General features: G+C 33.0%; 2 protein-coding genes across 5 annotated transcripts; one reads left to right on the top strand and one right to left on the bottom strand.

The window, feature by feature from the left end:
• Positions 1-8622: 8622 nt before the first annotated feature.
• On the bottom strand, positions 8623-30672 carry LOC148629853 (uncharacterized). 3 transcript variants are annotated; one of them, XM_088558643.1, is made up of 6 exons: positions 30555-30672; positions 13639-13705; positions 12976-13218; positions 11960-12161; positions 10816-10924; positions 8623-9091 (listed from the first exon to the last, which is right to left on the bottom strand). In XM_088558643.1, exons 2-6 carry the CDS (start codon positions 13670-13672, stop codon positions 8771-8773), a joined length of 909 nt encoding a protein of 302 aa, XP_088414769.1. In that variant the 5' UTR covers positions 13673-13705; positions 30555-30672; the 3' UTR covers positions 8623-8770. The 3 variants fall into 3 exon arrangements, with proteins under 3 accessions (XP_088414769.1, XP_088414780.1, XP_088414774.1); XM_088558654.1 differs by lacking the exon at positions 30555-30672 and adding an exon at positions 30346-30486; XM_088558648.1 differs by lacking the exon at positions 30555-30672 and adding an exon at positions 26974-27112.
• Positions 30673-30769: 97 nt separating this feature from the next.
• LOC148629854 (uncharacterized) lies at positions 30770-48841 on the top strand. Of its 2 annotated transcripts, none has more exons than XM_088558665.1 (4): positions 30770-30875; positions 31777-32110; positions 32688-32810; positions 34029-35699. In XM_088558665.1, the coding sequence occupies exons 2-4, from the start codon at positions 31807-31809 to the stop codon at positions 34268-34270; spliced, it is 669 nt and encodes a 222-aa protein (XP_088414791.1). In that variant the 5' UTR covers positions 30770-30875; positions 31777-31806; the 3' UTR covers positions 34271-35699. The 2 variants fall into 2 exon arrangements, with proteins under 2 accessions (XP_088414791.1, XP_088414803.1); XM_088558677.1 differs by adding an exon at positions 47745-48841 and having other exon boundaries at positions 30821-32110; positions 34029-34194.
• Positions 48842-72089: the final 23248 nt, after the last annotated feature.

Below are 72089 nucleotides of genomic sequence, written 5' to 3' on the forward strand. Positions count from 1 at the left end.
AGTTCTACACGTATATATTAACTCTAACCAGGCTTTTCAAGAAATGAAGCCCATGGAACTTATAATGTCGTCAGGTTGCTATTTTGTTATTTCTACGTCGTTTATAATCCACTCTCCATTTCGTCTGATGATTTATAGGCAAGTACCGAAAAAGGGATTTCGAGGTTTTTAATGCCTCTACCTAAGACACGGCTATATTATATGTCTATGGAAAGGTATTTAATCGTACTTTCAGAATTGCTTGGTCGTAAAAATGGGAAGTGGTCACAATTTTTTTTAAAACTGCAAAAACAGCAAAAAATGAGTATCTCAAAATCATATAACATTTAAAATAAAAACATCCTTTAAAAATAAACCATATTTTAAAATTATATCAAAATTGTTTTTAATCAATTTAATCTTAGGTTTATTCATTTTTAAATTTACCTTCCAGAAATTCTTTAGAATTTAGGAAAAAAACGCATTATTTTGTACAAAAACAAAATTTTTGGGGGTTTCCATATTAAACGACAGGCATATTTTTCTTGCATAAACATAAAAAAAATTATGTTTTCGTCACAAGAACATATTCATCTATTTTTGTAAACCTAAGATCGTTGTTGATTCGTCCGCCCCTTTATTGCTCGAAATGCTGTTTTTTAAAACGCAAAAAAAAAACGCGGGAAAAGGTTTTAAATCGTTAATTTATAATCGAAAACACTCATTTATTATACACAAAGAAAATTCGCGGATATCTGATGTTTTGGTCCGTTCAAGTATCTGTCAGTACGTCCGTACCTGTGTTCTTTTGTCGGTCTGTCTGTCCATGCATCCGTCATAACGTCTTGTGGCCTAGGTAACGCCTCCGTTTTTTTTTTACCGATTTACTTCAAACTTTAGTGAATGATTAGTAACAATATCTTAGTCGTTATTCACGTACATCGGTCAATGGACAAGATTTTATTTGGTTACATACATATAAAGGATTGAATGTACTTAAGTGTGTAAATGTTTGCGTGTTGGGTATTGTGAGCGTGCTTGCTAAATGTCTTTAAATTGTTCCCGTTTTAGTTGGACAAACATACAACTACGAATATCTTAATCGGAAGCTTAACCAACGCAACTTCAGTAGGCAGAATAAAGCAAATCGTGTAAGACGACAGGGGTCCATAAGGGGCCTGAGGGACGTATTTTATTAGAGACAGAAAAGTTAAACAACAATGAGAATAATGAATGCAAATTAAAGCCATACATATTTTTCACTCTTTACTATTAATTAGCAAAACTTATAAAGCTTTAAGAAGTTAGAGGTTAATTAAAAATATCCATTCTTAAAATTTCTTCATTTTTTACCCGCGGTTACTTTTATTGCTTTTTGATGATTTTAATTTTGATGATTGCCCAATGTGAGAGAACTGTCAAATGTTGATGCGGCATGCCAAAATACTTTAGGTATTTCGAGACATTCTTGTCACCTAATACAACCTAAAAAAGAGCAGCTCCAGTCGGCTATATTTCATACACAGAAATATAAAACTTTGTACGGCACAGTTCGGTTGTTTCCCGTCAGACTTTGGTAATTTGGTGTGACTGCGTATAAATCTGTATCTACCAACAAATATCAAAGACTCCCATTTCCCATTTTTTTTCCTAATGATGAATTAAAGCACGGCAGCGTATAAAAGCCACCAAACCACAGAACGTGTAACAGACGCTCAAGTATGTACAGAAAATGGTCGATGTGCCTGCTCACATATATCAGCACACCACTGATATTGTACTTCTGCTTGTTGAACACAGTACACAAAAGAATTTGCTGTCAATTTTAGGTAATTTACATGGTAGCTCAACAATAGTACGTGGTAAATTTCTGAAGAAGTACCAAGTAATGAGAGGTTTCGGCATTGAAAGGAAATGTTCAAATAGCTTAGAAAAAGCCAAGTTGTACTGAACAGTATCAGCTCTATGCTTTAGTTGCTCCAGTATGAAGCGATGAAACTTTTTCGCCTATTGGCTGGGCTTTTATTCGACAACTGGTGATTCTCTGATTTCGTTGCCAAGTATTTAATTTTTATCGCGCCTTACCTCCTCACAAACATGAAATGCGGCACTAACTATTGAGTAAAAATAATCCTTTCCATCTACTGTTTCAGCATTCATGTCAACTTTGACATCGTAATGGCAGAAAACAGTGGGTATATATAAGTACAAACATGCAAAGGTTGTCAGCTACAATGTACAATCAAACCTCGTAATATGACGCAAAGAATCTATGAAAGTATAAGTGCTCAATTAGAAATTATGACCTTCGATATAGTGCAATTGCAAAGAGATGGCAATACAAAGTGTGACTAGAGCCTTTGTAAGCAATGACACAATGCATTCGGACAAACCTTAACATTTTCCTATTTATACAAAAGGAATTCAAATAAATGTTCCTTTTTCTACATTGCTGTATGATTTATCACCAAAAAGTCATGTAATAAACCCTGTCGATTGACGAAGAAGGCAAAGTCTCTAAAGATTTCATCAGTGTCATTTTGTTCACTGTAGGATATTTATTGAAGAACAGTAATCCTAATTTGGCGTCTTAGAACTGAAGCTTCCAAATACAGTATTTTGGTTTCTTTTCCTTAAGTTTACGCAGACATTCGTAGTTTTACACATTCTTATTATAGATTTAGTAAGTAATGTGAATGGTACACGTGTTAATGGTACACGAACATGTTCTCATTTGATTTTTCTCGTTTCTGTATCACGCCAAAGTTATGCTGTACTTTGAAATACAAATGAATACGATGAAGTTTCCGATCATTTTGCATAAAATGCAAGACGACTTGTGTAAGGTATTAAATATAGTCAATTGGTTTGGACATGTACCAAAAAAAAGTAGTTTTTCTTCGAGTAAGTTTTTTTACACTTTAAATGATAATGAAAAACTCGATTGAGATTGATGAGTAATCAAGGGAACCAAAATTCTAGCGGAAATCAAAAGAATGTAATCCAGGGACACAGACCAGACATGGAAAACAGACATACACAACAAAGAATGTAAGGTGTTGTTTACTTGTATGAGTCTTGCAATAACTTTTGTGATACCTAATTTTGATTGAAGGAATGTCATAGAATGGATCAAATTCAATAAGTAACATTCTATATACATCACCTTTCCTGCCTTAAAGCATTTATAAAAGTTTGGAATATTTTATCAGTTGATAAGCGGTTAGTTTCTGCTTTGTGACAGTTTGGCATATAATACACGATGCCAATTTATTGGCTTGTATACGCCTCAGAGGCAGGGTATGCATTCAACGGGACTGAAACTCGATCATGATACGCAAATATGATGTCTATTTAAGGAATATTTCAATTTACACGATGAATAAAAAGAGGCCGGCATAACACGAAAGACAATCCGGAAGACAGCTCCACCTATTTATTTTAAAGGCTTGTAAAAATATTAAGTCGCATCATTGATCTTCATTAAATTGTAATCAAGGAAACCAAGGTTATAGCCTAATCAAAAGAATGCAATCCAGGGACAAAGACCAGACATGGAAAACAGACATACACAACAAAGAACATAAAGTAACTAAAATCATACATACAAAGTAACTAAAGTAAATGAGCAATTTGGACTCCACTACAAACTGGGAGCATGGACCAGGTGCACCGGTAGGGTAAGCGTCCTCTGCTTTTCTAGAAACACCCGCCGAGTTGCTCATGAAAAGTCAAGTCCGGGGTAGACAAACGAGGAAAGGAAAACTATGAACCGTTGAATAAATCAGTTTTCATGGTGCAGATCGATAGACCATTAAGTGAATAAATCGCTTAAATGTATTCGAAATAAGATTTAAAAAGACTTATGAAAGTTCAAATAGGTTATTTTGATAAGAAATCTAAAGTAACATAATGTTTTGTGCTGTTTTAAGGGGTGTCGACAATAATGTCGTTGCATTTGATTATTTATAGTTTAATATTGTTTTTATCAAGATTTTCTCCTTTTTATGACAAAGTTTTATCTTTCTATTAAGAAAAGAAATAATTCAGCATCAAAAGTTTAAAAATATATAGAACAAAATCTCACAGTATAATTACAAGCTTTTCGACATATCTTTGACCTCGCGAGATTCTTAAGAAACGTGACCACGGGAAACTTTTACGACCAATCAAATCTTAAGCTATGATGACTTTTCTTTCAATCCATACCAAAATTAGCCATGTGTTAGGTAGGTGCATTAAAATCCTTAACGGGATGCTTTTTTTTCCAAATCGGTCCTCGCCTATTTTTCGATTTTGCACGATGTTTCAGTATATTTCTATTATCCTGAGTGTAAGTTATACGTAGTAAATAGACAATGGCATGCAGTACAAGCAAGACCAATAGTCTCGAAAGTCATTAACTGTCACTGATATTTTGAAGACCGTATAGTTACGTAAATGAAATTTTCACATGAACTCCCATAACAACGCCGAGACACCCATTTTGACCAGGGAGCCTTCTCAAGGGTATGTATGGGTTTAGTGTGGACATAATTAAGGGGTTGTTTTCCAGGACATTTAATTGAATTTCTAGAGAGCTTGAGTTGGTTTTGATTAGTGAAATGTGACAATTTTTTAGTAATTAACGATGCCGGTTCATCACTTTTTTTTTGCTTTTTCAGGATTAATTAAAAAGTGTCTGAAAAATATACTTTTCAACGACGTAATTAACCGGGTGGAAAATTGTACTGACTATAAAAACTTTACATAATAGAATGGACAGTGACAAAATCATGCAAAGACTTATAGCAAAACTCTCACTTAGCTGAAGCCGTAACTTGCATTCCAGACTATAAAAGCTGCAGTAAATTTGGACGTGTATACGTACCATGACTACAATACATTTCACACTATTTTATCATATTTCAACTATGGAACGTGATTGGTTCTGGTATATTACTCTTTATGACGTTGACATACACGTTTCCCATTTCTGGATGAACTACGACAATGACCCAGAGCAACTCCTGCGTGGTTCTGATGGGGAGTATTTCTGATTTTAGTTAAGTACAAAAATATATATCTCGACTTAAACATCAACTGTTTTGTCAAAGTTTGTTCAACATTAATAGTAACATATTCTAGACTTTTCTTCAATTCATGATCACTTCTCTGGCTAATTTTATTTGAATTTTTGACATTTTGTGACATATCTCATTGTTGGATTTGTTTATATTTTATGTAATGATATTAAGTTAATATTTTAACCCAGATCTGTAAAATGAGAATTAAAAGTTTGATTGATTAATGTATTAGCTATCGGTTTATCAACATTACTGTAAAGACATTTTAACGAAACAGTCGTTATGTAAAACCTTTTGTATTGATGTACATGTACCCACCACTTTGAAGCTTTCTGTCTAGTTTAAATTATAAGGAAGTATTTACAAGGCGTATTTTTACCACATCACCGGAGTAACAATGCATTATTTCCTATTTCCGGAGGCATCAAGCTTTTATGACTACAACTAAAAAAACGAACTATTTCTAAACCATAAAAGTTTGTTAAGTAGTATTGGAATCCTAGGCCTTCCTTTTTCTTATAAATCATCAATACATGTACACCTGATACCACTGCAACATCAAAGTCACCACTTCCTTAAAGCAAACGGTTTGGTCGTTAGAAACCAAGACTTTGAAATAAAATCCAGGTAGTCACAGTGGAACCAGTGAAGCTATTAAAAAAATATGTTTGCCTTAAATTAATTAAAATGTACTTTTATGTTACAGATTAAACGCATGTATGTACATGTACAGATGATTATTGTCTTAAGAACAGTTGACTGAATGCTGAATTATATTTCGAAAGAGAAAGCAGTTGGAATATATACTATGCACATGTTTGAGAAGTGGTAGCTTATACGTGTATAATGCAGAGATGGATCCAGAATTTTTGAAAAGGGGATTCCAGAGGTGTTCCAGGCATTTATTTCTTCATTTTTGTCAACATTTTGCGAGAAATTAACAAATATTTCAATCTAAAGGGGTTTCAACCACCGGAACCCCCGGAATCCGCCACTGTGATGAAAATGCAGTATTATATAAAGAACAGATTACGGGTTTTGATTGTTCTGATGGTCAGTTATGATTGTAGGATATTTAATATTATTATATAGATAGCAGTGATTTACCGAATGTTCCTTGTGTAAAAAATTGATAATTCACAAATATATTCGGTAACTTCACTCTCGCACTTTCTCCCGCCAAAACTTCACAACACGAATATTAATCCTTCGTTCACAAAATATAAAATTCATACTGAAAATAGCAATGAATAAATGGAGGAAATTTGCATAATAAATAGGATAATCAATTGGTTATCGTGAATTACCAAAATATGATCACTCGTGGCAAGAAAACATAAAGATTTTACTCGTGCGCGGAACAAGTTCTGTACAGTCGTTAAATCTAGACGTTCTTCGGCACTCGTGATCATATTTTGGTTAATATTCACTTTCCAATTAATTATCCTATTATTATGCATCTATTTTATAACGTTTAATATCTTCATAACCATAATCGTCTTGCTTCTGATTGCAGTCTTGCTGGTGATACTTAATTGATGTGTGTCAAAGAAGCATGCACTATACATGTATTCCCATGTATTGCTTACCCTTGAATTTGAAGATATTGGTACTAATATATTGACGTAATAATATATAACGAATTTGAACCTATATGTGTGTGTGTTTTTCCATAAAAACGTACTTTTCCGAACCATATAATATACAAATGTAATTTATTTTCTCACTTGAATGTCATGGAAACTATTAAAAATTTGATTTTCGTGACGCGGGTAGGGATATAGATTTGTTCTGAAACAATCATACATGTATTTTCACCTGTTGAGGAAAACATTCTTTATTGACGAAAACATTTTTTCTTCAGATATATGGTAAAAGCTGTTAATAGCTGGTAGTGGAACACTTTTATTTTGACATTGCAATTTTTTTTCTAGATAATTGGAAACAAGCTTTGAAAGAAATGAACATCCTCCCCACAAAATCAAATGGTTGCTGCCTAAAACTGTGTTCGTAAAACTATATTGAGGAACGTATTTAGGCGGAGATAAATCCATTTATTTCTCGATCACGCCTTATAACTTCATACAATGGGGCATAAATCTGATTCATCAAATTGACAAAACGACCTCGGCAGTGAAGTTCTTATCAAAAAGAAAATACATGTACCTTGCCAGACAACCTCGAGCATTGTTGGGAGTACAGTATGGGGATTTTATTGGTGTCGTTATAGTACTTTTTAATTTAATTTTAATAAGTTTCATCGTTCTGTTCCCGTTGATTTAGTTACTTTTCTTGTCGGGGCCTTTCAGAGCTTATTTGGAGGTATGTTTACACTTGTTAAAGGTGGTTATGGTGTATATCCATCTACATCATGAGAACCGATTTGTTCAGCTTGTCATAGTGTTCTTTAGTTTCCTCCTTCGTCTGTCCTGCAGTAACGTTACATTTTATGAGCGACTAGGCGAGTGTTCATAGAAAAGCAGAGGAGGCTTACTCTACTGGTGCACCTGATCAATGTTCCTTTTTTCAGTGGAGTACTGGTTGCTCCTTGTTTGCTTCTTTGTACGTGTTATTTTGGTTAAGTTATGTTCTTTGTTTTGTGTCTGTTTTCTCTGTCTAGTCTCTACCATTGGAAAATATTCTTTTGGTTATCGCTGCTCGATTTTGGAAGTCTTGATTATTCTTTAAAGTTTTCAGTACTTTTATTTAAGTTACACGTTGGTGCATATGTTACGTTTAACCATATCCGTTCTTTTCTCATACTTTCCATTTGGAAGTTACTACTTATTAAGAGCTTTATTTCTGGGCATCCATACTAAAGTTATTTCTTAATCAAAACTGAAAAAAGCCCAGTTTGGTGTTTGATGTGTTTCTGACATAGAAAGCATTTAAGTAATACTACGTTTGAATTGATTATGTAGTTCACACGAAAAAAGAACAACATACAACTCAGAACCTTCATGCCCACTTTTTATTTTAAGTACCAATCTGCATAAGAATCAGGCAATGAATGGCACATCATTTTTCTAAATTTGGTCTTTTTTGCCTCAACATATTCAAATACATCTAGAAAACAACTGAAAAGATATTTAAATTTATCCTGAAGCATTGGTGACATAGATATTTTTTGACTGCTTATATAAGGAAAAAGTTCGGGAAAAATTTCCCACCCTTTTTCCATAGAGCATTTCAACTAAATTTGACCTATCAATATCTTAAAAAGGCAAACTTTACAAACACTTTGACAGTAATTTCTTGAGATTATAAGGTATAAAACTTGGATAATGCAATAAAATCTCTGTATATTTTTCATGTGCTACACCTCATACACATTTTGCCTGATTCTTAGACGGAGAGATACTTCATTCACTAATAAGTTTAAGCAGGTACAGAGCATGTATGAAAAGTTTTTTTTCCGCTTGTGAGATTACACAAAGAAAAATAAACAAAATTCATCTTTTTTTTTATTTAATGTTTATCAAATGTAATAATAGTAATATCAGACAGACAGAACTTTTACAGTAATGTACATATTTTATATTGCACAGTTGATAATGTCTTCACATGCAGCCATGTGTAATTTGCCTAACTCAAGCAAGAAACATTGATAACAATTATTCATTTCGATACCTGCCTACTATGCTCCTGACCATTAATTCTACTATATTTATGACATCCAAGAAGAAGTAAACTCATGAGTTAATATCAATATACTGCTCCTTCTTTTAATTCAAATCACTCGTATTATCATAAGTAACATCATCATCCTGATTATGCAGGATTATATGTCCATTTGATGGCATACTTGGTTCAGGTTGAATCTCTAAATATTGGTTGTCATTCTTGTCAGATTTCATTGTACCATTTTCTCCGGTAAGATTTACACCATGGTTATGGAATCCATATTTAATAGTAGGAGAAGGCTCCATGTATGATTGCAGGGTAATCACTGAACCTTTTCGCTCAGCTGTGCTCAAGGGTGATGATTGCAGTGATGGGGGTCTTTCTGGCAGTCGTGGTGCCCCATTCACATGTTCATAATCACGCTGCAAGGATAAAAGTGAACTTGTTTTGCACAAATGAAATTTAGCAACAATATGTACATTTGGCAATTTTATAGCCATTCAGCAATTTTATAGATAAACCAATATTCAACTGAAGGTAGTTTTCCATGCAAATAGATCATTCAATAGGTTTTTTTAGTTTTCTTTGCATTCCCCGCTTATCATAGTACTGTACAATTTGAATGAAAATTTACCTTTCAAATTACACTTCCGATAAACATGTGATTGCATAATCATACTTAACTGTAAAAACAAATATCATGAAAGACCATAATGAGCAAGCTCACACATCCCATGCGCAAGATTCTACATGAAATTTTCAAATTAATAGGTTTTAAAATCGCTAATATTGTCAGCGATTCTAGCACTCGTAATTTCAGTACTTAATATTCGCATATGATTTGCATAAATATGACTTTTATTGTAGTTATACGCCACGTAATGCAGCAGATCCTCCCTGTGTTCATCGCCATAGCGTCATAGTTCTAGCGTCATGTGCGATAAAAATGTACCTCTTAAGTATCATACACGTGTGTTCTACGTGTGTTTCTTGCTTGTATGAGAACGGGAAGTATACATGAAATGATTGGTTAGCTTTGAACATTACCCAGTTTTCGATTCGGGCACTGAGGCTCGTTACAAGACTATAGGTCATACACTCATGCCCCGATATTTATGAATATTCATTGCCAGCTGCTTAATCTGGTTCCTAAACTGGTTCCCTGGTCAATATCATAAGCGCCCCAAAGATTGCTACACCATACCTTTTATTAAACATATCATACACGTCTTTGCATATTTTCTGCTTGTATATTAGAAAGGAAAGTTAACATTAAAAGATAAAATGACCGAGTAGCATTAAATTTATGTAAATATTACCTAGTTTCCGATTCAAACACAGGCGTTTGTTACAATTGATTCTATATAAAGGTCATGTATATATTATCAGGACACTGATATCTATATAAAGCCATTACCATTTGTTTAATCTTGTTCCAAATGACTGAAAACATTTGGGCATAATGTTTAGGGAACCAAGATTTTAGCGGGTCACCCAATTATAGAGCATATCGCATTTGTACCATTTCAGATGTTGAAAGTAAACCAAAATCAGTGATAGTGAATATTTGACGATTAGCTACTTTGAAGACTTCAGTCTTTGTTTCTTTTTTATATTATTTCAGATGGTTTGGAATCTACAATGCAATTAAGTTATTAAAAATACTGACAGCATGTCACCATCACATATTTGTCAGCCAATATCAAACACTATACATTGTAAATCTTGAAAAAGCTACAGGGAATTAATACAAAAGTACATACATGCATAAATTAATGACAGAATGTACTGCTGAAAAAAAAATGATAAGTTCATGTGGTAAATTTAAATTTTATATTGAATATTTGTATGAGATGCACATATTTTACTGCACAAAGTTTGAATACAGTTGGTTCAATACTAAACTGAGTTACATTTAAAAAAAGTAGGTACCACCTACAATAAGGTAGCCAAAAATAGATAATGAGTTTAAAACGCTAATTGTCAAATTTGTCAAAATTATCTTCATTATACTTAATTAACACTACCAAGTTTGAATAATAATGGTTCAATACTTTTTAGTTACACAACTTATCCACCTAAAATCGTGCCAGGCTGACGTAGGTAAAAAGAGTTTTCATCTATGTACATGTACTAGAAAACATACCGCTGTTTCGTCTATGCTGGCATAGTGTTCATCTATAATGTGATGATCATGTTGCCCGAAGTACTGAGGGTTGTTGATAGAGTTCTGGTTATGTAGTGGACTTTTGCTACTGAAAAATGTAAAAAAAGATAGAAACAAATGACAGATTTGGGAAAAAATCATCACAACCATTACAGTGGTAGAGGGGTTTAGTTAAGTCAGTCTGTGTCCATATCGGAAATACAATAGCAGACTGTTCTCAAGAGTTGCAGGTACATTTTTAAAATTCTAATACATGTACATGTATTCAATATTAAATGACATTTTTGTTATTACATGTATATCATGCCATGCTTATTGACCATTATAGAAACCAAGGAGTGATGTATTAAGTCGCCAAGAATTTTGACCCATCAATAAACTGAAACAAAAGGAATAACATGCAATGGACAAAAGTTTGACAGAAATACATGGTACATGTATATGTACAAGTAACAAGAATTTAACAGATTATGTGGTGACTGGTGTATTAAGTGTAAGTGTTTGTAAGAATCAGGCAAAATTGGAAAGATCAGAAACATACACGTCAAAACCCCACTGATTTGACAATGAAATATCACTCAAGGATACCTATTCTATATTTGAAAAGACAATTATTTAATCTCTGCATCACTGTCTTTGCTCAGAAATTTTTTAATAGAATGTTAGAGAATTGAGGGTTCTGACAGAGTTATCTGCCCTTGGAATGTTTATATTCAGTGCATTTCAATGAAATTATAACTTAATTTACCAACATGAAATGGAGAATCTTGTCTTATTTCCTTAATTCTGAGGGATCAAATAGTCAAATTAAACTTTCAAAATGGTGGGTTGCCATACCAACTGACTAATTCTTTAGGGATTGACACTTAAAAATGCAAAGATTTTATTGAGAAGGTATATACATTAACCAAATATTATTTTGATAATCCAAGGTATGAACATATGCTAGCCCAGGAATGTTTCTTTATATAAACAGTCAAATATTTTCTGAAAAAATAAGACCTTCTCAACTGAATCTTGTTACATGTAAGCATGCTTTTTACAAATAAACTAATGGTTGTACAAACAAAAAACAATTTTGATATCCTATGTACAACTACATGTACTTAATCTAATAAATTACTTGATTGACTTTTTCTTTAATGAAACGGACGGTGTGTATCCCCTTCTGTATAGAATATATATCACTATCACAATAGCAATGAGTATAATTCCACCAAAAATACCACCAACAATTGCACCAGTGTCAGTTGAGTCATCGTTTCCATTTGGCGCTGGCGTCACTATACCCGAACATCGTGCCTCAATTGCTGTCAGTTCTGAATCTGGACTCAATAAAACATAAAATCATTAATTCTCAGACTGATTTCATCCTTCAACAGATGGCATTATTTCAATAAGTATATACTTACAAATTCAAGTATATATAAATTTGGTGGATTAATACAGTGATCTTGACCTTCTGTGAGTGCATTTAATACATACACAACCATCAAATCAAGTGACTGAACAAACAAAAAAAACCTGCTGGGTATAAATCGGGTGACCACGACCCTAGCTTTCTATTGTTTGGACAAACATATTTTATTATATGTTAATAAATATGTAATTTCATATTGGCCCTGTTAAAGGTTTGAGGTCTGTCATATTGGTCGATGCGGTTGTATTGGTCCCGAGAAATCAATGATGGCCAATACAGCTGTCGAGGCCAATATGATTGACCGAAATCTATAACAGGGCCCTTAACCAACTCAATTAGATGATTTGTAGAACAGTTGTTTTCATGTTTTACCAAAAACATGTAGGTTTATTTTGCATTAATCAGTCTTATAAATATCCTTTTTGCATAAAATGGAAGATCTTTTTGAGTTTCTGCAGCTTTTAGTCCTGATGATCAAAGTTCATGAAATCCAATTCTAACTCAAAATGGCGGTGCCAAATAAGAAGTTATGATGCGTATTGGCCCAGGTTTGATCCATATTGGCCCTCTTTTTTCATATTGGCCTTGCACAGATGCCCTGTTTGAATTCATATCAATTGGTCAGTTTTTGACACATTGTAACGTATTTTGGGTAGTTGGTTAATAATGTGTGTTACATGTCCGCACTACAACAGGACTAACACACATACAAAATATACCTGTGACACTGTCAACTGTTTTACATCTAGTCCATGGTCTATTCTGAACACATAATCCTTCGAGGTAAATATCTTCTGTTTTCCTGCAGATGGTTGATGACGTATGGTCATACGCCGTTCCTAGTGGACATTCCTGTTCCACAATTTGCTTGTTAACACAAAGAAAGTATTTGGTACAGGAACAAGGGTCTAAAAGTCTTTTGTTTGGTGCACAATTAGCTTTATTGAAAGTTTTACACGATTCTGAAAAAGAAGAAATTACAAATCTATAGTTAGGCAATAATATATTTGTTCAAGCATTATTTAAATATGTTTAGTTATTATAAAATATCAATTAAAACACAACTTCATTTCTAGATGATTGTGGACGTGAATCATACATTTTCCATATTTCAAGAACAATTACAAGCTATTTCCTTACAGGTTACATGTATTTTATATTAATCAGTGTTAAAACACCTTTCTAACATATTACATTTAGCCTAAGTTTTATAAATTTTAATATTTAACATTTTTCCTGTCTTTTTTTAAACTAAAACTTCTATTATATGTTGGTAACTTTTGGATCATAATGCCTAGTCTATCCTGTTAAACCCATCTATAAGATACTTAATTGTATCAACTTGTTTGTCTAAATACCGAATGTTTACATGTATCACTTACCAGTAAATAAGGGACTGTAAGTTGTTGAAATCATCTTTTCCAGAATTTATGCATGTACACATAACATCTACAAATGAAGATAAAACAAAAACTGAACAGTATTGTAAAACTATCCTTAGAAATCCACATTCTGATTTAGGTTAAAAACCAAATTCAACCCAACCACAGGGGCTTTAGCTCCCACTATCAAATATGCAGCCCACTATTATATGTTATATACTAGTGGGCTGCATATTTGATAGTAGGAGCAAGCTCCTATAACCCAACTAAAATGTCTTTTTGCATAAAGATGAGCATATTTCAACTTGTAAAGGAAAAAAAGCCTGACATTTGAGAAGATAAGAATATTAAATAGTAATATACTTACAGTTTTCAGTTAAAATGTATATAAAACATCCAGATTTCATAAGCGATAGTTTTAAGACGAAACTGTGAAAACATATTCCTTACATTCATTCTATTGTTTTTCTAATAATAATGCAGATGAAAATGACTATTTTAATCTGAAAACCCAGGAACCAGTTCACAAATGAAGCACACTCTTTGAAGTGTACTCGAAAAGTGTAATTTGTAAAATGCCATTGTTAATGGCATTGTTTTAAGAAGGACTATCGTTATAAGATAAATGTTGTTTGCATGGGTTAGAATTTTCCCCCGAGTTGCCTACTTTAACATATCCACCTTTCTAGTTTCAAACCTCTTGTTGCAACAAAACATGTTTTTGTTTTTTTTAATACAACAGTTATGCTATTCCAAGTTTTCAGGTAAAAAGATAATTACTTATTATTATATAGATAGCAGTATTTAATCAATGTTACCAGTGTAATAAATTTTGATCATTCAATTTCACTCTCAGACTTTCTCACGCCAAAATGTCACAACATAGACATCAATCAGCCAATCAAAGAATTTAAAATTCATGTTGAAAATATCGATAAATTATGAAAAAATCTACATAATAAATAATCAATTGGTTATCGTGAAAATCCAAAATATGATCATTCGTGCCAAGAACACTTGAGGATTTAACTCTTGCGCAGATCCCCACAATCATTAAATCTAAGCGTTCTTCGGCACTCCAGATAATATTTTGGTTATTCACTCTTTCCAATTAATTATCCTATTATTCATTAGCCGTTCAAGTTAACCAGAAAAATCTTTAAAATTATTGCTTTATTTGGGTTTGAAACTTAAACTCACACCTGAAAATATCAATTTATTATTGAAATGACAAAAAATACAAATGTTGAACCTGCCCGGCGTAGGATTTTTCAAGGATATTCACATTTACCTGCACACATATATATTAATTTCATGCTGAAAATATTGCCATTTTTCAGAAAACGTAACATAAACCGTAATCATAATGCACCAGTCTCATTCAAATGTGTTTATTGAGTATATCAACAATATGGAGTCGATATCCATACTTTTCCATATTATCTGAATACTTTTATATAGTCCTTGTCTATCTTAAAAAAGATGTTCATGCAATTTTGTTATAGAAAACAAATATTAGTTTCTATCCTCGACAGTCTATGTAAAACAATATTGGTTAGATTATGGATCAGTACAAAGGTTAGATTGTGAATCAGTACAAAGGTTAGATTGTGATCCAGTACGAAGGTTAGATTGTAAACCTATATAAAGATTAGATTCTGAATTTTAATGCAAAGATTAGATTGCAAACCTGTACAAAGATTAGATTGCGAATCAGTACAAAGGTTAGACTGTGAACCAGTACAAAGGTTAGATTGTGAATCAGTACAAAGGTTAGATTTTGAATCAGTACAAAGGTTAGATAGGTAACAGTACAAAGGTTAGACTGTGAATCAGTACAAAGGTTAGATTGTTAACAGTACCAAGGTTAGACTGTGAATTAATGCAAAGATTAGATTGTGAATCAGTACAAAGGTTAGAATATGAATCAGATCAAAGGTTAGACTTTGAATTAATACAAAGGTTAGGCTGTGAACCAGTTCAAAAGATATTCTTCCTTTAACTATATCTACATGCTGATTATCTTCAATTTTTCAATAATTGAATAATTTTATCGTAGTTTTGCATTATTGTCATCAATATCATTCGCAAAGGCAAAGGATTTAAAAGTTCTATTAATATTGACCAGGTTAATTGGGAAAAAGTCCTGGAATTAGGATTTATCCCTGTTTGGAGTACTACCCATCATTAGGCGTTTTTTACCCATTATGAAATTATACAGTTTGGATAATGGCATATTTTAAAAGTGGATACTTTATATTTATTGTATTTGAGGTATTTTTTCTGAAAAAAAAACACACTTTTAAATCTTATACCTAAAAAGTCCGTGAGATATTGCATCAGTTGGGTCTGTAAATTTTAAAATAATGCAAAAAAACTTCCCTTGCAAAAAAGTTACTCAAAATGATACAAATATTCCTATTTTAACAATATTTCAAAGCATTAGAAGGATGCTACATGAATTCGTTCTGATTTGCATAAATTTACTCTTAAACAAACAAAAGAAATATGATGTAATATATTTCAGTTTATACTTGACACTGTTAAATGCAACCGAGTCCTCCATTGCATACTTCTATGATCAGGTACACAGAGCGAATTTTCGGCAAGCTTAAATAGAATTTTTCCAACATAAGGTGTGCTCTGTTTAACAGTAATAAGTAAACTTATACTGAAAAGTGCTCTTGTTTTTAGTTTACTACGTTACTCGCTTGTCAAATATTGACAATGTTCATAAATTAAAGTATTCCTAAGTACATGCATAATTGAGGGTAATAAACATAATATAGACAGTGCTTTCTACTTCACTCTTACATGAATTACACGAAATGGAAACATTGAAATGTCTACATTGCATATAAGTAATAGGAATCAACCGAGCCACTTCTGATACGGTTGATACAAAATTTTTAAAGGCGAAACACATGCAAAAGGAATATTTCTTAGCAATATAATTGAAAAAGGAAATAAATATTGGTAGTTTCTTTGAAAAAGGAAATATTTACTGTAGCATTTTTATATTAAAGCGATTATGTTCAACCATTCTACTGTTTTGTAATAGTATATACATTGCTTGGCGTCACACCGAAATGAAATCTGTAAAACCATGTCACTAATGAAATATACAGAGAGTCTTCTCTTAAATTGAAGTTCTAAGTGTACCTGTATTAGTTAGGTCACCGACCACGAAGTGGCTGAGACTTATTGTTTTTACTGTGTTTCTTATTAAGTCGCCGACCACCAAGTGGCTGAGACTTATTGTTTTTACTGTGTTTCTTCTTCTTATTAAGTCGCCAAAACGAAGTTTTGCGACTTATTGTTTTTGCCCCGTTTCTTATTAAGTAGCCAAAATGAAGTTTCATGACTTACTGTTTTTGCTCCATTTCTTATTATTATTATTAAGTCACCAAGACGACGTTTTGCGACTTATTGTTTTTGCCCCGTTTCTTATTAAGTCACATTATTATTACTATTATTATCATTACTATTCACTATTCTGCACATAAAGATGCCCTAGCGATTTCTCAAAAACCGTTTATTCAATTCATCACAAACTTGGCTCAAAAATCGAGCATGCTCAGGGGATGTGCAAACCACTTCTGGAATTTCAAAAGGACTACTGATTTCAAATGGCCCCCAAAACAAAACCCGAAAAAATGAAAAAAAAAATCCATAAAATTAGTGGAACTCATTCAATGTATGAAAATAACTCAGAATGCTGTTCTAGACTTGCTGACATCATAGGTGTAAAAAAAAATTTCTAGAATGCGGCCATTTTTTTCAAAATGGCTGACAAAATCGGCAAAATTTCAACATTTTTTTATTTCAATGAAAATTGATATCTAGGGTAAACGTGACATTCTAAATTCAAGGGCGGCTTCAGCTATTATCTTAAAGCCGCCATTTTTTTTCAAAATGGCCGCCGAAATCGGTAAAATTTAAACTTGGTTGGATTTCAATGAAAATTGATATCTAAGGCAAAGATTGCATTCTAAATTCAAAGGTGGCTTCAGAATTTCACTAAATCCAACCTTTTGCCAGTTTTGGCGACTTTTGTGTTTTGCTTGCAAACACAGTATTACTTGTTTTCATTATGCTTCTTCTTCTGCACATAAAGATGTCCTGGAGATTTCTCAAAGACAGTTTATTCGATTCGTACCAAACTAGGCTAAAAAATCAAGCATGCTCAGGAAGTGTGCATGCCACTTCCAGAATTTCAAAATTGCTGCTGATTTCAAAATGGCCTCCAAAACAAAACCCGGAAAAATGGAAAAAAAATTCTATAAAATTAGTGGAACTCATTACATGTATGAAAATAACTCAGAACGCTGTTCTAGACTTGCTGACATCATAGACATAAAAAAAATTTTCTAGAATGCCACCATTATTTTCAAAATGACAACATTGTTCAATTTCAATGAAAATTGATATCTAGGGTAAACGTGACATTCTAAATTCAAAGGCGGCTTCAGCTATTATCTTAAAGCCGCCATTTTTTGTAAAAATGGCCGCCGAAATCCGCAAAATTTAAACTTTGTTGAATTTCAATGATAATTGATATCTTAGGCAAAGATTGCATTCTAAATTCAATGGTGGCTTCAGAATTTGACTAAATCCGACCATTTGCCGGTTTTAGCAACTTTTGTGTTTTGCTTGCAAACAGTTTTACTTATTATTATTATTTTTACCGATGAACTTGTCCGCCCGTTTTAGTGGAAACTAATAGAGGGATTGGAACAAAAGTTACGCAGAAGTTGGGCCTCACCCCACAGATGTGCATGCCGCAAAAAAAATTTTAAAAGGAGGGGCACTTTGGCAGAAAAGGGGGATAGGTCATAATTTTGGACATTGCTATATCTCGGAAACCTAGGTGGCCAGGAACTTAAAAATTGGTGTGGTGGTAGAATTTGACGAGCTCTACAATATTATGCAAAAAAAATGAATCGATATGTTTTGTGTTGCCGTGGTAACAAAAATACGAAAAAAAATCATTTTTTGTGGTTTTTCAAATGTTTTTTCTTGATGTAGGAAAAATGATTTGAGATATATTCACCAAACTTGGGATTTATATAAAACTATCTAAATGTGATTGAATGCACATTTCAGATTTTTTTAGATGGCCGCCATCCAAAGTAAGGTACCCTCTTGAAAAATTAGGTAAATGTCATTAGAATTTTATGAAACTTAATATTTAAGCTTAAATTTGTATGCTAAATTCAAAATTTTGGGAATGCTAACCCATAGATGTTCAATTAAAAAAAAAAAAATAAAATGAGGGGGTGCTTCGGTTGAAAAGGGGGAAAGGTCATAATTTAGGACATTGTGATATCTTGTGACTATATGTTGCTATCAACTTAAAAATTGTGTGGTGGTAGATTTTGATAATTTCTATAATATTATACCAAAAGAGTGAATTGATATTACATGTATTGCCATGGTAACGAAAAAATGAAAAGTTTGGTTGATTTTTGTGATTTTTCAGATGCTTTTCCTTTAAGTAGGAAAAATGATTTGAGATACCTTTACCAAACTTAAAGGATATAAAAAATATAATCTAAATGTGAATGAATGCATATTTTGGATATTGCAGATGAGCACCATTTATCATAAAATGGCCACCACCCAAAATAAGGTGCCTCCTTGGAAAATAGTTTTAATTTCATTAGAATTTTAAGAAACTAGGCATTTGGACTTAAAATTGTTTGCTAAATTTAAAATTTTGGGTTATGTAAACATTTTGGGAATGTTAACCCATAAATGTTCACTCCTCAAAAAAATTTTGAGAGGAGAGTTGCTTTCGATTGAAAAGGCTGTATCATGACTGTATGACCGATTCGCCTTTTCAATATTAATAGGAGCTTACTCTTTCCCTAAGTTTTACTAAACACATTTTTTTACCATAATGTGTTACGAAATGGTTCTTATTTAACATCACGATTGAAGTTTACCTTTTTGAACCCGAACAGTTGAAGCAGTAACAGTCTAATTAAAATTGCTCCGATATTTATTTGTTTCGCCGGAGGCAAAATTTAGGGCATATTTGCATACTTATTGCGGGAATTTTTTTTGATTGGTCAGTTGTAATGTTACAATGACGTAACACAGGTCACTCAGATGAGATGGAAATCGGGACAACGGTAGACCTTGCGTACATACAAAAAAAAAAAAACAAAAAAAAAAAAAAAACACGCAAGGTCTAATTTTAAGCAGTCAAACTATCTTACAATGTTCACAATAATGTTGTTTCAATATTAATGGGAGCTAACTCTTTTCCTGGGTTTCTCTAAAAACATGATTTTTTTATCCTGATGTGTTACCAATTATACTATGATATGATTTATATAGTTTTTTTAATTAAATGACATAGTTTATTTGTAATGAAAAACCTCGAAATGCATGCCATAAAGTATAAATGTTATCATTATGTGGTGTTACGTTAATGTAGGTCCATTGAGTTCATTATGAATGAGTAGGATTTTTGAATAAACATAAATTAATGTTAAGTTACACAACAAATTCATTTGCTTTTGTTACTTTGTATGTATGATTTTAATTACTTTATGTTCTTTGTTGTGTATGTCTGTTTTCCATGTCTGGTCTTTGTCCCTGGATTACATTCTTTTGAATACCGCTATAACCTTGGTTCCCTTGATTACTCTTACAAACTGTTTTGAAATTAGGAGTTAATGCACGTGTGATGCTGATCAAAAATCTAGACACTGATGACTGACTGGTTAATGGTGCATTTGGTACTGTAATTGGGATAGAACCAGATTTACTTAACCAGATAAAAGCATTATATTGGCAGCAACTATTCACAAGGTACAAGGCATGACAGCAAATAAAGTAGCAGTTTCCCTATAGAATGTGTTTAAACCTGGAATGTCATATATTGCCTTGAATCGTGCAACATCATTATCTGGACTCAGAATTTTGGTCTTGAATTTAGACGAGATATACTGTTCTAGTGATATAACAGAGTGTTTAGAAGAAATGCCATCATTTTTTTCCAGATGAAACAAAATGGGAAAAAAGTCCAGCACTTTAAAATATAATTCAGCACAACACTGAGGGCCTCATACCTCATCAGTCAGACATTCAGTCAGTCAAACAGTTCCAACTCGCTGATGTTGTATGCTTAACGGAAGGTTGGATTACACAGAGTAACACAGTGCCATCAAATTTGTTTCGGTCACATGCATATTCAGATGTTAATCAAATATAACATTCAAGTAGAGGTGGTATAGCTGTCTTTGTAAAGTGTGATTCAACCAGCAAGGATATGCCACATCAAACAACTGACATTGAAGCACTTGTAGTGATTGTAAATGACATTGTAGTTGTCACTGTTTACAGACCACCTTTGTAACCAATCGCAATGTTTACTAAGAAACTTATAGATCTTTTAAAAGAGGTTGAAACGCTTCGACTTCCTTCTGTAATAGTAATAGTTGATGATTTTAATGTTAATGTGCTTCTTGATTCTAGTATATCATTTCAAATAAAATATGTGAACTAGGGTACTCACAGATGATTGATAAACCTACAACTACAGCTGAAACATGTAGTGTTTGTTCATAGAATTATTGACAATATAAGAATTGAAATTTTACCAACTCACTATAGTTTTCATGGCGCACTGCAAATAGATGTGCTCAAATGATAATAAAGGAAATATAATGGTTTACAGTTTTATACATGACTTTTGTAGGACTAATTTTGGAAGTGTACATAAGGTAAATATTGTTTCTTTGATACTCACAATGATAGTACATTTATTGCAAAAATTATAAATAACGATTTTTAAGACTGATTTCAATGACCTTTTCAATAAAATACATTGTAGATCAAATTGTTATGGTTTTTTGGTTGTATATTTTAGTCTTTCACAATAGTTACCCTGACTTGACTTTTTATGAGCAACTCGGCAGGTGTTTCTAGAAAAGCAGAGGACGCTTTACCCTACCGGTGCACCCGGTTCATGCTCCCAGTTTTTAGTGGAACATGAGTTGCTCTTTGCTTTTGTTACTTTGTATGTATCATTTTAGTTACTTTATGTTCTTTGTTGTGTATGTCTGTTTTCCATGTCTGGTCTTTGTCCCTGGATTACATTCTTTTGAATACTGCTATAACCTTGGTTTCCTTGATTACTCTTACAAAATGTTTAAAGTTCTTTTACCGTTTTTCATCTACCGCATATGAGAAAGAAATGGCAAAATCTGAGATGGAAAAGAGTTAAAGTTATGGACATTAGTAAAGTAATTAACTAATCAGTTCAAAATTTCGAGTTCTAAGACCATTGGGAACGTGAGGGGACTTATGTGACTCGCTTGCAAGCACAACTTAAAACTTGTTATTATTTTAATTCTCCTGTCATAATAATTCATTGTTTTGTCTGCACGTTTTCTCGAAAACACCTCATCTGATTGAGATGAAACTTCACAGGAAGTTAGAACTACTCTTGGAAAGATGCAAAAATCCAATTTTTTTTATTCCAGCTGCCGTCATTTCTTCAAAATGGCCGCCGGACTGGACGTTCCCGATTTTTACATCGGATATTGGAACATCGTATATCTCGAAAACTGCTGATCAGAATTTGACGAAACTTGGTGTATATATTAAGCCCAACAGTCAAAACAAAATCACGAAAAAAAAATCGCGTGCGTCTCGGCCGCCAACGCGTCGAAAATTCAAATTTGTCCGATTTCGATGAAATTTGATATCTAGGTTCTTTGAGCTGTTCCGATTATTACTTTGAGTCTCAATTCGCTATTTGAGCTACGGGTCTGCCGCCATATTCAAAATGGCCGCCACTGAGCTCGAAAATTCAAAGTTGTCCGATTTTAATGAAAATTGATATCTAGGTTCTTTAAGACGCCCTGATTAAGAACATGCGGATCAATCGATAATTTGAACTGCGTATCGGCCGCTATATTCAAAATGGCCGCCACCGTGGTAAAAAATTTAAAGTTATTCGATTTGGACGAAATTTGATATTCAGATGCTTTACGCTGCCTCAATTAATAATAAGCAGGTACGAGAACACAATTAATTCCCCTTGGTTTTCGTTGTAAACGAATATAGTTCCAACTTTGGTAGTAGGTACCTTCCACATTTTTTCATACTTTTACTGGAAACTTATTTGCTGAAGTTTTGCCTCTAATTGGTAGAAAATAGGTTAAAATTACATGGGATTTTTTTTCATTAATCAATTCTGACTTAAAGTTGTGATTTGGTTCAGTGGAAGAAGGTTAAAATTTAGGACTTTTAACTCAGTTCATTTGTCATGTTTACCCCATCTCCGAATTATATGTATTAATTTCAGAAAATGATGGTAAAATTTTCTACAATTTATATATAAAATCCTGTTTGTACATATCTTTAGGCCAGAGAAGTTTTATTCAGTTTGCGCCGGTGGAATTTTTTTAATCTGCTCAAATGTGTATATTGAAATGCACTTGAAAATTAATTGCGGTCTCGTGCCAGCAGTTCATCTGGCGATATGTTTCTCAAAACACAAATAAGGAAACGGGAGGCGACTCCTACACGTTTCGTGGAAACGTAAATTTTAATTAGTTCTTGTTTCTTTATCGACAGGTATAATAATGCGCTGTATAGAGATGCACTAAGCTATGATATTTATAGTATCCCAAATATTGACATTATCACGTCAAATCATGGAATGTGCGACATTCAAATGATCTACCTTTAGAGCGGTAAAACTGTACGTGCAAGAATCGTGTAAAAATGTTTACATCTGAAATGTGTCCTCTTCCAGGCCCAAATATGATTTTTTTTTATAGTTTTCTTTGCCCGAAATGACCACAACGGCCTCCAAATACATGTACATGTATATTGCAGGAATTTGAGAAATTTTCGGAAGAATGTAAGGGAATTGCACATTGCCATATGCATTGTTCATTGGTAGTAGATTCTATTGAATTTCGGAATGTATTCTTTATTCATAAAAACAGTAATACATTACTTGTACATGAATACTGAATACACAAATACGGGATTTTTGATACTGCAAGTAAAACTTTTTTTTGCATCCTGAAACGCAAATATGCACATGTACACAAAGCCTATACAGCGTTTCAATTTCCTATACTTCACCTCAGAGAGGTAACTTTTACAGCCAAGGACGGTATGCAAACCTGACTGTAAGCTCCCTCTGATACAAACCATCCGGTCACTGCTGCGTCATGACAGTTGTTTACAACTAGAACTGTTTGATATTTTGGGGACTAGGCTTTGGTGTAACCATGTGATCTGGTCCTGACGTTATCAGTTTTAAATGAGTATCAACGCCATAGAGAGTCTAATATGTTCTGCTTTGTGTAATATGATAAATTATTTAACCACTCAAATGTTGGTCTAAATGCAAATATTGGAAATTCAAATTAATTTTTCTGTTTACATTTTTATGATGTTTATTTGTTTTTCAATTCATTAGAGATTTTAAATGGTTGTTTGTTAAACACTAAACTTATGTCGCGTGGTTATGGAATTTTAGCTAAATTTTCATTCTAATATACCTTTAGAGCGGTAAAACATAAAAACATAATTTCATTATATAAGTATTTTTTATTGGCCTTGTACATTATAACTTGGTATTGTCTAAGTTTGCATACACTTTAAAAGTGTAATCTTCGAGAATTTTTTCGACTAGTATCCGAGTCTATTTTTACAACATAGTGGCTTCCTCTGTGATATTTTCAATGAATGGCAAACATACAATTTTAATTAAATTAATTAATCAGGTGGAAAGAATGGTTCTTGAGAGAAAGGGAGATTTTGGAACCATCAATGCCCTGAGTGAATGTGATCCAACCCTAAATTACTTTAATTTGCAAGTGCTTGAATCGTTCGCCAACGAAGTTCCACGTGTGTTATTGTTGCAACGCTACTAACTGCCAGTCACCCCATATCAACTAAATCATCATCCTTCAATAGATTTTGACTAAATTGGTACAACCTTGCCTCCATGAAAATCGAAACCCCTTATTTTTTTCAGGCCATTATTCAAAAGTCAAGGTGAGGGGGTCTTAATGATATGATCAGGGAAAATAACACTTTATGGTGCCCTTGCTCCAGCAACTCCAACACACCGATTGATTGTGAAATTATTGAGATCCGGCACTCGATGATTAACCAACATATCTAGTCTTCACATTGTCGTCAGGATACTTTGGGAGGAAAGCAATGTGGTCCTAAATACAGACTTCAAAAAAATTTCAAAGCTAAGGTTGGCCCATGGAAACTAGATTCTTACTGGAACCAACAAGCGAAGAATACACTACTTCGCAATTTAAGTCCATTATCTAAGCACTCTGCCATCGCGATCTCTTCAATGAGTGAATTCGAATTAATGTACCAAATATTCATTTAAGTTTCATAGGAAGAGGTTAACGGTGAAATGAATGAGGCTGTCGTAAAGTCAATAATTAAAAAAAAATTCTCGATGGTCCATCTGGTTTGATTACCAAAATAGAGACTTTAAATTGGCCCATAACTAAGTTGGTATGCTATATTCCTTCCTTATACTATAAACATATATTACCAAGACACGACGCACGCATTTAACCAACCTATTTAATGCATATTAATGACAGATAAAACGTCATAAATTCAGTTAATATTTTCATTGAAAGTACCGATGCACATATCAAACAGAATGAACATGAAGACACTTGATACTAAATCATTCTAGACCAAAGTCACGGTGAGATACAGATCTACAACCAGAAGGAGATCTTCGAAGTACCGGTCAGGATGGTTATATGTATTTGCAAGCTACACAATGTAGTCAGTAAGATACATGTAGATAAGGTTAGTAAGATACATGTAGATAAGGTAGATGGTTTTTGTTGTTACCACATTTTAGTAAACTCATCTATTAGCAGAATGGTCCTTGTAAACTACATGTTCATGAGGTATGACGTTGCTCTAGTAATTTTGATACTTTGTATGGCATGATAATCCATTAAAATAGTTATTTCTAAATACAATCATTTAAACTTATTTCAGTACTTAAAATCGAACTGATATCGTGCGTGTCATCACGATTTAACTTTAAACAAATAAGTACATTTTATCATGCGTTTCATATTTTGGTGTAACGCAATATATTATACATTCATATTAGTAAAGTTTTCTTTTTCTTTTTATGTAAGATTAATTTGTTTACTCCCAAAGAATTAAAGAAATCATCATTCTATTTATGAATAACTAAATTGAAATGTAATTTTAGATTTTTAAGGATTTTAACGTTCAAAGCAATTTAACGTTTAACTGATTATAAAGAATATCCATCATTGCCTTCGATAGTCAAAGAATTTGTCAAGTAACTTTATATTTCACTTTTTACATTATGAAGTGCTACTATATATATTTGACAAGTCTTATGTAGTTCAGAAATAAAAGTAAAACTTCATTTAGACATTATTTCGATGTTTTACCTACTGTTAAAATATCTTTGATGTACAAAAACTCACAATTTCATTATGATGCAAAAATGAAATCATAGATTCGCTCTTCGTTCTTTAACGACACAACTGCTACAGATTTGAACGCGATATTTTCTTCTTAAACGGTTTCTACACGGGATTGAAGTTTATTTTTAAAAATGTATTTTACATGCGGTTGAATACGGCTGTTGCGATCAGTTTTCGTGGATAAAATGTAAAAAGTATGCTCAGATTGTGTTTGATTGTACATTGAACTACATGTACAAATTATAGACAGGATAAATTGTGGCTGTACGTTTAAGTATATATCAATCTATATAAAATTCAGACACTACAAATGGTTGGGGTGATACAAAGTGCAGAAAACAAACATAGAGAATACATGTATCATTAAAGTACACCCACCCTTAGAAATACATGTACACCTACAAATATCGAAATGTTTAAGCCGTTTGTAATCTTGTGGTCGATATTTTCCATAAACACCCGACTTTGTTTACTTGTTAGTAGTCATACATTAGAATAGAAAACTAGTTTATCTTCGTTGTCCAAATTAAAGTACCTCAATGAAGAATATGAACATACATGTAATATGAATTGCCAAACATGGTCATTGAAGATAGTCCGGGTCTTCTGAATTTTGTTACTTTAGCTAATGTAATAACAATTCTTTCAATTCTTGATAGTGTAATATTAAGATACATTAAAATTTTTAAAAGTAGTTAAACAAGTTAGTATTTAACTTCAAATATAAACAGATTTGCCAGTGACGAACGTATCAAAGTTTGATGGTGTAGAGTTTCAAAAATGAACAAAAGTACACGAATCACAGCTCTATTGGCACATGGAATAGCGAAAGCCCTACCTTGATAGAAATCACTTATATCGTCAACCATTATTGTTACTATGTCCACAGGTAGCCATTAAGCGTTGTTCCCTCGTCAACCTTAAATTTTATCTCTGAACAACTTTCGCACAAAAATTACATATCACTATCTTGCCTTTTATTTACATTGAGGTAAGTAAACACAATTTATGTTATGGGGACTTCCATAAAACACTCGAATTTCAATGAAACTTTATTTTAGGTACATTTAAATTGTTTGTGATGCCCTGGACAGTGACAAGGAGTTTAAGTATTATATGCACCACCAAAGTTTCTTTGATCGTAGCAAAATGGTGTAAATTTTAGTTTAGTGCACCAAAATTGTATCCGGGTGAAAAAACAAAGGCAAAGAATTGGAACGTGTTTACGTTTAATTACAACTATTTTTTCATCAGCATGACTAGTGTACAAATGTATTTAGAAGCTACTCATACGGGGCGCCGAATGGGACTTGATTTTTTTTGTACTCAAATTCAAATTCAAACTTCTGTAGCGATGACTTCAATCTTGTAGCAACATAACCCTGTTCCAGAAGCCTATTTGTTAGAGTTCTAGCGCGATACAAAAAGTCTGCGTAGTTTGGGCAAGCTCTGGCATAACGTATGAGTTGTGATATGAACACTCCATACGCAGGTGCAGATGGGATGTTGCCACAGATGAAAGGAAAGTTGACAATTCTGAATGAAATGTCATCACGTATGTCGTAAAGTTTGGTCAATAGTTTTCCTTTACCATCGATTTCTAAGTGTAGGTCAAGATATGAGGCTGACTTCACAGTGTCTGTAGTATCCTTTATCTCAAGTTCTTTTGTATCAAATCCCCGAAATTAGGATTGTTTAAAGATAATACGTCATTAATATAGCGGAAACTGAGATTGAAGGATCTAGCCAAACGATATACTTTCTTTCTGATCAGATCAGCTATAAAGTCAGCCTCATAAGAGTGAAGGAATAGGTCAGCAAGTAAAGGAGCACAAATTGTTCCCATTGGAATGCCGACTGTTTGTTGAAAAACACGTCCACCACACTGGACAAATATGTTGTCGATTAAAAATTTCAGCATTTTGTAAACATCTTCCTTCGTATATTTGGAAGATGATTTGGAATTATTTCTTACAAAGTATGAGGAATCTCTACCAAGAACTATATATTTGTATCTAGGTGTACCATCCTTTTTGGAAAAACAACGATGTATACTGTTTTTAAGTCGGGATTTTAACTGAGTATGGGGAATGGAAGTATACAGTGTTGAAAAATCATAGGTTTTAATGCTATTATATTCAGATAATAGTCTTGAACTGATTACCTCCAAAAGATCTTTCGAATTTTTCAGGAGCCACATTGAATTAATACCACTACGAGAGTAACAAGTGTTGTGGTAAGAGTGCAGACCCTCTTTGACAGTTGTGAGTATAGAAGTTAAAAGTTTTGAAAGAGGTTTGGTGGTACATTTTGCAGATCCAGCTATGATACGTTGTTTGTATGGATTCTTGTGGAGTTTAGGAATCCAGTACATAGTACACAATCATCGTCCTTGGTAGAGAGACCAAAAGAGAATAGCACAGATTAATGGTTTTCCACAATCTCTTCTTTGGAGAGTGTGATAGCAGTATAGGTCTTATCACTGCTAATATTTTCTACGTCTACCTCTGATAATAAACATTGGATGTAGAACGTTTTGCAGACAAAAACAATGTTGTTTTGGGCTTTGTTTGCTGGTACGACAACATATTTGTCATGTATAGTAGACAATGTTTTTGCTACATCGGGGTCTTTGAAAACTGATGTAGCATTGGCACTCATTGACCTACTTAAAACTTTCATCCGTTTCAAAATTAAAGACCTCACGGCCTTTAACCACTCTGACAGAGAATCAATGTCTTCTTGTTCTCGTTTTATCCATTTTCTTGCATAGTCCTCGACGGCATCCATAAGAACTTTAAAGTTATAATTCCAATTTATGGAGCGTGGTTCACGGTACTTGGGACCTTCAGAAAGGATATTACGCAGAGATTCGTTTTCGATAATGGTTAAATCTCCCGTAAAAAACGTATTTTGCTCATTTTGGACAAAACGTATCAATCCTCTACCTACATGTATATCACGCTTCGGACCCCAGACCCTCAATCTACATGTATAGCACACCTCGCACCGCAGACCCTTGGTTTAAATAAGTCTCGGGACAACATGCGACACAAGATTAACATGTAATATTCAGTAAGTTAAAAATAGATATTCATCGACATTTCGTTCAATATTGCTCACAAGTGTTGTATTATTAAAAAGAATCAGAGAGTCATCGGTGCCGGTTTTTTTTGACAGACAAGGGCACTAGATGTCAGAAACATTCCTTCATATAACGGAGAAGAACAATACGACTTTCTTGTTTCTTTAAAAGTAATGTACATGTATATCAATAGTCTGCTTCTGTAAGTTACATCACTTGATTCATTTCATTTATATGTAACATATATTATGCTATTCACGTATCAATATTCGTGTTATGTATGTCAATGCTCGTGCATATAATATAGATATAGTGTGATAAATTGAACGTAAATTAAATACAGCAATTAAATTATCAAATATATTTAAAGTGTTTTCAGTCAAAATCATACTTTTGATGGGTTTATTTTTAGAAGTATTTAAAAGAGTTAACAAAATCATGTAAACTCCTTAAACCAGATCAGACTTTCTACACACATACTAACATCAAAGAGGATGTTTAAAGTTTGAAGCATTTATACCAGACACTTCCTGTTCTATAGCAACGAACACAGTCACGTAACGTTTTATAAAGATGTTGTTCCTGTTATGAATTAGAATTATTATATTTACGCATGAACCGTAAAATATTCTTTTTAACAAAGATAATTAAAGAAAAAACGTGTATCATTGTCTATTATATCACTTGTACATATACACCAAAAGTATATCTTAATATGTATTATCCAAAATATATACAGGCGATGTGTATATAAATTACACATACATGTTTGTTTTTTTATTAGAAATAACAGGTACAATCAGTTATTTCAATCCTAAGTTAAAAGAGATATTTCAATGGACCAAAATCACAAGATAAAACGGCGTATAATTTTTTATTTCGTATATGTAATTAATTTTCCTGAGTGGGCTACTACACTGTTTCACAAATACATGTATCAATACCACAGAGAGTCGCTATTCACTACTTGCATCGATCACCAATTCTCTACCATTATAGTACATGTACATGCAAGTACATTTGGTTACATAATAACGAAGAAATCAAGTTAAAGGTTTGGTAATATTATAATTGGGGAAAGTAGAATTACTTTATAAAACAATATGTACTGAACAAAACATTTACCTGCTAAATACTGTTAAGATATCACGTTTGTTCAAAATCAATCACCTGTCTATTCACCGTAAAGTTGTATAACTTGTAAATACAATTTAAACATTCTAGTTAATTCAGACTTGGCGTTCTATAAAAGGAAACGTTTCAATTGTAACACTGAATAGCGTTATTGTCGATATTGAAAAAAAAATTCTTATGTTTTGCTAGAGAGTTCTTACCATTTTCGGATGTATTTCGTCAGTTCACTTGAGGAACAAACCCCACCTGGGTGACGTATAGACTATAAATATGCCATCGTACTTGATTTAAACAACTTTAATATGCGTAAAATTCTTAGTATCATATTTCTTACAGTCACCAAAATTGTTATTTTCTTTTGTGGAAGGAAATTTATATGAAGTACGCAAATATTTCGAAATTAAATTTAAAATCGAAAAGCAATGACAACCTAAGAGAGGATACGGTCCATCGATGCAATGAAGAAGATTGTTGCTATGAATAATCGCTACCAATGTGTTGTTACAGGATGTTTATATAAGGTTGTAATTTTGGGCAAAACTAGTAAGAAACTATTACTGAAACGTTTCTTTACGTTTTGTTTTGTTTTGTTTTGTAATTATTTTGTTTTTGTATGTTTTTTATACAATTGATAGTAATTTAATATAGCAAAGTGAGAAGTATGGAAAAAAAAAACTAAAATATTTTCATTGTGATAAAAGTAAATTTATTTCTAATTTGACAAAAAAAAAAAAACAAACAAAAAACAAATAAGGAAATGTTATTCCAATATGAAAAATGGTTTCCTGGTCGGAATGTTAATTTTCCGTTGGAAAATCAAAAACACTTATATGTGTTGTTAAGGATCGTAGAGGCCGGGGTCAAGTTTCATATAAAGTCTCAATTTGTGGATTTTTTTTCTTGAACTGAACTTTGAATTATGAGAATGCTCGGTATTTGAGAAAAAAAATCTAAATTTGAGATTGACATGTTTCTAACTTAGCCCAGATATTTTAATCGATCTTTTTATTTATTTTTTTCTTGGAAATGGTTCAGACAATCCGTAATACTCTTGTACTTCAAATTAAAATCCATGAAAAAGGTTCAACACATAACAGAACTCTAGTTTGAAATGATTGTGCTCTTTGAATATTAAAAGGGAAAATAACCAAGGTATTTGTTTTTGGTAAACTTGTAATATTGATATAATGCATGGAACAGTCATTCGAGGAACACTTCAGAAAGAAGATTTATTTATAATCGTAATCAGTTTCTTCTCAAGATGTTCTATATGCAAAGTGATTTGTTTGTACATTTTTACAAACAACGAAATTGGACTACACTCTTCAACATGGCATATATTCAATAAAAAAATCCATAAAAGCACTTAATGTTGTTAATATTACATGCGTATAAAATACATTTTCATTCTTTAATTACTAGCAAAACTACAGACTGTAGGATATATACAGGATGCCTCAACTGCTGTCACTTACATGCATAATATTTACATATAAATTTTACGCGGCCTCGTACGAATTCATGAATGGTTATCGCAAATCATCTCATGATAACAAATTCCAATTATTTAACGCACTGAGCAATTCTAAAGCTATATCTACGCTGCAGTGTCAACATCGATGTCTTGTTGATTCCAGTTGTATGTCTTTCTTTTATCATCTTAACAGCACTTCGTGTATTACCCATTACGACCCTTTCATTTATTCGTCCCCACCGCAATCTGGACCTGGATGGAGATTTTATCGGACAAAGGGAGGTAAGCATGTTATATTTACTAACTGTAATATCACTAATTACACCCCATGCTCAAAACTTAAATTAAATAAAATTATGAACTTTGATTAAAGTTTAAGTTCGGTTTCAACCAGAAATCCAGTTAAAATTAAAGTTAAAATATTGACTGATTCTTTTTTTTTTTTTAGAAAAAAAGTGCCTGTTATCCGATTTATTTTATTTCTCGGTTCATTATTATGACATTATTTGTCTACATGTATCTCCTGAATAAAGTGATACTGACATACGCTTTGCAATTCCTGTAGACTAGACAATCGCATATTTGTTTTTTGGTTTTTTTTTCAATTAACTGACACAGATTGCATGCATTTTACTATTTACATGTATATGTAACCCTAGTGAATCTATACATATACGGTGGGTGACAGAAAATCCTTTTTCTACTTAGATATATATTGTAGTGCATAGTATGATTTGTGAGAAGTGTGTCAGTAAATAAATACCAACATTATCAAAAAAGTACGATTAAAATACAAAGGGATCTTCAAATGTCATTATAAACTGGTAAGGGGAATTTTCTAAATTTATGATTATTATAGATGCTACTCGATGTCCTCCAGAAAATGGTTACTTGTACAACAGAACACTAGATCTTTGTTTTCGTTTTATAACCACATTAGCACACTTTCCATTAGCAAAGACAAAATGCCAGGACAAAGGAGGTAACCTTGTAATAATTGATTCAGAGGAGAAAAATACGTTCCTGACTTCAGTAACAGTTTAAATAGCATTATTTCTATAGAACAAAGTAAGGGACTAAGATAATAAAGGGTTTGTTGTTTAAGTGTGTTACCTTCGGGAGTTTATGTAGTACGCTCTTTTCCATTCTTATAGCAAGACCTATTTAATTAAGTAATCAGTGGTGTATGTGCAGGCAACACCACCTGCACAAAGTCCAGCGCCCTAGACCACGTACTCGGATAGCTAGGCTATATAAAATATACATGTAGCTTCCGCTGGCCGGGTCATTCCTCCTCGTAGGATAAATCTAGGGCTGCAACTTACTAGACGATGTATGGTAGTACGGGACAGCTGATGTAGGTTGTGTTATGTAGGATAGAGGATCAAATTAACGGTACATGTCATAACAAATCAATATTATACAAACGTCTCTGAATATAACGACTCTATTCGCTACACTGCTCTATCGGATCACATTGATACAGGGAAGACAAAGTAAGCATAGAAATATCAGAAAAATTCCTAACGATGTTACGCGGAGGGAACGACCAAAAATTTTCTTTGCAAATTTGACTTACTTTATGAAGAGAATATACATGTAGTCGTCGCATTCTGAGATGTAAGAACTTTCAGCAAATTTTTGGTCGTTCACTCTGGGGCTCGATCGAACTCATAGCTCTGTGACATCTATTGCAACACCGCCTGCACAAAGTCCAGCACCACAGACCACTCGGTCAGCTAGGCTTTAAAATATAGCTCTTACTGGCTTCCTCCTCGTAGGTTAGATCTATGGTTGTAACTTAGTACACGATGCGTGGTTGTAGAGGACAGCTCATCCAGATGTTATTATGTAGGATACGTAAAGGATGATATTAACGATGCATGTCATAAAAACACTATTCCCTACACTGCTCCATCGGATCATATTGATACAGAGATGAGAACGTTTGCATGTACGGCTCTGAAAAATTCCCAATTATGTTAAAACTGTCAAATTTGTATCTTCCCTGTTTCTTTTATGATCCGATGAAGCAGTGTAGTGAATAGAATCGTCACATTCTGAAACGTTATGCTATATATAATATATTATAATTTTGACTGAACGGTTATATCGTAATCGAAGATGTATCTCATTTCATTAAGATCAAAGCATGTTTATATCAATTCGAAGTAATATCAATGTTGCTCTTCATATATAGATGCCAGCTGGGTTCCTCATCTGTGCGTTCAAGGAACAGACACGACTGACCCTTCGCTGCGATGGACGTTTGATAATGGGACATTGATGTCTTATTTCAACTGGGCAATCGGTCAGCCATCTGGTGATCAAGGCAATATACTTGTATATACAAGTTCAAGAAAATGGTATGATTGCAATAATGAAATAATTGCATGTATTGCTGTTTGTGAAAAATGGAAATATTGTCCTGATATACGTTAATATTCTGTATTTCCAATGATATTTGAATTGGCTAAATATTTCTTCTTTTGGAATTTTAGTTTTTGGAAAACTGTTTGTGTTGATGAAATGTGACTATTAATAGCTATAATTATTTAGTAGGTCACATCAAACTTGTAACTTCGGATTTTTATCTTTGCTTTAATAATTGTTATATTGACAATATGCTTTGTTTACTAGTCTATGTAAGTCTTAACTAATTACGTCTTAATTCGCAATCCCAATTTCGTAAGTTTAATCATACTCATTAACTTTATGGTGATTTTTAGGTACCTTTATACCTACCATCACCGAGTTAAATCTGTTTTGAAAGAGATGGGTTATTATATATACATAAAATCCTGACAATATTTATAAAACAAATTAATTCAACTTGTGACAAGTGATTCAAAAACAAAAACTAATAAGAAAAAGAAATGACATCTTTATGATATGAGTAAGTTGCTACAAATCATATCTTTTCATGTTACTTTATTTTACCCTTTGCGCATCTTAATGTTTGATTAAACAAAGAGACGGTGAAAGATCTCAATAAAGCGAAAACTACCCATTACTTGTATATACCTGTTTAAAGTATGACAAAAATGTATGGCATTTATGTTATGTTGGTTTGCCCTTTGAGTGATCTGTTATCTGAGAGGTCGATAAATACAAATGCTCAAGGAACAACAGTGCCATCTTTATACGCTCCTTGAGACGATTAGGTTTCCCGTACGCTCGATACCCAAACGCACGCTAAAAGGTCACGAAACGCACGATAAACAAACGCTTCTATCGTGCATTTATACTCGACGTCACATACAGCACATTTTCGAATTGAAGCTCTATTTTTTAAACTTACCGCTAGAGTTGTCTCATCGACTGAATATAACTGAAATATTGCTGCTCGGGCGTTAAGCCCCAACAATCAATCAATCAATAGAGTTGTCTCTCTTTTATTCATTTTGACGATAGTTCGCATATATGCATGACGTATTAGTACCAACGAGTCGCTTATTGGCTTAAATCGTGCGTAACAAATCCTTACGGGAAAAATCCCATACTAATATCCGCCATATTGGTTTCTACGGGACGATTTGTTTACAAATGAAGTTCGTAAGTACCCGTCGAACTCCGGTGACATTCGTCAGCTTGATAAACTTTTCGGTATTGTACTTTTTCCGCGTAGAAAAAATCCGAGATACCCGAACTAACGCCGAAATGCATTCTGGGTTCTTCGGTTTTTGGAAAAACCATTTAAATGTAAACAACATCCCCTATCAACCCGATCACTGTAAACATTGCCGATGTTTGACAATGTACACTTCTTGAGACGTTTTGGTTTCCCGCACGCACGATACCCAAACGCACGCTAAACGCTCACGAAACGCACGATAAACGAACGCTCCTATACTCGGCGTCACATAAATAACATACTGTTAAAATTTGAATAAAAATATTTTCTACGACTTTATTGACACCTACCGTCGTTTAAATTGTCTTAAATGACTTGCTCATTCGTTTAGCCAAACGGCTTCTCCCTGAACAAGTCGCTTTTAGCTTAAATCATGCGTAACAAATCCTTACGGGAAAATCCCATACTAATATCCGCCATGTTGGTTTCTACGGGGCGATTTGTTTACAAACGAAGTTCGTAAGTTCCCGTCGAACTCCGGTGACAATCGTCTGCTTGATTAACTTCTCGGTATTGTACGTTGTTCGCGTAAAATAAATCCGAGATAACCGAAATAACGCCGAAATGCATTCTGGGTTCTTCGGTTTTTGGACAAACCATTTAAACGTAAACAACATCTCCTAGCAACCCGATCACTGTAAACATGGCCGACTTTTTACAATGTAAATATTGGCACCTAGAATTAAAATCTGACCGGAATTTAACGATTCAATGTTTAGGGAGAAGCCGTTTGGCTAAACGAATGAGCAAGTCATTTAAGACAATTTAAACGACGGTAGGTGTCAATAAAGTCGTAGATAATATTTTTATTCAAATTTTAACAGTATGTTATTTATGTGACGCCGAGTATAGTGTGCGTTTAAAAGCACGATAAACGTACGCTCATATCGTGCGCTTAAACGCACGATAGACGAACGGTGAAAAATAATAATATTAACAAATAATGAAGGAAGAACAAATAGCGAAAATAAAATTATCAAACTTATATGAATTAATAATAGCACAAAATATAAAAATAACAGTTGAATCATGGAAATAATCACAGTACATGATTGAACGACTGCTTTTATCGTGTTTTTATCGCGCGTTTAAACGAGCGCAAAATGATGCCTAAACGCATGATAAACGATGCACGCTAAAATGGGAAACGTGAACGTTTCAAGGCGTGTATACTTTAACTAAGTTGATCATTTGAATTTTGAAAGTAGTTATCTCACATGCATGGTTCATATCTATGGTTCGCCATTTCTTATATAACATATCATGGTTGATTATATTCGAAATATCCGTGTGGCAATGCTTTCTCTGACAAGGGGGTCCACTGTACAAAAGAAGTTGAACACGAGAAAGCCAAAGAACAGACCCAGAGAATACATTTGTGCAGCTTAAATGTATCTTTAATGGCAAAAGTAGTAAGAATCAATTTACTTTTTTAGGGTTTAGCGAAAAAAATTGTAACAGAATTCAATTATAGACCGAAGTATTCGTTTACTTGAACAGGAGATGTTCTACAGCCAAGCACGCATTTGTGTGTTTAAATCAAAATGAATTTAAAAGTCAGAAACCTGCAAGATGTGTGAAACAGTAAAGTTTTTGGAAACATTATTTTGTTTGATTTTGAAATTTCGCGTTTTATATGTTTATTGAAATTGTAATGCCTATATCGCCGAACCGCTTTAGTAATTTTAGTCGCCTGTCGAGGGCAGACTACAAGTGTCTGAGATTTCTCACCGTTCAATGAGGTTCCTAGACTGCCTTCTGCATGATTAGGTTGTTATCACACATTGTCTCAAATTTCTTCTATAGTTTTATTTTCCCACCCTTTCTTGGAATTTGTATAGTACATGTACTAGATGCTGTGACTTTCATGTCCTCACAATACTGGTTGCTTATGGTTATTCAGTAAAATCTCGATTGCCAAATAAGTTTATAAGGCATACTCTTACATGTAAATGATCTGTGCCAAAACAGCTTTCACAATTTGGTGTTTTTTTTTTTTTTTTTTTTTTTTTTTTTTTTTTTTCTCAAAAGTTAAATAACTTGTGCGAACCTTTTCTTATAATACAAAAAAGATATAGAAATCCACCCCATAAAATGAAATGGTTGTTCCCTAATAATGGCATACATGAATTGGACTTTCGAGTGGTAATCTTCTGTTTGTTAAAAGAAAAAAATGTGGCATGGAGACAGAAGCTCCCATCCGCAATTAACCAGTGTGTATGCAATTAACATTCGACAGATTTTAGGAAATGCATAGAACGCAACTCATTATTATCTCCACCATCGTTAAATAAATCAAGAAGTTCCATGGAAATGGCAAACAATCATAAGTAACAAAATAAACAAAACAAAAAAATGTTACAGGTTTTAAATCCTAGTACATGTAAAAATGTCATGGAAGCAAGAACTAGTAGCAGTATGGCTCCAAAATTGCCTCAAGTTTCAGACAATTTAGATGTAATTGCTTCTGGTCACTCTATAGTGTGCAGTGGCGGGTTCAGGGGGGTGTCAGAGGGTTGGCAACCCTCCTTTTTTGAAAATATGTCATTTTCATGTGTAAAATTGGTTAAAAATGGCAAATAATGTCCAAGCGCCCCCTTTTTCATAAGGAATCCCCGCTGGTACCCCTCCTTTTCAAAATGTCTGGATCCGCCCCTGGTATGTGATGAACAGGACAACATTTTTGTCTATACTTGTAATATAGTGTAGGAAAGTACACTGCCTATCGAAGCCACCACTGGGAGATTCAACATTCTTGAAACTATTTAACTTTTACGAGCAGTTCAAGCTATATCCTTTTAGGATTTAGCGGGTCTTATTTAAAATTTATATAAATTCTGGAAATATAACAGTTCTGCACGGATGGCGGGAGTATTTTACACATAACCTGTAACGTAAACAAATGGCGCAACTGTTACAGAAAATCAAAATACCAGCAGAACAACCGGAAGTGCATTTTAGACCAAAAATATGATCCTCCCTAATCAGTGACCTTCCGCGACGTTTGGACCATTTCGTGTATATGGGCTGTTCGAAAAAATAACGCTGAAAGTGACAATGTCATGTTTAAAGCTGCATTAGCTGTCATTTTCGTAAATTTTTGTTTCTGTCGAAATATACCTTAACTTTGAATTATTTCTACTAAATTGTACTTTTCCTATAACTTCATTTGATATCCACAAATAAAATGCATTAAATGCATAAAATATGTGTCTATATATTTATTGTCTTGCAAGACAAAAAAATCGACCTAGATAAATTGATCTACAACAGCAGATAGAAAACAGAAATCCTGACAGATCTTGACAGGGTCTGACAGAGACTGTCCTGGGTCAGGACAAATTTTGCCCTATACCATGACAGATCCTGACAGAAACTGTCCTGGGTCATGACAAAGAAAATACGAAAAGCTGTTCTAAACTGTCATACCCGGGGACAGTTCCTGACATTATATCTTTCTATACTGTGTGACGTAATTTAGAACAGGAAGTCTGCGATTAATAAATGAAACTTTGTGACTAATGTAAATTAGCTAACCCGATTAGGAAACAAATCTTGATTTCAAGATTTACATTGAACTTCCAATTATATATAGAGAGCTCGTCGTGATTTGGAGTGGGGAAGCCTCACTCTCAACTTAAAACTAAAACTCAACAGATACAATTTTCAAAAGTATGGACGTTAGGTTTTTGTTGTAAATATAACTCAAGTGTATCTAGTGACGGCGATGACTTGTCTCTTGAATATTATAAATAAAAACTAACAACAAAACAGGCTACAAAACACCTTACTACAATGGCACAAGAAGGAGATATGCAAGTATCTAATCTTATGACATCAACACCAATCACTAAAATTAAAAAAAAAAACACAAACGTCGTAGAATGGGAAGTAATTTATGCCCAAAGTGTGATACGACACTGGATGAAAACCAAGATTCTATGGCGTGATGTGTTTGTGAACTAGACTTCTGCATAGAATGCACAAACATTTCGAAGATACTAATTGCCGCTTTAGCAGAGGATACAACTGACAATTGCAAGTGGACCTGTAATGGATGTAAGCAATATTTCCTTTGCATGACCGGTTTATCAAAGCAATTAAAACACTGGAACAAACTACACATGATCAAATGGCTATAATGGAAAATAAAATTGAAAATATTGATAAAGAAATTGGAGGTAGAGTTAGGAAAGAAGTAGACACAAAAAGTTGATTTAGGAAATGAGGTGAAATTAGAAATTCAGAAATCCTTGCAAAACGATGTTCGAAAAGAGTTGCTAGAAATTGAAGACCAAAAACGTCGAGCATTAAACTCTATATGCTTTATCCTACCGGAGAACACCAGTAGTAACAGCCTGGAAAGGAAAACAGTACGATATTTCACATTTCAAAGGACTGTGTAAAGCAATTGGAGTAACAGAGGTAGAAATTTCAGTGTCATTCAGGCTAGGTAATAGAAAGGAAAATGTAGATAGACCGCTGAAAATTGTGTTCGACAAAAAAAAAAAAAAAAAAAAAAAAAAAAAAAAAAAAGAGTATAATAGACAATACAACAAAAATCAAACAGTTAGAAGACACAATATACGAGAAGTGTAATATCCTTAAAGATTTGACAGTTCGACAGAGAGATGATTACAAACAACGAAAACTGAACAAAAAAAGAGCAGTTCAAACTGCATGAAGAGTGGATCGGCGGATCAAAGGTATCATGAAAAAACAATTAACCTTGACCAAAATGAATTTAAAACAGTTGCAACCATCCATAACATAGATATGCAAGGAAATAAACAAGATCAATTAACATTTTCTTATTACAACCATTACTACATCCGCCTCAACGTCCAGCCAGTATGAATATGACAGAGGGAACAAATGATTCTAGCATAGAAATGCAGGCTGAGCTAAGTACAACCAATTTAGGAGATGAAACTGTAGATGAAGGTATTAACATTGACCCCCACCAAAGAAAGGTGTCAACCAATAGATCATTTTAACGTTTTTAACCACAATGTAAATAGTGCACTGTTGTCAATAATGTACACAAATGCAGATAGCCTGTTTCACAAAATGGGTGAACTCGTAGTGATGGTCACAGTAAGAAAATATGCTGTCATAGCAATAACGGAAATATTTCCTAAAACCACTCCTTAAAATACAATGATAACATATGGAACATTCCAGGACACACACTTCAATGTCCAAGTAAATCAACATTTAAAAGCAGAGGTGTCATAATATATACCAAAAACTCATTGAAGGCTTATGTAATTGATTGTCCAATTATGAAATTTATTGAACATATCCAAATAGGAATTAACATTGAATGTATCAACATATTAGTCACGTGTATATATAGAAGCCTAAGTACAATGGACATACAATGTGTGGAAAAACTACCCTAACTTTTATCCAAAAGAAAAGTGAACAGTATCAACTATGAATACATACTACATATGGGTGATTCCAATAATAAACTGGGAGACCTATACACCACTTTCGAATTGTGAACATCTAGCAACAACATTCATTGATAGAGTAATAAATACGTTCTTAATACAATATGTTGTTAAACCAACTAGATATGGAGGGGACAATGTACCAAGCATTCTAGACCTCATCTTTAGTAACGAAAAAGAAATGATTGCTGACATCGAATACTACTCTCCTTTAGGAAATAGTGGCCGTGAAACTTTAGATTAATTTTGTGTATAATTCAAAAAAGATTACCAAATGTACATAGACAAGAAAAGCTACGATATTTTAAGGGCGACTATGATTCCATAAATATGACGTTATCTAATGTAAATTGGGAACCGTTTCCAGATAAAATCAGTGTGAACGACCTATGGAATAGCTTTGCCGATAAGTTATCAAGTATATGTAAAGAGAATATACCACTGTGCAAATCTACACCGATTTATATATCGTCGTATAACACACCATGGATGGACAAAGAAACATTGTCATTAGTCCGAGTAAAACGAAAACTACGGATGAAATACATTCACTGCAGGAATCCGCAAAATAAGCAAAACTATGATCAAGCAAAAAGAATGACAAGCGCCAAAGTAAGGGAAGCTCAGATAAAATATAAGAAATCAGTAGCTGAAAAAACTAAAACCGACCCAAAAGCCTTCTGGAAATATGTCGAATCAAAAACCAAGGTTAAAGAAAACATAGAATGTATTATGGACGAGAATGGGGCGATACATACAAGTAATAGTGCAAAAGCTGAACTCCTAAATACATTTTTCCAAAGTGTCTTCACAAATGTAACAAATCTACAAAATCTGCCACCCTTCAATGCCAGTACAAAAGAAACAATAGAAGAAATTGTCGTTACAGAAGACATGGTAAAAAGAACATCTCAACAAAGTAAACGAAAATAAATCACAAGGTGCAGATGCAGTACACCCAAAACTAATAAAAGAGACAGTAGATAGCATTACCAAACCAGTAACAAACATATTCAAATTGTCTTTAGAAACTGGTGAACTGCCTGAAGTTTGGAAAACCGCCAACATCACACCGATACACAAAAGAGTCCAAAACATCAAGCCTCCAACTATAGACCAATAAGCTTAACCTCAATCATCTGTAAACCCTTGAAGAGAACAGTGAGGGACCAATAGGTAGAATATATGGAAACAAGCGAACTTTTCACAGGCACCAACATGGTTTCAGAAAAGATCAATCCTGTGTCACTCAACTTATAGAAGTTATGGAACAATTGACGGAAGAACTAGATAAAGAAAATGCTATAGATTGTATATACCTCAATTTTCAGAAGGCTTTTGATACAGTTCCACAACGGCGTCTCATTCACAAATTAAAGAGTTATGGCGTTTCTGGGAAACTATTGAAATGAATAGAAATTTTTCTGTCAGATAGAAAACAACGGGTCTTACTCAATGGTGAACACTCAGAATGGACTCGGGTCTCAAGTGGCATTCCACAGGGGAGTATGTTCGGTCCTATCCTGTTTACGATCTACATTAATAACTTCCAAAATGCAATCGAAAATATGGCAAAGCTATTTGCGGACGATACAAAAATCTACGCAAAAGTGAATACAAACGACGATCAGAACAGCTTGCAAAGGGATATTGATAGCTTAATGGACCGGTCAGATAAATGTCTACTCAAATTCAACAAATCAAAATGTAAACAGTAAACATCTTCACCTAGGTCAAGATAACGTCACAATACACCATGAACCAAGAAATAATTGAAACTACTACACAAGAAAAAGACCTTGGCATAACTATAGACAGTAAATTAAATTTCCAGGATCATAATAACTTACAAGTTAAAAAAGAGTTTCTATGGGCCGGAAGTTGGCATTAGAAGAAATAACTTTATCAATATGGATCTGAGACGCGATGAAGCGTAGTTACGATTAACCGATCTCGAGACCTGATGAACCTGATGATAATCATCATCCCACAATCACTCGATGGTTTTTAACGTTCCATTTCTCGATCACGGTCCAGTCACTCATCGTTCAAAAATTATCATTGTTTACATGTATATTTTTACATTCTGTCATACACCTGTGATATTAATTAAATCAAATTATAAAATAACAAAATTAAAGGTCTAAGTTTTTGTTCTAATTGTAAAAGTCGTAAAAAATAACTTTCAGATGTTTGGTAATTCTCACGAAGTTCAAGATTGACAAGGTACTTTTTGAGTGAAAGCTACTTCTAATACATTTCTAACATAACGGTCACAAATCTTTCTAAGAAATGTTAAAATTGACAATTTTGCATTAAATGAGTGACTGATACCTGAATATTTCGGTCAAAATTCTTCAGAATAACACTTTTAGCAACGAATATGAGTGATAACACTTCAAATTTTCCTACATAGTCTTATATGTAGAAACTAAAAATGTTAGTTTCATATTAGTGACTATTACACCATTATTTCAGTAAAAATTCTGCAAAATGTATAAGTGCAGGCAATTTTATTTTTCACGAGGGTCTAAAACTATTGACTAAAATGCTTATTTTTTCAATACAACTATCATGTGGGTGACTGTTCTTCATATATTTCTGTCAAAATTCTATAAAAATGTCATATTCCAGCATAAGTGCCTACACTTTTAATTTCTATGAGGGTCTAAAATTAATGACTAAAATGCTAAATTTTTCAATATAACTATCATATAGTGGCTCTGACACATTAATTTGAGTCAAAGTTCTTTAAAAATGTCATATTCTTGCAAAATATATAGGTGCTCACACTTTTAATTTGCTTGAGAGTATAAAATTATTGACTAAAATGCTAAATTTTTCAATATAGCTATTATATAGTGGCTGTGACATATAAATTTGAGTCAAAATTCTTGAAAGATGTCATGTTCTTGCAAAAATGTATGAGTGTGTACACTTTTAATTTCCATGGGAGTCTAAAAATAAAGACTGAAATGCTAAATTTTTCTATATAACTATCATGTAGTGGCTGCGACATATTTGTTTGAGTCAAAGTACTTTGAAAATGTAATATTCTTGCAAACTATATGAGTGCGCACATTTTTAATTTGCTTGAGGGTATAAGATTATTGACTAAAATGTTAAATTTTTCAATAAAACTATCGTTTAGTGGCTGTGACAAATTAATTTGAGTCAAAATTCTTTAAAAATGTCATATTTTTTGCAAAATGTATGAACAAGCACTTTTTATTCCCATGAGGATCTAAAATTGATGACTAAAATGGTAAATTTTTCAATATAAATATCACGTGGTGGCTGCGACACATTTGTTTGAGTCAAAATTCTTTAAAAATGTCATATTCTTGCAAAATATATGGGTGCTCACACTTTTAATTTGATTGAGGGTATAAAATTATTGACTAAAATTTTAATTATTTCAATATAACTATCATATAGGGGCTGCGACATATTATTTTTTAGTCAATTTTTTTTTTAATGTCATATTCTTGCAAATTGTATGAGTGCGCACACTTTTAATTTGCTTTAGGGGTCTAAAATAATGGCTGAAATGCTAAATTTATAACTACAATTATCATGTGGGTGGCTGTGAAACATTTGTGTGGGTCAAAATTCTTTGAAAAAATCTTATTCTTGCAAAATGTATGAGTGCGAGCACTTATGATTTCCATGATTTCCATGAGAGCCTAAAATTATTGACTAAAATGCTATTTTTTTTTTGTAATATAACTGCCATGTGGGTTATTATCCATGCGGGATTCGGGTGCTACGCCTTTTTCGTAATCACGTACATGTACTGTATATAATTCAGTTAGAGAACTATTCTCGAGCTAATGTCTGTCAAAATCTGTCAGAAACTCTTCTAATCCACATATCTGTTCTACTTAGAACAGTTCCTGACAGAAGGGTGTCAGGACCCATGACAAATTATGATAGAGCTTGTCCGAAGTCCTGACAGACCCTGACAAGGTGTGTCGCGGGTCAGAACAGTTTCTGACAGTTTAGAACTGTTCTATGACAGCGAATCCTGACAGGATTGAAGAGAGGTTAGAAGTGATTGCAACTGTATATCCGTCGTTCAGACAAAGTGCACATATATCCATCCTTTGGACAAACTGGACATATATTCGTCGTTCAGACAAAACTGGACATATATCCGTCGTGAAAAATGAAAAAAAACAGCGTGGTCGCTTTAATTCTCATGTGCATTTGTAAATGTACATGACAAAGACCAGACATGGAAAACAGACATACATAACAAAAAACATAAAGTAACTAAAATCATACATACAAAGTAACAAAAGTAAATGAGCAACTCTGACTCCACTAAAAACTGGTACTATGGACCAGGTGCACCGGTAGGGTAAGCGTCCTCTGCTTTTCTAGAAACAACCGCCGGGTTGCTCATAAAAAGTCAAGTCCGGGGTAGACAAACGAGGAAAGGAAAACTATGTCCCGTTGAATAAATCAGTTTTCATGGTGCTGATGGATACAAAATCGATGAAAACCATCAAATCATGTTCTTCATCGGAGGACACCTCAAAACATCGTCTATTTATCTTTTGTAAAGATCTGTATATATATATATATATGCAACGTCTCAGAATGTGACGACTCTATTCGCTGCACTGCTCCATCGGATCAAATTGATACAGGGAAGATAACGTAAACTTATAGAAGGGTCTGAAAAATTCCCAACGATGTTAGAACTGTCAAATTTGCGATGCAAATTTTTGGTCGTTCCCTCCTCAGGACTCGTACCGCTGTGACACCTATGGCAACACCGCCTGCACTAAATCCAGCGCCCTAGACCACTCGGCCAGCTAGGCTATATAAAAATATAGCTTTCGCTGGCCGGGTCATTCCTCCTCGTAGGATTAATCTAGGGCTGTAACTTAGTACACGATGTATGGTAGTACGGGACAGTTCATCTAGGTGTTATTATGTAGGATAGAGGATCAAATTAATGATGCATGTCACAACAAATCAATATTATACAACGTCTCAGAATGTGACGACTCTACTCGCTACACTGCTCCATCGGATCAAATTGATACAGGGAAGATAACGTAAACTTATAGAAGGGTCTGAAAAAGTCCCAACGATGTTAGAACTGTCAAATTTTTGGTCGTTCCCTCCGCGGGACTCGAACTCGTACCGCTGTGACATCTATGGCAACACCGCCTGCACTAAATCCAGCGCCTTAGACCACTCGGCCAGCTAGTGGTCTAGGGCGCTGGATTTAGTGCAGGCGGTGTTGCCATAGATGTCACAGCGGTACGAGTTGGAGTCCCGCGAAGGGAACGACCAAAAATTTGCATCGCAAGAATAAGAAAAAATATTTATTTCAAAACAGAAATCGTTACTTGTAATAAAACTGATATATTTACGCCTGAAGTTATCATATTATACAACAACAAAAAAAGAAAAAAATATTATTGTGTCTCAGAGACAGATATAAATTGTAGGATGTATAAACATATAATTAAATACCAGATGTACTTAAACGTTGCGCAAGTATCATTATTTGTGGGATATGCATAAGGACATCTATACATTAACACGTTTTTCATCCTATATTTTTTTTATTATTCTAACAGGCATATTTTTTTTGTTATGAAAAGGAGCATTCTAATAAAATCATTATAACAAGCCTTATTTTACCTCTTAATAAGAATGAAATAAGACATCACATCATCAAATACCTACCACTGGATCAACCCTGTGTGGTAATGATACAAATCTTTTGATCCACTTGTTATCTAGAGTACCCTTATCATATACGTCTTTCCTGGGAAAATCATTTGTTGAAAGAACTTCACGCAGTAATCTGAATCTGTAATGAACAAAACCGATCGTTTTCATTCACTGTAAGATATTATCAGGCAGGTGATATATTAAATACCGCAAACATGTGCACAGAATGCCGAGGGTGATACACTTCACACATGTGTACAAAATACCGAAATCAGACAGGAGGTGATATACCTCAAACATGTGTACAGAATACCGAAATCAGACAGGAGATGAAATACCTCAAACATGTGTACAGAATAGCGAAATCAGACAGTAGGTGATATACCACAAACATGTGTACAGAATAGCGAAATTTGCAATATTCAAATAAGAGTGGTACCTCAATAGGTCAATGCCACTGATGCGAAGGTCCTCGACGATATTCACCAGCTTCGTAGTCAGATTTGTCTGACACAAACAATATATCATCAATTGTTTACCGACACTTTCAGTATAAAAAAAGAAAAAAAAACTCTAAAAACACTGAGGCTTCATTCCTTGTATTAAACACAACAGATACATGTGCAATGATGAGGATCTTTTGACATACTTTGGTAGCCTAAAGAAGTAACCGTTGCTGCATTGGACTTCGTCTTTCTATTGTTTTTGGATAACGAACTTCCCAAGTATTTGGTTTTAGTGCTGATGATATGTTACTCATATGTTATTGCAATAATTATACATTTTAGGATTGATATTTTTGATTTTGCCAATATTTTTATTGCAGCATTCATCCAAAAAGACCATGAACTTCATGTAAAGATAGCCTGGTAAAAAAGAATGAGAGTTGAAAGGAATACAAAAGAAAAAAAGACATGAATACCGACTGTGAAACTCGAGGAAATCTGTGTACAAACGAAAGCCAGAAACAACAGACAACAACGGTCAAAAATAATACAAACAACCAGAATAAAAACAAAACAGCTTTAAAGTACACACAGAAACAAACAACACAAAGGTTAAATAAGATTGGGATGAATTCGATACATAAATGTGTATATAAATATATATACCCTGCTTCTTGCAGGTCACCCGTCGTGCTAGCTGTTGAATGCAATATCAAATGAAAGAGGAAGAATGTCTGTGACTGATGGATATCAGATTGTCAAATATAATAACTTGATGTTAGTCAATATGGAGTATCACAGCGCTATCTATAAATGGTAGTGTATTTTCTTTATTCTGAATCGACCAAATAAGAGAGTGTACAGTGATTTTTTTTATTGTATCCATAGAAAGGTATAATCAACTAAAATTGTTTTAAAATGATGATACCTTTCTTTAATTTACTGATCCAATTTTTACGAGAATATCTTACTAGCAACCGGTGAAAACTTGACATGTGATTATTCTGATGTGAAAACTCATTTGCATGATACATTGTAACTATCATTGTTATTCGTTATTCCTTACATATGCTCTCGTAAGAATGAGACTAAAATGGAGATGAAAATTTGACCGTATTAAAACACCCTATCTTCACTGACAAAAGAGTGGAAAATTGGACTCCTGAAAGGAAAAGATTTAAATTCCAATTAAGATATCTTGAAAGTATGGACATGGGACATTCGTTACAAAATGACATGACAAATTCTTTCAAGTTCAGTTTTGGCCTGCACGCTGTGATGACGTGTACTAATTATTATATTTTCCCCTCTTATATCTTATTAAAGCTTTGTAACCTGCTTTTTAACGTCTGAGAATTTGGTTTTGAAATGGGATAGCAATGTTTTAACTTTAAAAGTTAAAAGCTTTCAATTGACATTTTCATTTCTAAGTGATTCAATATACGTTACATCTAGGTAAAACAACGAAAGAAATTATTCATCTTCTGGAAACTAAGTGTATATTAACAGCTATTTCCCTCGATTGTATTTCATTAATAAAAATATCTATTAATCATTTTTTAATAGAAATATTAAAATTAATTACATACTAAGTTATCTCATAATTTGTAATCTCTTGTATTCAATATTGCCTCCCATTCAAAATCTCCAGGAATTGAGAAATCCATTAACGCATAAAAGTCTCCTTGATTTGCACCCGTGGGGCCATAGTTTCCGAAAGGTCTCCCTCTCTGTGCAAAAAATATGACTAGGCTATTTTATAATACATAATTGTGTTAACAGCTTCAAGTAAGAAATAACCATGTCCCTTCGTATTCAGCATTTTAATTAAAATTAACGTGTGTAGATTTATTTGTTTGATTTTGAATTAATTGTTGTAAAGCAATTTCATGAAAATCGATGTTGAACTTAACAGGATTTTAAAGTCAAATGATCTACGCTTTTTCGACCAGGAACGAAGTTTTGAAAATAAGCTTACAAAATTAGAATATTCTCATTATTTATTCTAATCTAAGGATTAAGGAAATTGTTTATTTTACACTAGGAGTAACGATTCCATAAAAAAAGTCGCTGCAAGTTTTGGCTTCCAAGTCAAGTTGAGTTTAAAATTTGAACACTAAAGACATAAATCATTGAACTACATGTATACTACATAATGTTTTGTCCAATCATAACTTTCAAGACCATACTCTACCGGAACGTTTTTGAAGACATATACAATTTTTATATCAAGAGTAAGGCTTTATTTATAATTTTTATTTCAAAATGACGATGATATCAGTGGTTAAAAATAACATTCCTGATGTATTGTTTGTTTCCTTGGAGTAGTTTTTATTTTCGGATTATGAATATATCACATTCCTCGTTCTTTTTATGGTATCCTTGATTTGACGTTGAAAATATTTTCAATTCCGAGAAAATTGGGCATTCTTTTATTGTCTTTGAGCTGCCTAGTTTTTAAATGTGTTTTCTACATTAAAATGGTACATTGAAATTGGAGGGCAATTGAAACAATTCCGTCAGTACCACTGTAAGAGTAAGTGGTTTTGAGAGTGAAATCAGGGATAACAGCGGGAAAATAACAATCCAAGAGATAGATTTAAAGATGAAAATCACAAACAACATACTCGTTATGAGAATTAGATTAAAAATGAAAACCAATTCAGAAAAAAAGCAAACAAGATTGCTACGCGTAGCTATATGTCCGCCACCGCAGCAGAAATTTAGAATTTAAATATTAAATCATAAAAACAAGGAGTGTTGTCTTCTAAATCAGGTTTGATACTACATTGTGTTACCAAGAATTTCATACTTTTTCAATTGTCCGAACGAAAATGGCGGTTTGATATGATCAACTACACAATGTATCTCACAATGCAACAAAAATTGAAAGAAATCCGTCCAGTGGTTACAGTGGAGTTGTGTATACGAAATCTGCCCATCGCAGCAATGTACAAAAAACGGTCTTAGTTAAATAACTCTCATAAAATTGTCCAAAACAAAATGGCATTGCGATATGATCAACCACATAATGTATCTATTATTGCTACGAAAGGAAATCCGTCCAGCAGTTACAGAGGAGTTGTGTTCACGAAATCTTCCTATCATGTCAAGGTACAAAAACGATCAAAGTCCAATAACTCCCATAAAACTGTATGAAAGAAAAAACGCGGTGTGGAATAATCAACAACAAAATGTATCTAACAATCCATCAAAATTAGAACTAATCTGTCAAGCAGTTACAGAGGAGATACGTCCACCGACTTCAGACACACGAACGTGTGGATTGTTGGTGTTTAATGCCCCAGCAGCAGTATTTCAGCCATATCCTGGCGATGAACATGAAATGGATAATACAATGAACATAAATTGATGATAAAAGTAAAAATGGGATTGGACACGAAGATAATAGGTTCTACGAGTTCCGATTGCCACTGAAATTGGGAGAGGTGGGACGGGTCGGTCAAATAAGCCAAGTCTCCTTTACCTTTCGAATACCACAGCAGGGTTCTTTAAAGTGTAATGAACGTGGCATATTCCTCAACACGGTGCACTATTATGGTTTGCGGTCAGGTTTTCCGTATTATGGCCTGATGACCACATCATGTAGCATGCCCGGCGCTTCTCATACCACGACCTGGGGCATACTACCCAGTTGCTATGTGGGCTGTGACCTAGACGGACCGACGGACTGGGATCATTACCATGCGTTGCGCCGGAGGACAAAAAGAATGCCAAATGCGATAATTATGTTTTTGTGGTGAAAATGTACAACCCACAATGCTCAACAAGTGAGTTATAGCAATTGAAATAATGTTGGTCTAAAATCCTGACAGATTAGACAGATAAGAAAACTCGATTAAACAGCCTGTCTGTTAAACGGTTTTAAAGATTATTTGTAACTTCTACATACTCTAGAGTACTGTTGGCATCAAGAGATGAAACCGGACACACCGGTAGACTAGAATGTAACAGTGTAACCACAGATGAATAAGGAACAGAATGAAAAGTAACTTTTATTCACATAATTAGTTCTAAACAAGATTACCTGAGATATGATATAAAAATAGTTTGAAATAATTTTTTAGTCATTTTTTCCTTATATTTGCAAGCATTTTAATCTCGAGTACAGACTAAAACAAGAGGCTCTCAAGAGCCTTAATCCCTGACCTGGTTTAATGGCTTTAAAAAGTTGTTTACATGCAAAAAATAAAAATGGTCAAACATCTCTGATCAAATTTTCACAGATGATAATAAATTTGTCGCAATACTGAACATTTAAACATTAATCATCATTCTACTTACATGTTTGTTAACTGAATAATATGATTAAAGTGCAAGAATCATCAAAAGATGCAATCAACAGATTTGCCCTAAATTAGCACAAATCATATATCTGTACATATTTTTACATATATAGAAGGGTCTGAAAAATTCCCAAGTTGCTCATGTACTTTTGCTACATTGAATATATTACTTGAGTTATTTTATGTTCTTTGTTGTGTGTGTCTGTTTTCCATGCCTTTGTCCTTGGATAACATTCTTTTGATTACCGCTAGAATCTTGGTTCCCTTGATCACTCCTTCGAGTGAAAGAGCCCATGATGTCTCAGATTTCTTCTATCGGTAATGGTTTTTGTAATAAAACACATCTTTTGTAATACCACTAAGTTCTATTTTTAGTAACATTGTTTTAGGTTGGGGGCCATAAAGGATACAATGCTGGGAGAAGACATACTAAGGATAATTGTCACCAAGTTCTATCAAATATTGTTCAGTGGTTTCAGGGGAGAAGACGACGACGTCGACGGATGCCAAATGATAAGAAAAGCTCACATGGCCTTTTGGGCCAGATGACCTCAGAAAAAAAAATGATTTCACCATCATTGCCGTAATATAGCCTTACCACATCGACGGGTATTAACCATATTTCGTCGACTGCTATAGCCGATACATAATGCGTGTACTTTCCCGTATTTGCCTCAAATGTTATCTGAAAAAAATGTCCATGACAGGTATATTAAAATATTTTGAAGAAATAATACATAATCAAAACAAAGAAGACAAGTAATACTAAATGTAGTCTAATATAATGTTATGCTATGCTTATGTTCTTTTTTTATGGTGCACCGCCATGTTGCTATGGGCGGTCTCATTCGGTGAGGATAATGTACGAGACTTTCTTCTGAGAAAGCCTAATACATTTCTACACAGCTAATAATTTCCAAATCATTATCAAATAAATAAATAAATATAAAATTGTATCCATCGACGAATTGAAAGACAAAACGTCCGCACTTGCACAATCACTTCCGTCCAATTTAAAAAAAAAAGCAATTCATAGTTCTGGTCTAACATTCTGCATATATAGTACATTTTTTACCTTCGACAAGCTGTCGTAAATGTTGAATTGCTTTATCAAAGAAGAAGCAATATTAGAAGAACAAACGAATGGAAATTCTTGGATAACATGACATAATGAGAATCTCCCAGGAGCCTGAATCGCTCACCTTGTTGAATTTTGCCTTTCAAAGGCAATAAATTTAATATGAAGTTGTCCAACAATTTTGACTCATGGAGTCTTTGGTAGGACTTATCATAAGGATCATTACAACAATTGAAAGTTTCTTTTACTCTATTATAGTTTTCAAGATAATGACTGAAAACTGTAAAAAAACAAAACAAAACAAAACATCACTTTTTCCCTTTTCAAGAAGTCGTCTGACAACTTTGATTCCTAAAGAATTTTGTAGTCCTAATAATAAGGATTATTTCAGCTATTGAAAGAATTTACTGAACTAACGGTTTTGGAGATACATGTGTAAAACTACTGTCTGACCCATATGTTCTATTTTTAGTAACAGCGGCCATGGTTTTCAACGGATCAAAAATCCCCACATCAGTTCTATGCAGAATACTTCAATGAACATCCACACCAAGTTTGTTTTCAATTGATCAAATAATATCATAGGAAAAGATTTTTGAAAGAAATAACATTCAAAATAGCAAAAATTGTTGAAAAAGGGCAATAACTTCGAGATGGCTTAATGGATTAAAACTAAAATTTGACCAATGATAGATCTCATCATGCTGAACACCTTTACTTTGCCGGAAGTAATCTAAACTAACGAATTTAGAGATATATACAAAAAAACACTGTCTGACCCCTATGTTCTATTTTTAGTAACAGCGGCCATGTTTTCGACAAATCAAAAATCCCCAAATCAGTTGTATCCAGGATACCCCAAGAAACATCAAGTACGACATTTGGTTTCAATTGGTCAAGTAGTGTAAGAGGAGAAGATTTTTGAAAGAAATAACATTAAAATAACAAAAATCGTTGAAAAAGGACAATAACTCCAACATGGCTTAAAGGATTAAAACCAAAATTTGACCAATAATAGATCTCATAATGCTGAACAGTTTTACACTGTCAGAATTTAGCTAAACTTAACGGTTGTGGAGATATATGCAAAAAAAACACCGTCTGACCCCTATGTTCTATTTTAAGTAACAGCATCCATGTTTTTCAACGAATCAAAAATCCCCACATCAGTTCTATGCAAGATACCCAAAAGGAACATTCAAATTTGGTTCTAATTGGTCAAGTAGTATCAGAAGAGAAGAGTTTTTTTTTATAATTGTTAACGACGACGACGACGAACGCCAAGTGATAGTAATAGCTCGCCTGGCCAAAAAGGAAACAAACAAAATGAATACCCACTGAAATTGTAGGTTTAACTCAGTTGATACAGAGGGTGAATAGTTACCGTTTTTCTATCAAGACACCCCTTCGTTGCTCAAAGGGGGTTACATTTGGTGAAATGGGAAGTCTTTGTTTGACAAAATGATGTCTTTGGTCTAACCGATAATGGAATTTTATATAAGTCACTAATTCGGAACTTTTGAAATGACGATTTTCAATTTTGGAATATTACAGTACGACGTGTAAAGGAAGAAGTTGAAACTGTGAAAGAAAAGTCGTCAGGTTTGTCAAAGAATTCTGGTGGTAGCTTTTCTTGTATTTATGAGATGAACATAAAAATAAAATGCATACACCAATGTGTGTGTAGTGGATTTATTCGCAAGGTCAATATGTAGGACGATTTTACGATGAAACAACAATTAATAGTGGAAGCTTAAATTAAATAAAAAACAGTTTTAATTTGCGTTCCTTTTGTTGGAATAAGTTTTTGATTACGTCTACTACAAGAAAGAGGTACAAAATGTTTGCCAAAAATTGCTACAAACTGTCTTTAATTGTTAGAGTACGAGTTGCTTATTAACTTTCCAGAGTGCCTCATTTTTTATTATTTTGTTATTACTTTATATTGTTTTCTTACTTTGATATGCTATTTAGATGGTTATATCTAGAACTGTATGTTTCATGTCGTTAACCGGTCTTTTCATAATTAAGATTAAAAAGCATGTTGTATTTTATTTTTTTATAATATCGTTTTGATCCATTAAGCGCTAAATATTTTTTTTCATTCGAAGTTTATTACTATTTGATAGATATTTTATACCGTCAAGCCCTCCATTGCAGGAAGAAATATTTCTTTCTCTTTCCAACTGTCGCCCAGGTAATACTTTTTTTGAAAAAAATGAGTGTTTTTGTCCCCTCTAAATCCTCTTTGTTCAAGGTACCTCAGTTATATTCAGAACTCATAAAGTACCAGAAACGAAGACATCCGTCAATCGCTAGATTTAAGTAAATTTACTGTCATACAATAATTAAAAAAACATAATTTGATTCGCCAACAAATATCAATGTATCATACAATATTTAACAAATGTTTTGCTCAAAAACGAATTCCAATAATAGTTTCAATGTTCAAGCTTCTGCTTTATTTGTAGGTTTGAATTTAGATGTGCATTGACTAAAATAAATCAAACAGTGATATAAAGTTAAGGTATATCCTATATATAATCTCTAGAATATAGTAAAGCAGTACTCGACAAGAACCAATTTTCTGTAAAAGTAATATTCTACCGCGAAGTAATCTCATAACAATTGAAACTGCATTTTCGTGTGAAGCGTGTGAGGGGAATGTAACGCAAACATTTTGTATTTTGTTTCTTAGGTCATTACATTTTTATTTCGATTCTAGTGTTAAGAAATATGTCCATATTGAAATATGACGAGTAGATGATTTTTATTAAATCAACCGTCTGTGCATGTACAATAGAAGTTATACGAATGATATCCGAAAAAAAAGACTATACACCGACGACTTATGGCCAATAAGAACGTACCTGGTAATGTTATGTTAGTAAACATGACGGCTTTATCTCCTTCATTTCTAATTTCATATGCATCCTTTGCTACCAGATACGAAAATCCTCCTAGAGCTGTAATTACGTCAGTATTAAAACTGGTCGGGTTTCCCTTTGAAATAAACGACTCATCACTCAAGAATCAAAATCATATTACATAACTTTTTTGCGATTAAGATACCTCTTATTTTCTATTCGATATGCAGAATGTACGTATAATGCAATGCAGAAGAAAAAGAAAATGTTATATATCTGATGAACTTCCTCTTACATAACACTATTATATAGTTTAAGGACAGATAACGTACAAAATCGATATATCCAGTAATGCAAGTTACCAAGTCACTTAGCTACTCTATATGTACCTTTATTTAATGTTAATAAAAAAAAACCTATTGAAATAGACTGGTTTATAATTTGATACATAATACATTTCTCAAAAAGTTAAATTATTAATATCAGAATTAAAATACAACAATGCAAATAGCTCGGCAAGTTGGGGGGGCATAGAAAAGGATTCCTATAGAAAAAAAACTCTTCTTAAATGATTAAATCTAGTTGTATTATAATGGTAATGTTCACATTTCATAAAATATTAGGAAAGACGAAGTCCTCAAATTAACCATTGACATTAAAAAGCACTGATACCCCAATTGCAGCAATCGATAAATTGACCTATATACCGAGTAAGGATCTTTACTAGTGTCTTATCTTTAACAATAGAAAGGTGTCTGTTAATAGCTTAAAGTGTTGATAAACTATGTAGAAACATAAATCCTAGTAAATTTAAACCTGTAAGTGGCATGATAACTTTTCGAAAATATCAATATATTCAACTTCGCCCTATCACAGGGTTACACTTGCCTCATATTAAATTCTTACAAAGTTGAATTAATAAATGATGACATATACTAAAAACCCTAGTATTTACAGACTCTAGTGCCCAATCATACTGGTCAGCAGGTTCATCATTTTCTAAAACACAATATTCTCCTAACGCTGCATTCCAACCAATAATGGCTGATTCTGAAATGTAATGAAAACATCAATACTTTTTTTTCGATTTTGTACATTAAAAAAGATGGGTTTTCTAACGGATGAATTTGATTGCTTGTTCAAAATGGAGTGTATTTTGCGATCACACAATATGTATCATTAATAGAAGTTGTATATTAAGTGTCATTGTCTGTAAGAATCGGGCAGAAGGTGAAAAAAGGTATGAAAAAACCCACAACTTTGAAAGTGTAGTTTGACTATATGCACCATCAAGATCAAGAAAATAGGAGGAGATTGTCCAGACCATGCTGGTAAATTGAGTTATAATTTCATTAAAATGCACTAAAAATGAACAATTCAAGGTCAGATAGCTCTGTCAAAAACCTAATTTAGTTAACAATCTATTGAAAATTTCTGATAAAATCCAGTGATGCAGTGATCAAATGGTGGTCTTTATAAATAGAGAAAGCATCCTTGAGTGAAATTGATTTGACAGGTTGGTGGGTTTTTGACATGTTTCTGATTTTTTTCTTTTTTGCCTGATTCTTACAGAAACTTTCACTTAGGTGTAACTTTACATTGTATGACGTTGAAAAATATGTAGCTACATGGATTTTTTTTAAATGTATCTTCCTCAACTACTGTCTTGTGTGGGTCTGGGTGTCTAAAGAATAGACCAACAACAGAGCTGAGCTTGTCGTTAAAAACCAATTAAATAGCCCTCAGAACCCTGACCGGGCCTAGGGCGCTCTGCCCACAAAGTAACTGGGTTGTGTGCCCAAGGTGATGGAATGGAGTAATACTGAAATGCTACATGATAGGGTCGTCAGACCAAAATACCTGACCACAAACCATAGTGGTGCACTGTGCTTGGAAATATGCCACTTACCTCGAACGTTAAAGAACCCTTCTGGTATCCAACAGTGTATCGCTTGTGATAAATGATCTGGGATGAACTGAGTTTGGAATGAGTTTGACATGCATTTTTTTTCACAGCTGTTACAGTCCCTAAACTAACTCATAAAAAATACCTAGATGGAAACAGAATAACCTCAGTATCAGTAATTTGACTTTGCCTGACATAATAGGAGATGTCAATGCGTGAATTAATGTTTTCTTTATTATAAAGCGTTCTATGAGAAAAATAGATACAGTACTAGTTTAAGAACTGATATTACGGATTTATATTGAATCATGAATTTTCTCGCAACTTACACGATTAAATAAACTCGTGTGGTGCTATACAAGAATGATCCTGACTACAGTGTATATATGCCATAAAGTGTGTCATTCGATGACATGGGAAATTTCCTATGCACATGATTGTAGAAAAATGATGAAAGATGCTCTATATGCTATGTACCTGACTCTGCTGAACATTGTTAATTTAGTTTCAAGGAAACAATTGCCGCTACTCCGATTAGAGATTCAAATGAATCATACTGACTAAATTGACTTTTAACTTTTTTTTTTTTTTTTTGAAAAATTGAGTGTTTGTTATATCTTGCCGTATATGAATTGTAGCTGTTCACCACAAAATGTTGTAATTGTTCCCACAACTTTCAATTGCAAGGCTTTTTCCTAACATTGCTAAGGACACCTGTAAAGCAAAGAGCCAATTATTCGAAAGGTGAAAAAGCATGTACAAAACCAAAACCCATAAAGCAATAAAGAAATAAAAAAACTCATAAACACAAAAGCAAACGACCAAAAAAAGAATATTAAACATAAGTAGAATGAAGATACACGTATTTTAAATGTTTTACTGGCATTATTAAAACACAAAACTTCATACCGGTGAAGGAGAAAACAACAACCTTCCCGATTAAAGTGTAAAGTATTTTTCTGTACCAACCTGCATTAGCCAAGTGGATCTTAGACCTTTCTCACAATTAGTTGGGTAGTTTTTGACTTAATGCATGAGGCTTTTACATTTCACTACAGATCGGTGGTGATGGGAGAACCTCAAAAACAATCTAAAGATATTTTACAGTTCTTGCATTTTTTCGATGGATAGCTGTTTTTTAATAATAGGTTGCGCAAAAGATGAATGAAAGGTCTTCAACTATAAGTGACATTTGTTGTTTGTACAAATACCCCTCTTTACTAAACGCTTCTTGATTTGGTATAGAATTCCTATTTACCCCATATACTATCCCCTATTACCCATATAATTCCCAATGCATTTTTTCATCATACATTTACACTATCAAACATGATAATACATTTTAATTTGTTTTTAACATTTAGATTTATTACTCATTAAATTAAATATAGCTTTTTTTCTATATCAGTTAATAATTTAATAACTGATTCCCCATTCCCCATTGTCCGTTCCTTATAAACCATAAAATGGCAAGTCTAACCCATACAAGTATTATATTTTTTTCCTGAACCAATAGTGATATCATTCAGCAAAATGGTGTAGGCTTTCATTATGGACATCATGATCAAACCAATGTAAGGAAAAAGAAACTTGGACGCCTTAAGTTCGTATGAAATAATTTACGCCTTATTATGTAGTGAAAGTATGTTGCGGTTTCTTTTTAAAAATAAAAGAATTCAAATGAGCAATAGTTAGAACTTGTCGATAAAAAATTGCTTGCGTGCACTGTAGAGGTTTAAATGCATGACTATTCATGAAGGGGTTGTAGAAATTTTGTATATCCATTGTTTATTTCCAAAATAGATCTTTTTATTGGTTAAAATATTTATTTCTTTACCATTATTTATTTATTTATTTATTTTGTTTTTGTTTTTGTTTGTTTTTGTTTTTGTTTTTTTTGTTTTTTGTTTTTTTTTGTTTTTTTTTTGTTTGTTTGTTTGTTTGTTTTTTTTTGTTTTTTTTTTTGTTTTTTTTTTGGGGGGGGTGGTAATTTATTATTATGAGACACTTTTAAACAAAAGACATTGTTGACAAATACTTTGTCAACAGCATTCTATAACTTATGAACTCATTGGTGCGATTGGTAACCTTATTTAAGAAGAAAACAAAGCAGTAGTACAAAAAAAGACTTGTTTATCACAACTTAAAGTAGTAATACAGGCCTGTCGAAAAGTCTTACCGCCGATAGAAACAGTGTTCTCATACGTATCTCCCGTTAAATCTCTTGGGCAGTAACATTCACATCTAAAATTTTCAAATCCTGCGTTTTCACAAGCAATGTCATCACATCCTCCTTAAGAAGGAATTAATAAAGGTCTATTGTAAATGTTTTTTTTTACAATGAATAAGGACTAAGACAAACAAATTATTGTCCCGAAAATTGGATATATGAAAGTTTAAGTTCGAAACGAACAAAAACAAAGACAGGTGTACTACAATTGAAATGTTTTGATAATATATTATCTTATATCTCAAACAAATAGTTATAGTTTTGGGGTGTCCTTAAAATTTCTATTTTCACATTCGTTTTAAATAATTTGCTTTCAAGTTAACTGGTTAAGATTTATTATTATTACCATAACATGAATACACAGTTGTTACATCTTTCACATCGTAAAAGTCCAAAGTATCTGTATCTTCAGCCAGGTAATTAAGTCGCCAATCATAAAATTGCATTTCCATTTTTTGTAAATGACTGCAAAATGAATTATACTTTTCGTATTTTCTCTAAATATTGTACTGCCACTACAGTCAGTTACTAATTATTTATATTTTGACCAAAATAAATTATACTTTTACATGTCAGCAAACATGATTAAGGACAGAGCCAATAACTGGTTGAAACGAAGACATTTGTAAACATATATGCATATATAAGAATTGTTATGTGCAGTGTATATTGCATTATTATATTGGTCACTCATATATACCCACAATCTATACTGTAGAACGGATTCAGCATCATATGGATGACGTATCATATTTTACGAAATTATGCATATTGTTTGCGTATTGTTCTTTGTATCTTATGAGGCTGACTTTATAGCTGATCTGATCAGAAAGAAAGAATATCGTTTGGCTAGATCCTTCAATCTCAGTTTCCGCTATATAGATGACGTATTATCTTTAAACAATCCTAATTTCGGGGATTTGATACATCGCATCTACCCAAAAGAACTTGAGATAAAGGATACTACAGACGCTGTGAAGTCAGCCTCATATCTTGACCTACACTTAGAAATCGATGGTAAAGGAAAACTATTGTCCAAACTTTACGACAAACGTGATGACTTTTCATTCAGAATTGTCAACTTTCCTTTCATCTGTCGCAACATCCCTTCTGCACCTGCGTATGGAGTGTTCATATCACAACTCATACGTTATGCCAGAGCTTGCCCAAACTACGCAGACTTTTTGTATCGCGCTAGAACTCTAACAAATAGGCTTCTGGAACAGGATTATGTTGCTACAAGATTGAAGTCATCACTACAGAAGTGTTATGGTCGTCATCATGAACTCGTGGATCGTTATGGTGTATCCATCAGCACCATGAAAACTGATTTATTCAACGGGTCATAGTTTTCCTTTCCTCGTTTGTCTACCCCGGACTTGGGACACTTACCCTACCGGTGCACCTGATCCTTGCTCCCAGTTTTTAGTGGAGTCCGAGTTGCTCATTTACTTTTGTTACTTTGTATGTATGATTTTAGTTACTTTATATTCTTTGTTGTGTATGTCTGTTTTCCATGTCTGGTCTTTGTTCCTGGATTACATTCTTTTAATTACCGCTATAACCTTGGCTCCCTTGATTACTCTTCGCCTCAATATTGTCATAAAGAATGTCTATATAGTCGTCTCGATCTAATCTACTTTGTTCATGTTCAGCACCAACAGCGTGAAGCATTTAATGAATAACCGTGCCAACCTACAAAGACACCAACGATGAAAAAAGTGATATAATATAAAATCTTTACAATTATTCTCGTTGCTCTTGACACAAATGTGTAATTATCCCAAAAGGTTGGTTTTAAACCAAATGGGACTAGTTGTGGATACGGTTTTGCCATTATAATACAACTAGATTTAATAATTTTATAAGAGTTGTTTTCTATACAAATCCTTCTCTATGCCCCCAACTTTTTGGGCTATTTGCATTGTGGTTGTGATATTAATAATTTAATTTTTTGAGAGGTGTACTTTGTGACAAACTATTAACCAGACTATTTCAGTAGGTTTTTTTTTATTATCATTTAATAAAGGTACAATGTATAGTAGCTATTTTGTAAAAACTTCCGTTGTTGATAAATACACTGTTCAAGGCAAGTCAATGTATGGACATTTAAAAAAAAAAACTTGCATCAAATAGATATATAACATTTTCTTTTTCCTATCTTCTGTATTGCATTATACGTAAGATATTAGAAAATAAGAGGTATCTTAATCGCAAAAAATGTTAAGTAGTATGATTTTAATTCTTGAGTGATGATTCGTTTATTTCAAAGGGAAACCCGACCAGTTTTAATACTGACGTAATTACAGCTCTAGGGGAATTTTCGTATCTTGTAGCAAAGGATGCATATGAAATTAGAAATGAAGGACATAAAGCCATCATGTTTACTAATATAACATTACCAGGTACGGTCTTATTGGCCATAAATTGTCGTTGTATAATCTTTTTTTTTTCGGATAGCATTCACATTACTTCTATTTTAGACGGTTGGTTTAATAATAATCATATACTCATCATACTCCAATATGGACTTATTTCTTAACACTACAATCGAAATAAAAATGTAATGACCTAAGAAACAAAATACAAAATGCCTGCGTTACATTCCCCTCACACGCTTCATACTACAGGTCTTGATTGGATAGGAAAATGCAGTTTCAATTGTTATGAGATTACTTCGCGGTAGAATATTACTTTTACAGAAAATTGGTTCTTGTCGAGTACTGCTTTACTATATTCTAGAGATTATATATAGGATATACCTTAACTTTATATCACTGTTTGATTTATTTTAGTCAATGCACATCTAAATTCAAACCTACAAATAAAGCAAAAGCTTGAACATTGAAACTACTATTGGAATTCGTTTTTGAGCAAAACATTTGTTAAATATTGTATGATACATTGATATTTGTTGGCGAATCAAATTATGTTTTTTTAATTATTTTTGAACATATTGTATAACGGTAAATTTACTTAAATCTAGCAATAGACAGATGTCTTCGTTTCTGGTACTTTATGAGTTTTGAATGTAATTGAGGTTCCTTGAACTTCTTTTTCCTTTACACGTCGTACTGTAACATTCTAAAATTGCAAATCGTCATTCCAAAAGTTCCGAATTAGTGACTAATATAAAATTCCATTCTCGGTAAGACCAAAGACCTCATTCTGTCAAACAAAGACTTCCTATTTCACCAAACGTAACCCCTTTGAGCAACAAAGTGGTGTTTTGATAGAAAAACTGTAACTATTCACCCTCTGTATCAAGTTAAACCCCCAATTTCAGTGGGTATTCATTTTGTTTGTTTCCTGTTTGGCCAGGTGAGCTATTGCCATCACTTGGCGTTCGTCGTTGTCGTCGTCGTCCGTCGTCGTCGTTAACAATTTTACAAAAATCTTCTCTGATACTACTTGACCAATTAGAACCAAATTTGAATGTTCCTTTTGGGTATCTTGCATAGAACTCATGTGGGGATGTTTGATTCGTCGAAAAACATGGCCGCTGTTACTAAAAATAGAACATAGGGGACAGACAGTAATTTTTGCATATATATCCAAAATCGTTAGGTTTAGCTGAATTTTGAGAGTGTAAAAGTGTTCAGCATGATGAGATCTATTTTCGTCAAATTTTGGTTTTAATCCGTTAATCCATGTTGAAGTTATTGCCCTATTTCAACGATTTTGCAAGTTTTCATGTTATTTCTTTCAAAAATCTTCTCCTCTTACACTACTTGACCAATTGAAACCATATTTCGTATTTAATGTTTCTTGGGGTATCCTGGATACAATTGATTTAGGGATTTTTGATTCGTCGAAAACATGGCCGCCGTTACTAACGATGGAATATAGGGGTCAGACAGTGTTTTTTCTTTTCTTTTTTTTTGTATATATCTCCAAATTCGTTAGACAAATTCTGGCAAAATAAAAGTGTTCAGCATGATGAGATCTATCATTGGTCAAATTTTAGTTTTAATCCATTAAGCCATTGTCTTTTGTCAACAATTTTTGCACTTTTTAATGTTATTTCTTTCAAAAATCTTCTCCTATGACATTATTTGATCAGTTGAAAATAAACTTGGTATGGATGTTCGTTGAAGTATTCTGCATAGAACTGATTTGGGGATTTTTGATCCGTCGAAAAACATGACCGCTGTTACTAAAAATAGAACATATTGGTAAGACAGTAGTTTTACGCATATATCTCCAAAACCGTTAGTATAGCCAAATTCCTCAATAGCTGAAATAATCCTTATTATTAGGACTGCAAAAGTCTTCAGGGATCAAAGTCGTCAGACGACTCATTAAAAAGGGAAAAAGTCATGTTTTGTTTGTTTGTTTTTTGTTTTTTTTTTTTTTCTTTCTTTTTTTTTTTACAGTTTTCAGTCAATATCTTGAAAACTATAACAGATTAAAAGAAACTTTCAATTGTTTAAATGATCCTTATGATAAGTCCTACCAAAAACTCCTTGAGTCAAAATTGTTGAACAACTTATTTATTGCCTGTGATAGGCAAAATTCAACCAGGTGAGCGATTCGTTATGTTCTGTATCCAAGAATTTCCATTCGTTTGTTCTTCGTCTCCTTTGAGAAAGCAATTCAACATTTACGACGGCTTGTCTAAGGTAAAAAATGTACTATGTATGCAGAATGTAAAGCCAGAACTTTGAATTGTTTTTAAAAAAATTGAACGGAAGTGACGAAATTTGTCGACACAGAAGAAATAATCCATTGTGCTAGTGCGGACGCATGTTTTGTCTTTTAATTCGTCGATGGATACAATTTTATATTTATTTATTAATTTGATAATGATTTGGAAATTATTAGCTGAGTAGAAATGTATTAAACTTTCTCAGAAGAAAGTCTAGCACATTATCCTCACCGAATGAGACCGCCCATAGCAACATGGCGGTGCACCATAAAAAAAGAACATAAGCATAGCATAACATTATATTAGACTACATTTAGTATTACTTGTCTTCTTTGTTTTGATTATGTATTATTTCTTCAAAATATTTTAATATACCTGTCATGGACATTTTTTTCAGATAACATTTGAGGCAAATACGGGAAAGTACACGCATTATGTATCGGCTATAGCAGTCGACGAAATATGGTTAATACCCGTCGATGTGGTAAGGCTATATTACGGCAATGATGGTGAAATCATTTTTTTCTGAGGTCGCCTGGCCTAAAAGACCATGTGAGCTTTTCTCATCATTTGGCATCCGTCGTCGTCATCTTCTCCACTGAAACCACTGAACAAAATATGATAGAACTTGGTGACAATTATCCTTAGTATGTCTTCTCCCAGCATTGTATCCATTAAGGTCCCTTGCTTAAAACAATGTTACTTAAACTAAAACTTAGTGGTATTACCATAGATGTATGTTTTATTACAAAAACCATTACAGACAGAAGAAATCTGAGACATCATAGGCTCTTTCTCTCGAAGGAGTAATCAAGGAAACCCAGATTCTAGCGGTAATCAAAAGAATGTTATCCAAGGAAAAGGCATGGAAAACAGACACACACACAACAAAGAATATAAAATAACTAAAATAATATATACAATGTAGCAAAATAAGAAAATTGTATTTGCTGGTACGTGAACCACAGTTCTAATAAAAACTCTATTCAATTAGAAAGGTGCAGCTTGTTAAGTATTTAAAACCAGAAAGTACAATTAAATTACATATTATTTACAAATGTTCCGTTAAACCAACTGTTTTCTTTTTTGTACGAACATTCTAAATAAAGGATGTAGTATGTTTTTGCAAATACATATTTAGTATAAAAAATTGGGTTTTTCTGATTTCAAACATGGTCTGAACACATGAAACAGGGATATACACAATGTAGCGAACCGAATGAAAAATGTCATATAAATAAATTGAAGACGAGTCAAACAAGACGTCACAAAAACAAACTATAGCACTAGCAATATGAACTCCAACAAAACAAAACTGGAAGTGACATCAAGTGCGTTGCAAGGGTAAGCCTGTCTTGTGCCACCAGTGATACCCGCAATATTGCAATTGAGTATAATCCGTTAATAATTTAGCAACAATAATGCAGCGGCGCGACACGTGTCAAACACTATTCACACCAGAGCGAAATCATTCATTCCATCTAAGTGAATGTATCATGATGTAAATGTAGTGGAACACTTGGAAGTTTTGGATAATTATCCGACAATGACAAAATTAAAATAAGATTACAGTTAATCACCATAAAACATAAGCCATTAACAATTATTTTTGAAACCGCAGGAATTTTATCTTCCTTCAACTTGAAAATCATACAATAAAAATTTACATAGGACCAAACATTTACTTTGAAGATTTCAAAAGAAATAAACTGTATATCCAATTAAAGGCACTAACACGATAGTGCGACGTTTCAAGATAACTTATTAAATGAATTTAATTGAAAATGTTAATATTATTTAACCGGATATGCGTATGAATATTCGTGAATCTTGAACACAGTACAAATTTTAAGAACAATTTATTTTATTATGTATAGCCTAAAACTCTTAATAAAATAAGCGTTTTGAAAATGCAAAGCCAAGGCATTGATGCAAGATCAGAGTCGTATTGAAGTGTACTACGATTTCCACTTTCGGAAGAGGATAAAATAAATCTTGCATCTCCAAACATGGGCATGTCAACTTTAATAAAAACTCTACAAACATTCAACTTTTTAGGTAATAGAGAATCGTACTGAATCCTAGGTGTCAAATTCGGACCGTAGAGTCAATACTATAAGACGTCGAATCTAGCTGAAGATATCTTGTCTCATCCGGAGATTGAAAGTTCATATCGGTCGATCAAATTGTAATGTCGACCATAAAACTTTTGTAGTGATGATATTAACAAAGGCTGGACATACCTTTGATTGGGAAGTTTATTTGACAATACCCGCGCTCTGTAGAAAAAAACTAGATAGCAGGTCGACAGTAACGGATCAACTCTGGATTATATAGTACATTATTGAAATCAAATTTATCACCTTGTCATAAAGTTTCGATTTCAGTCGCCCTGGTTTATCTTTGTACAAAAGGTTTAGATATGAGGCAGACGAAGGTGTTTCAGTTGTTGCTTTAATTATAAATTTATTTGGGTAAATTAGATGTAAGTAATTCTTTACAAATGAGTTACAAATACTTATTTGATATTTTAATACTTTGATCAATCTTTGTAGAATACACAAATAATTCCGATATTAAAAACGTGGATATTTCCTTTTTTGTTATACAGAACAGTTCTATTTTTACTTGTCATTGACATTATTCACTTATTGCTAAACTGCTTTATCATCAAACGACCTCGGGTATCTTATGTACATATTTCTAATAAATGGTGTTATGTGATTATCAGATTATTAGTAACATCAATATAAATTAAAATGTAACTTACATTGTAAAGTAATTTACAAATCAGATGCAAAAGTCAAACTGGTGGATGATATATTCAAAGTCTTTTATTATTAAATACCCTAGTTAAACAGCAATAACTGCATCAAATGTTTAAACAAACGCCCTGTTTTTTATTATGCAACATCATACGGCGTTCCTCATACCTTTATCACCATAATACATTTAATGGTGTATTAGTAATAACTTATCTTGCTTCCGATTAGACGATTACAACAAAAAATATGTTTCAAAATATCAATGCAGTAATTAAATTGTAATATCTTTTAACTAAGAAAACTATTAACTTTTGAATTTTGCAAGACAAAAAATAAAGAAGGTTCATGTTGATAATTATGTACAATGTATACAAATTCTGGAACATGCTAAGAGGGAAAATGATATGGATCAATATGGTTGAACATGTGTACATAAATGCAATGCATGTGATATCGACATGATCAAACATAACGTTGTTGAAAGTGCAATAACGATGTCCGTGTTTTTTAATATCTTCATTTTGAATCTATGCTCAATTGTTTCTCATGGAGATCAACTAAGTGCCAATCGTGTAACCGATTTAAAAACAAGTATCAATACGAAAATGCATTAAGTTTTTTTTCAAAAACTACATCTACAATGAATTGTCATCGACTTTTGAAATTTCATGTCTGTGGTATTTTCATCATTCAGGGTATGGCAGTTGCATCATCCATTCATATCCGTTTATTTTCACTATGCCTTCGACGTCCGGATCAGGGTGGTTGTTCTATCGAACTAGGGGTTGTAAGTAAAAAATACGGTTGCGGTTATATTGAAAATATATTGTGAGATTCTAGCTAATTTGTTTAAGTGTAATTACTCAGTGAAAGCTAAAAATGTGAAAACTTTATCTTTAAATGAAAAAAATGTGAGAGTTGAGTTCCACCAGCCACTCATTCAAGGTTAATTCTTTAGGTAAGTTCAACGCACTCTCAAGACCGCAATGTATAACTGTATTCTAATCAGTGACATATCACTTCATACTTATTATCTATCTGTCATGCTTAGATTAGCCTGTTAAGTTTTTTTTCCCATTTATTCATTGTAGTTATTTGCTGATAATCTAAAGTTATTACTTTTATTGAATATTTATAAAATATGAATTATATCATCAGAGTCACACCTATGTCCTTCATATAACGGATATTTATACAGCAGAAAACTAGATCTTTGCCTTCGTGTTGGTAAAATAAGAAATTTGGATTTCCCCCTACAAAAGCTGAGTGCAAAGCTCTTGGCGGATATTTGATAAAATGTGATTCAGCAGAAAAAGAAAGTAATTTTATCAGTTTTCTATACATGTTTAACAGTAAGCCAGTAAGCCGTTTTTTTTCTTTTTTTGAATGGTATACTTTTAATACAGCTTTTGTTAACACCGTGAACACATCATTAACACCATTTCTAGTAGTTAAGCGTGACTTTTAAACTGTGTGTTTTACTTATTTATTTTTGTTTTAGTTATAGAAGATACGAAATTAGTCTCGAATTGGCGTATGAACAAAAACCCGCAAAATGATCAGAGTGTCAAACATACGTTACACTTAAATACGTTACCTTTTACATTTACTTTTGCTATCATTATTTACAAAGTGATAAAAAAAGTTCGATGACTATCTGCTAAGTAGTTTATTCTCCACCACGATCAAGCTGGGATATATCACGTTCTTCAACTACATGTTTACAACGTGTTATAATCGCTATTCTGTGAGACAGCGAGTTATTCAGGATACAGAATAATTTAATACTGCTGCTCTGTATTCCATTTGCCTTTAATTTAAATATGCCATTGTTCTAATCTCAGAGGAGGTAATGCATTGAGTTTATATTAAAATGGAAAAATATGACATATTTCAATTGGGATAAGAATTGGAAACCTCCATAGCCTGACGGTGACGGTGGGAATATCATTATTTCTAATGAAGTCTGGCATGATATAATGGACCGTGTATCTAATATGTTTTGCATTGTGATTTGTGAAAGGAGATGAAAACTAATGAATCGGTCTCTCCAATTCACAATAACAAATGTTTTGTGTTCTAACATGTAGGGCAAGTGATTAAAAATTATTCACGTGAGTGATTTGCAAATTCAGATAACGGTTATGAACATTATTCAGTTTCTAAACTGTAAAGGGTGGTTGAGTTTGTTCACGGTAAAGAAGCAAATTATACCTTTTCGATGTTGAAGTAATTCCTTAAAAATGCTGGAAAATACTGCAATCATATTAATTTTCGCTTTTTACGCGGGGAACAATACAGTGCGATGTAACATAACCCATGAAATTGATTTCAACACAATATAACGCTCAAAATAAATATAATATCTTTATATAAGTATATGTATAAGACCTGAAGCCGCGATGAGACTCAGATTTCCAATGTTTGCGCGGAAGTGCGATTGTAATACCTGTTCAAAATGTGTCACTGCAGCTTGGGTCCCAGGTAGCACGTACCTTTTCGAAATATTTCACTCAGAGTTTATTGGTAGTTTGCCTACACATTTTCAACAGAACATTTTAAAATCGTTTTTAAAACATTTTGATTTTTTTCAAAATGTTTTGATAATGTGTTTGAAACATTTTACCGTTTACGTTTGAAAAAGGTTTTCAGATCTGTTTATTGAAATGTTTTTAAATGTTTAAATAGCATGTCACTGTAATGTTTTTGGATCTATTTTTTAAATATTATTCTAATATGTTATAAAAATGTTTCTTATATGTTACGAAAAAAATATTATCTGATAATGTTTTTATTACATTCCTTTGAAACAGGTTAAAACATTTCCAGATATGGTTTTAATAAGGTTTTCTGAAATGTTCAATAAATAGTTGTAAAAATGTAAGAAAAACATTTTAATATATTAATTTAGAAAAAAAAGTTTTAAAACAAATTTAGAAAATGTTTCTAAACTATTTTAAATTACACAAAATTTTCTCATAAATATAAAATATAGAATAAAAATAAATAGGTCATGAAATTAAAATTATGATAATCTAGCATTATAAGACAATAGAGACTGTAATACTACTTTTCTTAACTTGTCATGCATATTTGATTTACAATTAATTCATCCCAGATTACTGTTCCTTGTCTTTTAATTAACCAACATCGATGATATATAGACGATGGCATCTCCATAGCAATAATAAGATAATAGTGTAAATGGGACGCCACTTGTTGCTATTGAAATAGGATAGGGTAAATCTTTATCAGTGTGAGTATTATCCTACACACGTGTGCAAGGAGCACACACTATTTTGAAGACGATTTAAAGAACTGGATCTGTCCAACAAGATGTAAGAACAGTTCTTTGTAATAAGATATTAAAAACTGTATGCCAAAGTACTTTGAATAAATAATAGTCTGTGTAACCTTGTTTATAAACATAGCTGGTCAATTAGTCATTTTACAAACTACAGTGTAATTATAATAGTTGATTTTGCAATGACCGTCAATAATGTATCAATGGAGGAAATGAAGAACCTGGCATTTGTGTTAATAGTAAGAACATGTGTTTAAATATAATGTGTTCCTTTTTACATTTTAGTTTCTCTTTTTTTTTTTGTTCACCGAACATCCACGTAGGTTTTAAACCCACTTGCGTCTGTCATCCATAAACTTTTTACGTTTTTTTTTGTCACTACATTATCATTCCTTGATTAATCTAAACTTAATTTGACTGGAATGTTTTATCAAACCACTTATGGCTTTGTTTGATTTCATACTAAATTAAGTAAATCCTCAAGCAAAACAAACTTTCAAAGAATGTTTTCTTAGCAAATATTCAAATAGAGGATAATTTTAAAGGATATTATCCTTGAGGTGGTTTACAATCTATTTGTTTTGTGTGGCACGCGTAGCTCTAAGGGTGGCTGCGTCATGTACTCATAAATTAATACTTTCTACAACTTTATAAGGAATAACTCAAATGAAACCACATGCGTAAATGTTTTGATAGCGTTGTTGACCTCAATACATGAATGAACATGTATGAAGGAGTCTCTAGATTCAATAAGCGTTTGATCTCACTTCATTATACAAAATCTGAACTCCTTTTTTTCTCAGCAATTTTCTATGATCAGCTTTGCTTAAATTGTTTCCTTTGAAGCATGATCGAGTTGTATGTATGTATATCTGCTTATTCTTTACATGTTGGCGGGCAGGAACTATAAGAGCTGTGATATGCCTGATTTACTTTCTGTGCCAGTTGATTGAATGATATTACCACAATATTACGAATTTTCAAGTTAAGCGCCTTGGGCTCTTTGTTGCCTCTAGATTTTTATATTTATCTATAAAATAAAAGTAATACAAAAATGTCTTTTTCGCGTAGTTTTCTATGAATTCTTCAAAAAATTACTCATACAAATAACGTCTACGTTATCGTCAGAAAGCGATGTATTCATGCACTTGTTGCACATGTGTTTCGAAAATATGGCGAAAGTTGTACTACATTTGAATTAATGTTTTGTTTATAGAAATTCCATTTGATTTTTTTATTTAGGACCGAAGGGCACCTTGGATCTTTCAGAGTTTCTGTGGACAGGCCAAACTGATGCATGCTTACACGATTAAAGTATGATAATGATATCTTAACTTGTGATCGGAAAGAATAAATCATCAATACATAGGCATAAAAATGCCTTTTTTTATCATATTTTTTCCTTTTGAAATGAATGCTCTAAATTAAAAAAATGACATAAATGTTAAAATAACATGACAAACAAAAATAAACAATTCAATGTCATAGTACACTGATAATAAAAAAACAATTAGGTTTAAGCTTATTATATAAAAATGACGATGTTTACTGAATCGTGTAGACTGGAGGTATTTCCTTAACTATTCATTGATAATAAACAACTACCAATATAGATATTTTGCCGATAACCCAGCAAACATCATGGACACCGGAGTTTACTTTAAACTATGAATAAATTTATATGAATATAATGGACAATAGCAATATAGATACATTATAATACATATAAAATGATATCAACTGAATCATCATAATATTAATATATATATGGGTCTGAAAATTCTTTTCGATGTTAGAACTGTTAAATTTGCTATGCAAATTTCTGGTCGTTCCCTCTGCGGGGAGTTTATTAGTCATTCTGGTGAAAGCCATCCCATAACGATCAACTCAGTCTTTTGTACAAAAATAATGTCACCCGAA

This window comes from Perna viridis, chromosome 1 (assembly GCF_037379345.1).
Source record: "Perna viridis isolate PV_CMFRI_1.1 ecotype Kerala chromosome 1, ASM3737934v1, whole genome shotgun sequence".
Taxonomy (NCBI): domain Eukaryota; kingdom Metazoa; phylum Mollusca; class Bivalvia; order Mytilida; family Mytilidae; genus Perna; species Perna viridis.

Coding starts and splice junctions, on each gene's coding strand:
- LOC148629853 (XM_088558643.1), bottom strand. CDS start 13,672: ATGATTTCAACAACTTACAGTCCCTTATTTACTG. Junction 12,162..12,975: donor AACAGTTGACAGTGTCACAG/GTATATTTTGTA, acceptor TATTGAGTCCAG/ATTCAGAACTGACAGCAATT. Junction 9,092..10,815: donor CCAGCATAGACGAAACAGCG/GTATGTTTTCTA, acceptor TTATCCTTGCAG/CGTGATTATGAACATGTGAA.
- LOC148629854 (XM_088558665.1), top strand. CDS start 31,807: ATGCCTCAACTGCTGTCACTTACATGCATAATATTTACATATAAATTT. Junction 32,111..32,687: donor ATTTTATCGGACAAAGGGAG/GTAAGCATGTTA, acceptor TGATTATTATAG/ATGCTACTCGATGTCCTCCA. Junction 32,811..34,028: donor AAAATGCCAGGACAAAGGAG/GTAACCTTGTAA, acceptor CTTCATATATAG/ATGCCAGCTGGGTTCCTCAT.